The sequence below is a fragment of the Epinephelus lanceolatus genome, chromosome 22, assembly GCF_041903045.1.
Source record: "Epinephelus lanceolatus isolate andai-2023 chromosome 22, ASM4190304v1, whole genome shotgun sequence".
NCBI classification, from domain to species: domain Eukaryota; kingdom Metazoa; phylum Chordata; class Actinopteri; order Perciformes; family Serranidae; genus Epinephelus; species Epinephelus lanceolatus.
In genome coordinates this window covers 34,568,299-34,640,387 of record NC_135755.1, presented here as the reverse complement: position 1 = coordinate 34,640,387, position 72,089 = coordinate 34,568,299, and the positions used below count along the sequence as shown (strand labels likewise).

Sequence of the window (72,089 nt, the reverse complement as noted above, 5' to 3'; positions counted from 1 at the left end):
AGGAGTCAAGGTGGACTGAGTTTATTGGCCCAGACGTTTCCCTGAAAGGCAGCTGGCGGTCCCTGTACAAGCTGCCCATTGAAAAGCAGACAGCAGACCTCCAGTGGAGGATTGTGCATGGGGCTATTGCTATAAACAGATGCAGAGTGCACCTTGATCCTGAGCTGGGGGAAGAATGTGTTTTTTGTACACAGACTGAGACCTTGGTGCACCTATTTTTTCAGTGTCCTTGTCTGTTAGCATTGTTTGAGTTGTCGAAAAACTGGTTTCAGGGTCTTGGGGAGGTTTTCTCTTTTGATTTGTTTATCTTTGGCCTAAAATACTGTGCCAAGAAAAAGCCTGTCCATACACTGTTGAACTTTTTATCTGGTTCTGCAAAGTTAGCCATCTGGCTGACACGCAGGAACTGAGCTCAGAGTGTGGGCAGTGTGGAGCCAGTACCGGTTCTGAAGGGACTACTGAAGGCCCGACTGAGGGTGGAGTATGTTTATTATCGAATGATGGACGATGTGCAGACCTTCACCCGCACATGGGCTGTTGGGGGGTCTTATGCTCTGTGGGGGAGGGTGGGGAGTTAAATATTAACTTCTGAATCACCCTTGGTGTTGTTGTTGTTGTTGTTTGTTGTTGTTGTCAACAGGCTCTTTAAGAGGCAGAACCCCCGCAAAGTAGCCGGACCAGACTCTGTCTCTCCATCCACCTTGAAGCACTGCCCCGACCCGCTGTCTCCGATGTTCATCCACATCTTCAGCACCTCACTGGAAACATGCCATGTGCCCGCCTGCTTAAAGACTTCCACCATCATTCCCTTCCCCAAAAAGCCAAGGACCACAGGACTTAATGACTACAGACCCATCACCCTGACCTCTGTGGTAATGAAGTCCTTTGAGCATTTTGTGTTGTTACACCTCAAGGCCATCACCGACCCTCTCCTGGACCCCCTGCAGTTCGCCTACAGAGCCAACAGGTCTGTAGACGACGTTGTCAACGTGGCCCTCCACTTCACCCTCCAGCATCTGGACTCCCCAGGAACCTTCACCAGGATCCTGTTTGTGGACTTCAGCTCTGCCTTCAATACAATCATCCCGGTGTAACGGAGTTAAAAAAGCACTTAATTCTCAATACATATTTCCAATCTATATTTGAGTATTTGAATATTTTATTGGGTATTTGTGAATTTTATCTCAATTAGTTGTTTTTATTTGTGGTTATTTTAATTTTCCTGTGGAAACTGCTTTTTTTGCCCTTCATGGCTCCTGTACCTCTTGGGTTTCCGTAGCTCCCCCTTCTCTGCCCCTCACAGTGCTGTTTCGCATTGCTGAGGGCACTGGCGCCTACCCCTATAGGCAACTAAGGCAAATGCCCCTCCACTTTTCAAGGTGGGGGGGCAAAACTCATATTTTGCCCCCCCCACACACTTTTTTCAACTCTTTTTAAGTCAAAACATTGTTGCATAATATTTAATTGAACATTTTCAATATAAAATGTAATTAAAATTTAAATAAATTAATCTTATTTACATTTAATTAATCGTATTTGAATTATTCTGCACCCCATTTTCAGTCCAAGTGGCATATTCCAGGCAGTACGGAGCAAGTGCACCATGGTTGCCATGTCCGCTTATTAGAAGGAGTTTGGATTGTTTGTATTTCTGTAAATTTGCTCTCAAATACTGGTTGTTAGCTTGCCTGTTTTAGTTGTGGATGCATTTCACGTTTTCGCCATTGTAGTTTAAGACACATTAATGATAAAAACGGGAAAGATGTGGAGAAGCAGCTTGTCTGATTGCGTGTTTCACTCCGGACGTCTGGCGCTGCTCTCTGCACGGCATACTGCAGCAGAAGCTGTACAGTCTGGTACAGTGTGCCACAGACTAGGCCTACATGAAAAACCAACCATGAAACGTCAGCTAACTATCCATAATTTATGGAACAATAAGATAAGGAAAAAAACATGTGAGGTGACCAGACGTCCCACATTGCGTGGGACTGCACAGCATTTCTGTCTCTTTTCACGCGTCACGCAAATTGAGACCATGTCCTGCATGATTGGTTGTCATCCGCGCTTGCATTCACCCTCAATGAGAAGAAGCTGCATGCAGCGGCCGGCCCACGTAGGCTCTCTGTTTATTGTCATAGTAACACCGCATGTGCTTTTAAGCCCTATAGGGCTCGCCCCTCCCCCCCCCCCCCCCCATATAGCAACTATTTCAACCTCCTTGATCGCAACAGGTGACACTCGTTAGCGAGTGTCCATAGGCTTGTTGGAGATGAACTGCGCCTCGCCTGGAAAGTAGACGAGATCAGGCGGCCGCAGCGGGGCCGGTGACAAAAAGCTACGGTGAAGTCGGACAGTTTCCCGACAGTTTCCAGCAGCCTTCAGTCCGTACAGGAAGTCACAGACACACTTACATCCTGTCTGGAATGATGTCAATTCATTAAAAAAGTGATCAGACCCATATATCAGTTTGTTTTCAGTCTCCAGTTGTTTTTGTTTTGATAGATTAATTAAAGTAAAATGCTTTACAGGCGATCTGTAATTTATGTTCATGGTTTATCCTCCATTTGATATGAATTCTCCTGTAAATCAGCATCATATCAGTTTGACCTGTCCCTTCAACTACACATGCTAAATAAACTGTGTTTGACTAAGGTTAATATTTTCAGGGAAAAAAATACAAGACAACAGCTTTCATTAAGGCTCACTCAGATACAGTCAGAGCTTCACATCTGTAGGCTACAGATGTTATTATAAGAATCCTCAAATCCCACTGACGACAAGTCTCTGTGTTGCTAAATACTTAAATAAACAAAACAGTCCAGTGTTAATATACAGAAGACTACGTATAGTTTATGATGAATGTATTTAGTCTCTGATGACTAAACTTCACGCTGGGGGCGGGTGTCCCACATTGTCCCTCACAAACCTACTCCTTGTCCCACATTTGGTTTATTGGGACCTAGTCACCCTACCTACAGTTGTGACCAATGCAGCGTTAATGCAGAGCCCTCCAGCGTTATGTTGCTCTGGACAGTTGAAAAAAAATGTGTAACTTCTGCCTTTGTAATCAAATTTGTAAATTGTTAAAATGGTATTTGAATGTCTCATTTCTTTAAATTAATTGGTCCTGCGACATAGCATTGAGACTCATAATGTCCGACATTATTTTGTTATTTACATTATAAAACGAGCTACATAAGCCGTAACCCTCGGTGTGCGGTGTTAACTGTTGTTAATATGATGTTATCCAGCCGTTTTGAGCTGATTTGAACAGTGTTATTAGGAGTTTGGACGGTGTTTTTATGTAACTTTTTGAGCGCAATTTGCAATACAGTGTACCGCCAAAAGTCGTGTCTTCATGTAGAGCAAGAGATTTTCCACCTTATTCATTGTTAAAAACCTGTTGTTTAGGAGCTGAGGTGCAGACAGTGGAACAGAGGGCAAATTATGTGCGTTGTGTCTTCTGCAGTCCAAAATAAATGCTGAAAACCAGTCCCATTGTCGGTCCCCATACGTGCCCTAGCTACATCTGTTAAACTGGCTCTGCTACAGGACAAGCTCTCGCAGCTGATTGTGCCTGACTCCACCTGCAGGTGGATCACTGACTTCCTGTCTGACAGGAAGCAGCATGTGAAGCTGGGGAGACATGTCTCTGACACCGGGACTATCAACACTGGATCCCCCCAAGGCTGTGTTCTTTCTCCTCTGCTCTTCTCCCTGTACACCAACAGCTGCACCTCCGTCAAGCTCCTGAAGTTCGCGGACTACACCACCTTCACTGGACTCATCTCTGATGTGGATGAGTCCGCCTACAGGTGGGAGATTGACCAGCTGGTGTCCTGGTGCAGGCTGAACAACCTGGAGCTCAACGCTCTTAAGATAGTGGAGATGATTGTAGACTTCAGGAAGAACCCAGCCCCGCTCACCCCCATCACCCTGTATGACTCCCCAGTCGACACTGTGGAGTCATTCTGCTTCCTGGGGACCACCATCACTCAGGACCTCAAGTGAGAGCTGAACATCAGCCCCCTTACAAAGAAAGCACATCAGAGGATGTACTTCCTGCGGCAGGAGGTCCATCAGGACCAAAACCTCACGCCACAAAAACAGTTTCTTTCCATCTGCAGCTGGCCTCATCAACAAGACCGGAGACCCTCACCTACTCTGTCCCCCATAACACACAGTTGGACATCTCTTCATCATCTTGGTCATTCACCTGTTACACACTGCATCCTGTTGATTTTGCACATCTGTACTTTGCATTCTGTTATTTGCACACAACCCTATTCATGTTTACAGTGTACACATTTTTTTTATATTACTATTATTATTGTTATTTGCATTCAGATTTTATATTTAATTGTTTATAGTATTTCCTTTTTATACGCATGCTTCTAATTACTTTATATTTTTTTATATGTTTTATATTCTTTGTTATGCACCAGTACACCAAGCCAAATGTCATGTCATTTTTGTTTAAATAATTATCAGAGACGCAATGTGGGGGTTGTAAACCTCTATTTCAAATTGAGTTTTGGTTTAAAAAGACACATGGCAGGAAAGCAATTCAGCATTTGTCTCTGCTCACAACTGGCAGCTGGTGAACCCAGATCTGGCAGACAGTTGTTAAACTACTTGTTAAACTTAATTATGGGTTATTGCCTAAATTAGACTGGCTGTATTGAGATGTTTTAATAGTGGTTTAATTTCACAACAGTGACCAGCAATGCTGAGGCTTAGGACAAACATTATCACCTTACCTGTCTGTCCATGAAGGCAGGTCAGGGAGACAAGTTGCTGCTCAGCAGGGCGCTCGGAAGCTGCCACAAGGAAGTTGTAGAGAGAGGAGCAGGGCCACGACTCAAATGCAGTTGTCAGGCAAACAACACACTTTTAATAGAGAAATGATGCCATGGGCCAAATTTAAAAACTAAAATTTAAAATTATTAAAAAGAAATAGAAAAAAACACAGCTTGCAAAAAGGGCACTTATCTAGACAGAGGGCAAAAGGGCAGGTGCTTGAGCACCACCTGGGGTCTATCTGTGCATGGGCCTGCTCGATATTGATCACTCCTGTTATGCAGCAACATTTTGGCATCATAATTTTGAAGAAGAAAAAAGAAATAGATTTCTTTATGTTTTGTTTTTTGAAAGTATATACATATAGGCCTAAGTAACTGTCAGAGAAACATAATGGCCAATCTCAGGCATTGAAATAATAATAATACTCATGGGTGGACTGGTTTAGCCTTTATTGGTCTACAGACCAGGTGGAAAATGTTGAACTAAGTTAAGCTTAGCTCTCTTCAGAGCTAACCTTCTACACATAAACACTTGTGTATTCATTCATTATCTGTAACTGCTTATCCTATTTAGGGTTGCAGGGGGTTGGAGCCTATCCCAGCTTACAATGGCTGAGATCTGATTGGTCAGTATTGTTGTTGGCAGGTTTTTAGCTTGACCTCTTAAGTTACTGCTCTGGAGCAGGTTAGCCGTGCAGCATCGGTTACCATGGTGATCTACTAACAGGACTATCTGCAGGGCTTCTGTGCAGTCTGAGTGTCCTGGAGGACAGTGCAGCAAGTGGATGCAGCAGACCAGTCAGCCATGTTGTCAGTTTGTCCCAACTAGAGAACAAATGCAACAAAAACTGTCATTATTAAAACTCACAAACTTTTGTCAAGACATTATTGCATACATCTTCAATTACTGCTTTGGATTGGCACTATGGAGACAGATTATATTAGCCATCTTACTATATAATGATGAAAACTCTGTCTGTGGGTGTGTCTGTGTGACTGTTCCACGTTTTTCCTCCTCACTGACTTGGTCAATCCATGTGAAATTTGGCACAGTGGTAGAGGGTCATGGGAGGATGCGAAACAACAAACAAGTTTTGTTATGACTGGCTCAGCGGTTAAGGAGTGAGGTCCGATTATGTAATGAGCCACATCCCGCTTGAAGCTCATTGGTCAATTTCATCAAAACACAATGGGATGTCAAAAAGTTTTTGATAGCTTTTGATGAGGTTGGTCCAACGATGATTCACAGAAAATCTGGTACAAATCAGACCAACAGCTTAGGAGGAGATGTCAATTTTTTTTTTTTTTTTTTTTTTTTTTCAAAAAATTCAATATGGCTGGAAATTTTACTAGCAGTCCCATCATGTCTCTTAAGGGCTTTTGTAGAGCACACTGAGCTGGACATGTGTGTTGAGTGGTGCAAGGATCATGGCCTTTCAAAAAAAAAAAATAATAATAATTTTTCAACCTTAATGACAGCGCCCCCATCTGGCTGATTGGCATTATATTTCTAAAGCACTATTTGCACACAACTTACAATCACTTGTAAAAATGTAATGTCTCTATGATGTATCATCTCACAGGAATTTGTGAAAATATTACTGAAAAAATAAATAAAATAATAATAATAATAATAATAATAATAATAAATATAATAATAATAAAACAGCACAATACCAATAGGATTTCAGCCCATTGGGCTTGAACCCCTAAATATAAGAGAAATTTAAGAGAACGTTACTGCATGAGGCCCATAGGCTACTGTATGTTTTCATCACTTATACAGTAGATCCTCAGACCCTTGTAGTTTAGCTGGTACTAGAGCTAGAAAATATAATGCTCTTGCAACATGAAATATCTGATGTTGAATGAGTAAGCATACAGATAGTGTGCAGATGTTTTTATGTCTGACATGATTCCAGGCAAGACATGGCAAGCTGAGTTTGCCATGCTACAATCTGTGTGACTGCCAAGAGGTACTTTTCTGTTATTCTATCTCTTCTAGTACAATGGTGTGTGTTTGTGTTTGGAAATGCTTGCTAACACCCTCCTTAATGTTCCATGCACAGTTTCCTACCCAAAACAGGCAACATGCCAAGACTCCAAAATGACAGTTATTTTATCATGCTCCCTATCAGGATGCAGGATGCAGCATTTGCATTCCTTGACAGATACAGAGAAATAATGAAATAGTTATGAAAGTGAAAGTATACTGTACCGCTGTTATGAAAGTGGGTGCTGGCACATTGTGGTAAACAGTTGAGATGGCGTTCAGACAAGGTTAATGCTGCAGAAGACCTTACCGTATCTTTTTTGCTCCTGTGGTTGACACATTTTCAATCATCTGGTGGGGGACAGATCATTCCCACGCAAATATTTTATCTCTTTGTATAGAGGACAAACATATCGACCAAAAGGATTTTAAGGGAAGCAAAAGAAGGAATAATAAATTCATTACTGAGGAGACTCAGGATTTACCAGCATGGTACACCTCGGTGATGTTCCTCCAAATTTTATCAAAGTAATATCAAATGCTGTGAGCATTTTCCTGCTCGTAGCCCTCTTCTTCATTCTGCAGTACTTATTTGACATGGATTTCTTCTGCTCATGCAGACCAGGTGTACATCTAAGTGATGTTGTGTTCTTGACTGGCCCACCTTTGATCCTTACCTTGATTGTCACCTTAATCGAGTCTTTCTATCAAAAGTGGATATTTTTGTGCTGCAGTAATTATTGTTGTAACAATTTCTGCAGCTGTTTTGTTAAGTTTTTGATGAAATATGTTTTTCTGAGCGCTGTTTGGGTGTCCACGGTTCTGTTTGATGGAGATTGGTACTTCTGCCTGCTAACAAACCTCAACACCTCTCAGACTGGAATTCCTTGCAAGGAAAATCTGACCTACAAGGAGACACTCATCAAGACTGATTACAAGAATGTATCACGTGTAAGTAACAACACACAGCAATCAAATTAACTAAATGTAAAGAATCTCACTTTTGCCTCAAGGCACTGCTCAAAAAGAAATATCTGAGAAAATCCTGGTATTACCAGAAAACAGTTGCTATGCTTCAGGCTCAGATTGGCTCATTTTTGTTTGGACTGCAATATTTTTGAATATTACATACTTGGTCATTTAATGCCCTTGAAAATGTAATCATTTCAATTAAAGCAAGATGTCTGCAGGAAAAACAACAACAAAAAACATTGCCTATTTACCTGATATTTAAAAAAGATCCTAAAAAATGTGCAAAAGCTTGCTGGCATCCAACCAAGCTTCCAATATACATTTCTGTCATGGATGCCATTTGGATCTGTAAATGCATTATTGCCACTAAATACTCTTTAAGTCTTAAAATTTACCCTTGTCTTTTTCTAGGTATGCGGTTTTTTAGTAATCGCTGGAATTATTTTGCTGTGGACTTTAGTGGAATGTTGTGAAGCCTTTCGTATCAGAAGGATGATGTGGCAAAGGAGCTCTGTGTCTGAACAGGACCTGTTCTGCCCCCCGTATTACAGATGGCTTTATGAAGACCTTCTGAGAAAGGAGGTGAGTGACCACTTGAAAAAGGAGTTGAGAAAAATAGCAAAACAGAGAGCAAGAAAACTCTGTGAAGAACATCTTGTGACTATTCGAAATCACGAACTGAAAGAACAAACCAAAAATCTGGCTGTCAGTAATGTCACCAATCCCAATAATTCCAGAGTAAATGCACAAGAAAATCCCAGTGGCAATGACAATGAAAATCATGCTGTCAGTGTCCCTGAACCTACTGATGGTAATGTCCTTGAACCTACTGATGGTAATGTCCCTGAACCTGCTGATGGTAATGTCCCTGAACCTACTGATGGTAATGTCCCTGAACCTACTGGTGGTAATGTCCCTGAACCTGCTGATGGTAATGTCCTTGAACCTACTGATGGTAATGTCCCTGAACCTGCTGATGGTAATGTCCCTGAACCTACTGATGGCATTGTCCCTGAACCGACTGATGGTAATGTCCCTGAACCTACTGGTGGTAATGTCCCTGAACCTGCTGATGGTAATGTCCTTGAACCTACTGATGGTAATGTCCCTGAACTTGCTGATGGTAATGTCCCTGAACCTACTGATGGTAATGCCAATGGCAGTCATGAGAAGGATAAAATCTTTGATGCCTGGAGGAACATTTCATTGTCACATTTCTACTTGATGGATGAGGTTTCTGCAGGAAAACTCATGAAGGGAGATTGATTCTAATGAGCGCGACTGTAACACAGGACTTTCCTCCAGGACTCTCCCCAGGAGACAGGTGTTTGGAAACGTGAACTTTGAGTCATTTTGAGGTGCATCCTCACTGTGTTTCTTTTCCTAAACCAAACCACAGTAACCTTACTTGCCTAAGATCTAACCTGTGAAGGACATAACGTAATTCGTGGGGTACTAATTTGTAGGATATAATACAAACTGTTGTGTATACATTTTCGTAGGATATCACACGCACTGTTCTATGTGGATATGCAGATTTCGTCATTTAAGTAAAAAACTGAATGCAGTATTTTAACTTGTTACAGACTTTTTCTATACTGTGGTATTATTTTTCAATGAATTCAAAGTTTTGAGTATTTTTGTATGCATTGACTGTGGCAAAATTAAATAAGAGACATATGCTAAATAGCAATATTTAAGTTTTTGTCTTGAATACATGATGCATAAATTCTCAAAGAATAGATTGTGGCCATTGATAGCACCATGAATTGCACATCACTTGCAACCACTCTTTACCTTGCTTTAAGGTCCAATTCACAAGAGATATTGTGGTAATGATATAACAGAGCAAACATAAAGTTTTGCAGCTTAGGGCCATTTGCCCTTTTTTGCATCTGATTGCAATGATCCCTGTCAAAGTATAAATGCTACCTTTGGACCAAGAAAGTGGGGGCTGGCACATTGTGGTCAACAGCTGAAACAGCTGTTCAGACAAGGTAAATGCTGCAGATCTTACCATATCCTGTTTGCTTTTGTGGCTGACACATTTTCACTTGTCTGGTGGAGGAGAGATCACTTTCCCACGCAAATATATGATCCTTTAGCACAGAGGACAATCATATCGGCCAAAAGGATTTTGGTGAAGAAAAGAAGAAATTTGAACTGCATTGTATCATCATCCTTTAGCACACAAGATTTAGTATTTGGTATACTGAGTACTTTCGGCCATCATGCTACACCTTGGTGATGTTCCTCCAAAATTTATTAAAGCAAAATCAAATGTTGTGAACATATTCCTGCTCATAGCCCTATTTGCCATTCTGTAATCCCATCTCACAGTCCAGTTCATAAAATATATTGCATTAATGGTATTACAGCGCAAACACACTGATTAAGTTTTGCATTTGGGTGAATTTTGCCTTTTTTGAGTCTGACTGCAACTATCCCTGTCAAAGTACAAATGTTTCCTTAGTGCAAGGAATGCAGTAGGTAGAACAATGGCAAAGAGAAATGAAGCAGACCAACGAGGTGCACAGGCATTCCTCCAAACTCACAACTTTTTGAGAATGGGACTGTTTTTGCAATAAGACTAATTTACATATTTTTGCGCCAAATGTATTCACGTTACATGATTTAAATACATGTAAATAGTACAGCAGCACCAGACACTATTTGCTTGGCAGTGCAGTAAGGGGCATTTCACTCTCTCTGGGTGGCTTTGAGAGTCAAACAGTTTCTTTGTGTCTTATTAGTGCAGGTTCAGCTGCTGCAAAACTTTTGTGGATTTGCCCATGAGAATGCTATTCAGACAAGCCAAATGCTAAAGAAGATCCTAACAGTTCCTGGTTTGTTTTTGTTTTTTTCTTTCTTGTGACACATTTTTTCCACATATCTACCAAGAGGAATTTGGTAAAGCAAAAAGGGGGAAACTGAACAGCATTGTAATCTCCTCTATTAGAAAAAAAGATTGGAAACTCAGTATTTTTTGGCCAGCATGGTACACCTCAGTAAGGTTCCTCAAAAATTTATCAAAGTCATATCAAATGCTGTGAGTACAGTCCTGCTCATAGCCCTCTTCTTCATTCTGCAGTACTTATTTGATATGGATTTCCTCTGCTCATGCAGACCAGGTGTACATCTAAATGATGTAGTGTTCTTGGCTGGCCCACCTTTGATTCTCACATCGATTGTCACCTTAATCGAGTCTTTCTACCAAAAGTGGATATTTTTTTGCTGTAGTAATTATTGTTGCAATAATTTCTGCAGCTTTATCATGAACTTTTTGATGAAATATCTTTTTCTGAGTGCCGTTTGGGTTTCCATGGTTCTATCTGATGGAGATTGGTACTTCTGCTTGCTGACAAACCTCAACACCTCTCACACTGGAATTCCTTGCAAGGAAAATCTGACCTACGAGGAGACGCTCATCAAAACTGATTATAATAATACATCACGGGTAAGTGAAAACACACAGCAATCAAACAGGCTAAATGTGAAGAATCTTACTTTTCCCCTGAGACACTGCTTAGAAAAAACATTAGATTTCAAGAGTAAAGTTGCAATATCTAAAGAGAAAAAAATCCTAACTTTTTTTTTAGTCATCATTTCAAGATAAAATCAACTACAAGAATAATATTACAAGGAAGTAATTTAAATAAAAAGTCAAATTCATGATATAGCAATATCAACAAAGAAAACTTTTAATCTTACAAGGTGAAGTCATAATTTTTTTACCCTATCAAAGATCATAAAACAGCAAGACAAAGTCAGAATTCCAGAAAAGTAGAAATGATATCACACTAATATCACAAAGAAACATAAGACTTCCCCCAGGAGGCCTGTGTTCGTGTACCATGTGAAACTAAGAGAACTTTGAGTTATTAAAGCCTAACCTATACAACTTATACATTTACACGTAATGTAACAATGTCCAACCATCACTGTTTCCCTAAACCTAACCTACGTAACTTTACATTACGTACGTAATTTTATGTTACCTATGTAACATGACGACACCCAACAATTATTCTTTTCCTAAACCTAACCTAACCAGAAGGGGCACATATTTATTGGGCGCTAACTAATTAGATAACATATCAGTGTATGTGCATTTTTGTAAGATATCATACCAACTATTGTTACAGATACATTACTGGATTGCAATATTTTGTATGTTACATAGCCTACTTGTTCACTTATACCAAAAACATATCTGATTTAAAAAGGGGCAAAAAAAAAAAACACAAGTGTTTTTTTTTAAACTATGTTATTATGATTTTTAAAATATCAATTTAAAATTCATGGGATTAAAACATAAAAAAACTTTTTGTGCTTTGTATAGCCCAAAAGAGTTAGTCTAAAGCCTTGGCATTCAAGTAATATTCAATCTATTTGGGTTTCATACAAAATAAGAGCAGTTGTATTATTTACATAAAAACTAATTAAATTAATAACTCAGAGGGACCAATTCTTCTGTCTTATTGTGGCTTTAAAAGTGTAAGTGGGAAAAAGACAAGGAAAATGTATTCTGTAAATGGGGTTTGTTTCAACCATTACATGCCTGGTACTGTACTTGTTGTAAAACCCCACATGTTAAAGATGTCCTTGGAAGTTTACATTTCACCTTTGTTTCTTTTCTAGGCCTGGGGTTTTGCTGTAATCTCTGGATTTTTTTTCCTTTCGAATTTCTTTGAATATTTTAAAGTCTTTATTATGAGATGGAAGATGTGGCAAAGGAGCTCTGTGTCTGCACAGGACCTGTTTTGCCCTCCGTACTATAGATGGGTTTATGAAGACCTTCTGGCAGAGGAGGTGAGCTACCACTTGAAAAAGGAGTTGAGAAAAATAGCAAAGCAGAGAGCAAGAAAACTCTGTGAAGAACATCTTGTGACTATTCAAAATCACGAACTCACAGAACAAACCACAAATCTGGCTGTCAGTAATGTCACCAATCCCAATAATTCCAAAGTAAATGCACAAGAAAACCCCAATGGCAATGACAATGAAAATCCTGATGGCAATGTCAACTGCAATAATGAGAAAGATAGAATATTTGCTACCTGGCAGAAAATTTCATACTCATATTTCTACTTGATGGATGAGGGGTTTGTACAGGAAAAGTCATATGAGGAGACTGATCCAAATGAGCACCTACTGTAATAAATATATTACTGTGACCTTTGTTATAACATCATTGTTGCAATGTCTTCAAGAGACATGCCAACTTCACATGTACACTGTGGTGTTTTTAAGGGTCATTCTTTCAAGGGTGGGTTCCTGTTTTGTCAGTACCTCATGCATGCTCATGGGAATAATACCATTGCACTCTTGCATGTACACAGGAGACACAATATATAGTCCTGCCAGTGGATTTATGCTGTCCACTTACAGTTGGTGGCTGTAATGTGGCAAGAAATGCAGCAATTCACAAAAAAAAAACAGCAAAGGCAAAAAAAATTTCATCCCAGTACGAAACACCGAGGCATTGTAGCGTTGGTCTTTCTATTTACATATTTTCATGGTCTTCAAGAGTTTTGACTTACGAAATTATCTTTTAAATTGACATCCATCATATGTGCAATTCATAGCACAACTCGAATGAGATCAAAAAACTATTACTCTCTCCATTGCTTTATTATTTTTTTTTTTCCAAAAACGGTCCCATTGCAGTTCACCGAGAGGGAAGGGACCTCACCACCATAACGAGGCTGTAAAGGGTGCTGTAGTCTCATGTTTTAAGACACCTAAAAGCTTCAGAGTTCACAAGTGGGGTATTTACTGATGAATTTTATGTTGTGGAACAAAACATGAAAGTTACTTGCTTGTGTTAACCACAGACCATATTTCAGGCATCTAACCAAAAACCCACTCAAAAAACCCACTGACTTTGACATTAGGGAACCAGGAGTGCTGAAGAGAGCACTCATTTCTGGGTTTTAGGACTCATTTTTGTACCACTCTATGGGGAGGAAAGTAATGCAGTTAACATGTTTATTAGACTTCAGTGATGCACACAGTGGGTCTCATTCATGAAATAAGAGCAGAACAAATTTCTGTGTAAACTGTTCTTAGAAGGAAATTTACATTTATTTCGGCATTCATCAATATGTTAGTAGCTTCATTCTTTTTGTAGGTACTAACAAAATCTACACCTGCTTCTGACTGCTCATAGTGCTTGTGTAAATAAGGAATGTGCATAAATATTACTTGTCATTATTAGAAATTACAATTTAAATTCATATTGTGCTCTGTTATGTTTACAATACACAGATGCCTTTGTAGCATGTAAGCTGGCAAAGAATAATGATAAAATAATAGAAATATTATTGTAATTAGTTGGCATTACCTATGAAACACATCTACAGCCTCTTAATGTCATTTACAATAGCCTCTGTAGATTTATTTTAAAGTGTCCCTTCCGAACTCATCACTGCTCAATGTATGGAACTTTGAACTGGTTACCACTCAGCGCTCGAAGACATTACCATTGGCTCCAGTGCATTTTCAAATGCGTCCATTTTAATTACCCTTCTTATTCAAAACAATACTTAACACTATATATATATATATATATCACTTAGACACACTAAGCAACCTTACTTTTTAGTTCCCAAAACTAATAAAGAAATTGGCAGACGCGCCTTCAAATTTAAAGCTCCCTCTGACTGGAATAATTTGCCCAGCAGCGTAAGAACAGTTAACTCACTGCCCCTCTTTAAAAACCTTTTATTATCCTTTCTTAAAACATCATGTTACTATTTCTGATGGTTGATGTTTTTCTGCACTCCAGTACTGTGAGGCATGTTACCGTTATTGTTATTTTTGTTGTTATTGTTGTTGCCGGTGGTAACAATAGTGGTGATGGAGGTAGTAGTAGTGTAGTAGTAGTATATTGATACTCTAGGTGTCTTGTGACATATACATTCCTTTTATTATGTGAGGGTATTGTGGGCTTATGGGAATGATGTGGGGGTGGGTTGGTAAATGAGAGCTATGTATATTTTATGTTTTGATTGTGTTCATTGTAATGAAGTGTGTTGTATGTTTCGTGTAGGACCCCCTTGGAAACGAGATGGTTCATCTCAAGGGGCTATCCACTAATAAACTTTAATATTTAGCAGAATTAAGCTTCTTAAAAATGTAAATGTGTTATCTAAATTGACTTAATGCATGTGTTTTCTTTTTGGCACCCAGTTACCACTTGATTCAATCAGAGAACTCCACAAACGCATCTTCTGTTTGAGGGGTGATGGCTGGCATCTTAAATTTTAATGACAATTTGTTTATATCTAATATATGTTACTTATCAGCAACTCAACATCACTTTTAGGTTCCTATGTTTACAGAGGTAATCGCTGATCCCTGATAGATGTATAAAGATTGTGATTCAGGGCTGGTACAGTGAAAACCAGCATGCTATTTTGACGTGTGTGTATTTCAGGAAAAATGACATTACTGCAACTAATTGTACTCTATTATTATTCTGAAATGGGTTATTCTGCATGAAGTACTTTTACTTTAGCACTTACGTATATTTTAATGGTAATATCTCTGTGGGTCTTCAAAAAGTTCAATGCAGGACTTGTAACAAAGCATTTCTACACTGTGGTATTACCTCTACTAATGTAAAAGTACTTCTTCCACCAAAGCATGCAGGTTAGGTGAACTGGAGACCCTGAATAGCCTGTAGGCATGAATGTGTATGTTTTTAAATATTACATATTTAACATTTGAGCAATAACTATCATCCATAGAAGATTTAAAATGTCAACATGGGAGCAAATCAAATGTATAAAGTGAATACAAATTCATTGTTAGTATTTGCTTTTCATGTATGCATGTACTGTGTCATAATTAAATAAAAAACATGTAAATGACAATTAATTTTTGTCTTTAATAATGGAATTAACTGTTTTTCTTTATGACATTAATTTTCCATACCACATTTAAGTCAAATTACTACACAGAAAACACACCATAGCGGTGTATTATAGTTTGGTGTTGTCCAGCAGAGGGCAGCATAGACCTGGCAATAATAAATACAAAGCTGAATTTATTTTCATGAAGAGGTGAAAGGAACCTTTTTGTGATTTGACATGGAGATGCTCTGTTCATTCCAACAACAATCTGCTGACCAAGATTGAGTATGGCCTATATTTGTACTTTGTTTTACTTCCATATTAGAAGTGTCTTGTAAGCCCATTGGGCATCTTTTGGTTTGTTACACTTGATTAAAATCATTTATTCATTCAACTATTTCATGTCTGTTGGATAATGGCATGGCAGCTGGACATCTTCATCAGCATGAGCAGGAGAAACTTCAAGGAGTGGACTCTAAGTTTGTCCACATGTTTTTCTCATTTTGTTTCACTCATGTATGTGCAGTAATGCGATAGAAATTTCTGCCAACACTTTCACACTTATCCATGTTTCCTGCTGGCTAGTATAATACAGTAGAATACTCAAAAAATCTGCTTTGCTAACATTTTATGAAGAACAAAATGCATTCAAAACATCAAGAATACACCCAACGTGTTTTGATTAGTAGCACTGAATGTGAACATTACTTTTGTGTGATTACAAGAATACTACACAGCAGAGTCCTGTACGGATCCATTTTTAAAAACTCAGTACCAGAACCAACTGGTTACCCATCATTATGTCAAAACCCGTTAATAAAAGTCCTGTGACCTGACCTGCACCTACGATTAAACCCACACAGGCTACAGTCATTCACACTAAGCTGGGTTCTCCATTCTTGAATTACAAATCTAGAGGTGGAAAAGTCTCACTGACTGGCTGTGTTCTATACCAGGATGACGAAAACATTTTGCGTAGTTACTGCCAGGTTAGGAAACATTTTGGCATGCTCCTTGCACCCACCACCATCAAATCTCAAAAGGAGGGTACCCTACCTGCTGCAGGACTCTGCTACACAGGGCACTTTCAATTGGTATTTACCACTGTGGGGTCCCAGAGTTCCCTCAGTTGCCTGAGGCTATAGCTTTAATTTTCAAGACATCAACCCTAACTACAAGCAAGAATGCCACATAGAGAGTATTTTAAATAGCTTGATAGACATCTGTTGCCATTGAAGCAAAAAGTCGTTCTTTCCTGGAATGCCAACCCTAAGCAGATTCCGGGCCAACACACTGGAGTCTCTCCTCCCTAAACTAATATGCCTATCTAACTGACAAGATACACTCAACCCTTTGTGCAGTTACAGGTGAGGGGTATTTATTCACTGTAAACCAGCAGGAGTAAAAAGCACCTGCTAGACAGCCACACTCCCAGTAACCCACAAAGCTGCAAGAAAGTCTCTGGTAGAACTTAATGCTAAGCCTGTTTATGAGCTAGTAAGCTAATTGCTAACAGCCACTGCTGCTACTAACAAACTCCACAAATACATTCAGCAGCTCCACCATCCACAGTCAGACACACATGGCTTATAATTATTTACTGCTGAATTACAGCTCACAACTCACACCAATGGCTGTAGCTGTTCTGATGTGAGTGTGTTAGCTGGCTAGCGAAACATCCTGGCACTGACTGTTTGCTGGAGTTTACCAGCCTGTTGCTCATGTCGCATTTCAAGATAATTGCAAGCAGTGTCCGATAGTCCTCTATGAACACTTGCGTCACGTCTTGTTTCGTTAACAAAAGTGAAACATAGGCTTTGTCTTAGGGTGCTTTATAACCTAGAGTTGACTTTGACTTTATTTTTTTTTAAACAGGGACAGTACATATTGATGAACACACAAGTGTAAATATACAAGATTGTAGCCAGGTTTGCTTGCTTTGGCCAGAATCAGGGACCAAAGTTACAAAGTTGCATAATTACCTAGAGTTGGTTTGTGTATTTCCAAGCAGACCAGACAAAATGCAAGAAAGCTGCTCTTGATTGGTCAGAATTTCCACGTGGAAAAAATCCAGGAAGTAAATAAAACGTTAAGGGAGAGTACACTTACAAGATTAATGGTCTCAGTCCTTAGTTTTTATTATTAAGATCTATTTTAGCTCGTTATCGTCTTATTTTTGTCATGGACAGAAGGTTGTCGACGAAAAATTTTCGTCAAAGTTTTCCTAATCAAAATTAACACTGCAAAGCAGCAGCATGATGGTGCCCTTCTCCAAAAAAATTACACAGCCTGATGTCAACTTCATATTCCTTCAGTTCTAATATAGACCTTCCTGGAACTGAGTAACTGCTTTTGTAATCGGGTGGTGGTTCTAATTTTGGCCAGGGATAGATTAAACAGAAAAACACAATACCCCTTACTCTGACTGTCTCTTGCAAAAAAGTATTCCTCATATTTGCTCCACTTTAGAAACACATGCTGCACTGTCTCAGGACTTCTACACTCATATACTTCAATACCTATTAACATTCATGCAACTCATGATGCCTGGTTTTTAGCATTGCACTGATATTAAAATTTGTATTATGACAGTGGTGCAAGATAGTTACAATAGGCCCCAATGCACGTTATAGTGACGGGCCCTAGTACACGCTATAGTGTCACACATTATCTCGTCACATGACTGTACACTGGACAATATCAACATACATATTACCTGGCAATCATAACTCCATATCTGTATATGACAAAAAATTATACATTTAATTTAATAATTTTAATTGATATTTATAGTATATGCAGGATAAGCACATAATTTTACTATAGATGCAACTGACTATTTTAAAAAAAGAAAAAAACAAAAACAACAACAACAACAAAAAACATACCAGAGTTGAGTTTGCCTTTGGAGGGTATATATTGCGGCAATGTTCTCAATTGTTCTTAATTAAGAGTTCCTCTTTGAACACAGGCATATTTTCAAGGTGGCAATCAACGTTAAGGTACTATTCTGTGCCCAACACATTGTTGGAGGGCCCACTGCCGCCCACTGCTGATGCTCTAGATGACAGTGAGAACACCCAGGAGTATGTTCTAAGTATATGGGTACATTTTCTGTTTCACAACTGAGAACACTAAAATAGAATAAAGCTCATTTGGATATAAAAAAGAAAACATACATTCTGTGCGCCCACAAAATCAGTTTCCGATTCACTGTCTATGTCAGTGGTTCTGAATGCTCTTCAGTCATTAGTTCAAGCAGAGATACTGGATGAAGCGAGATACCAAACTCAGTTCACTTCCTGATTCAGTGACGTCAGCGCCACGCCCCCGTAGGAGACTTGCGGCAGCTCTGAATGCATTGTTGTCAATGAGGAAAATGAACGTGATCACAATTTATGGTCAATTCTTTCGCCCAGTAGTCACTAAAGTAAATATTGGGTTCATTTTCCACAAGGCACACATCTTACCAACATTCTGACACTAAAGCTGCATTTTTTATTCCGCACAGATCAAGAGAAAGTTAACTTTGTTTGAGCCCTGTCCGTCTCAGAAAACAAGTTCTCGCGAGATCTCGTGATCTTGATTAACAGGCGGTAAAATCACAGTTAGTTTACAAACAGTTATTTACCGCTAGTAATAAATAAAAAATGCCCAAGCTTTGTGCAGCAATAGGCTGCAATAATAGGAAGAATGTATTTTCATTCCACCTGCTTCTCGATCCGCATACACAGACATCCACAGGGGGGGGTTGAGGGAGAACAGGCTCTGATTGGAGGGAGAGCTAACCACGCCCACTTAGGAGACAGGAAGAGTAACCGTTTTCTTTTCTTAACATTGGATAAGCCTACAGTTGGGTATCTCCCTTCATCCAATATCTCTGGTTCAAGGTCCACACAGTTTAATATATCTATCGTCATACTTATATTTGACCACGTGGTGGAGATAGTTTGTTGTCTCTGTCAAACAGCTATCCGTTATACACTCAAGAAACAGCTTTTCGAAATAAAAACTGTGGTGGAAATTCATTGTAGATAAAAATTAAGTGGGTTTTTTGGACAAACTTACATTTGTGAGTCACTTGTGGTCCATTCAGAATGGACCCGCGACCTACTTTTGGACCCACCAGTTGGGAACCACTGGTCTATGAAGCAGTTCCAGACTTTACACCCTATGACATCACAACTTTGCGACTTCAGTGGACTCTGGCTTTGACAGAGAGTGGCTTATGTTCACAAATAATGATTGAACTTTATTTGGCCATGGAAATGATGGAAATAACATTGCAGTTATTAATTTACGTGGTGTTCCCCTTCAATACTGCTGACAGGGAAGCGCTATCAGCTCATACCTTCAGAATAAAAGCAGATACATTTTTTTTAACGTACGGCACGGTAGTTTTGTATTCATTTTCATGCCTGTTACATTATAGCACGTATTATTAGTTGATATAATGAAAATCATATAGCAGTCATAATTTGTTACTCTAGAGTTTAGCCCTTAGGCTTTGCAATCAATTAACTTGTAAATATGGTGCTCTTACTTTGAAGGGTCCAGACAGGAAACTATATTGTTGACAGTCGCGGAAGAAAAGAACCGACCTGCTGGAGTTTGTAATCCAGTGTTATCTCTGGCAGATGACTGTACAGAAACTCAGCTGTACAGGTCAGTCTGACATTTGTCGAAGAGGAGAGACAGCGACATTAACGAGGACAGTTGTCATAGAGATATAAGGTAAAACATGGCACAGTTACTGCATTTTAACTGTTACAAATAGTGCTGCTGTTAAATAGAAACCGTAGTGCTTTGAGTACAGTCAAATCAACAAAGTAACGTTAATAGTGAAAGAAAAGACTCTTCCGAGGGAAGGTTAACACTGAACATTTAGCCCCTCGGTGTGTGACTGACAGTCGGTGACAGTGGGACAAAGCAAAGTTTAATACAGCCACTTGGATCTGGCCATCTTCCTGTGTAACATACTGCTGTCTGTAGGCTGACCAAACGTCCTCTTTTGCCCGGACATGTCCACTTTTCACGTCCCGTCCGGGGCGTCCAGGGCATCCGGGGGGGGGGGTTTATAAACTGATGGTAATGTCCGGTTTTCCGTGTGTTTGTGTGTGTGTGTGTTAGAGTGCGGCACGGGCAGCATATTTCTGTCCGAACCCGATCCGAGCCCGACATTATTTAATGACCAAAGCACTGAGTTTGTGTCACACAGCGGTTACAGGCTATTTAACAGGCCGGTGTTATGTCCCTACTGGTTTCCAATTTAACTGGTTTCCTTACCGAACAGCTGCAGATGTGCTGCGCCTCCGTCAGCAGATTTGTCACAAATTCACAAACATACACAACATATTACTGGCGATCTTAAAGTCGCAGCCCACATCTACCACAGCGAATATGCTTCTGTAAGTGAGCACTACGTACCAGCGACATTAAAAAAAGAAAGGAAAGAAAATATGATATACACAAATTTGCATCAAGCTGGACTCGATTTCACGTCAGCAAAAGACAATATAACACAAATCGCACGTCTACCTGTGTGAGCCACTGAGACTCACAGAGTGCACAGCTTTCCTCAGGTATTAGTAAATTACGTCAGCATCCAGGTAACATTTTGATTTGGGCTGACCTGAGACAACTGGTTACCCTCGGCTTGCCTTGAAAATACCCACACATATTTATCAATGTTTCTTGTTCTTTTTCCACGAGTCTACAAACATATTCAGTGCCACATTACAGTCTGTACAACACTGCACACTATGACAAAGCCTGTCATGTTTAAAAAGTGACGATCTAACTCGGAAAATGCTCTCAATATACGCTTAATAATATGTAAATAAAAACCAAGCACTTATAGCCACTGGATCATTACAGAGGTGAAGCAAGGACTTACATTTACTCACGTCACTGTAATTGAGTAGTTTTTTGTGTACTTGCACTTTTTAAAATCTAATTTGAGTGTTACATCGGTAGCTTATGTTTTAATTTAAGTATTATGCTTCGCTGCATTTTAAATGACTTCCGTGACCGAGTTAAAAAAAAAAGTCGGCCGAAATTTTAAAAAAGCAAACGGAATTGTACAAGCGTTAACTACCATGACACAATAATAATAGTATTACACTCTATGACAACCTGGCAGCTAGCTCTGATGGAGACATATGAGCTCTAAGAACAAACTCACAATTATGGACGCACACTAAAAGAAATGTCGCCATGGTCCGAGGGAGGTGACGTCATGCTGTTATCTCTGTCTCTGCAGGTACGCAGTGAGCGAGTTAGATCGTCACTTTTTAAACATGACAGGCTTTGTCATAGTGTGCAGTGTTGTGCAGACTGTAATGTGGCACTGAATATGTTTGTAGAAAAAGAACAAGAAACATTGATAAATATGTGTGGGTATTTTCAAGGCAAGCCGAGGGTAACCAGTTGTCTCAGGTCAGCCCAAATCAAAATGTTACCTGGATGCTGACGTAATTTACTAATACCTGAGGAAAGCTGTGCACTCTGTGAGTTTCAGTGGCGCACATAGGTAGACATGCGGTTTGTGTTATATTGTCTTTTGTTGACGTGAAATCGAGTCCAGCTTGATGCAAATTTGTGCATATCATATTTTCTTTCCTTTCTTTTTTTTAATGTCGCTGGTACGTAGTGCTCACTTACAGAAGCATATTCGCTGTGGTAGATGTGGGCTGCGACTTTAAGATCGCCAGTAATATGTTGTGTATGTTTGTGAATTTGTGACAAATCTGCTGACGGAGGCGCAGCACATCTGCAACTGTTCGGTAAGGAAACCAGTTAAATTGGAAACCAGTAGGGACATAACACCGGGCGTGCGCCGTGGGTGCTCAGCTGCGGAGAGGGAGACCTCCGTGTTTGAGACGGGAGCGGGAGGCGGGAGGTCCGACGCTTCTAGCCAGAGGAGAGGGAGAAATAAAACAAAATAAGATAAATAGGAGACACCTGTCTCCCTCTTTTATTTTATTTTCAGCGTCTGATCAAGGCGGAGGCGGGCGGCTGGAGGTCCGAGACTTCCAGCGAGGAGAGAGGTAGAAACAAACAGCCAATGTGTGTCTGTGTGTGTTGTGTTCAGGTGTTGTCACATAAATAACAGTGCCCAAGCAATAAACAGGACAGACAATAGGATTTTATTTATTTTTACACTGTGTGTATGTGTCCCCTATTGGGGCCTATCTGAATTTCTGTCTTTGAGAGATATTATTTTGTAATATAACTGAATTTTCTATCCATACATATAAATTTTAAATATATTAAAATTATAAGGCATCTTTGAGTAAACTGCGAGTATCATTTAAGTAGGCTATGTCGTGGCTGGCCGAGTGTCCTCTTTTTTGGAAATCAAAATATGGTCACCCTAGCTGTTTGTGCATGTACTGAAGTCTGTAGCATACCTACCTTGATGTTCCAGAGAGGGCTTTAACCTTGAACTCTGCTCAGTAAAGATAACAGTTGTATAAGTTTAGATAGATAACCAGGACTTAAGGTAACTTTGCTGAAGAGTTTGATAATGTCAGGCAGTTAAATGTCAACTATTATAAAATGTGCGCACATAAAACTAAAGCTATCTATAGTACATTACAACTCAGTGTTAGATACAGTCTCTACCTGGAACATTCCATGCCCCAGGATTCCTGTGAAATAATTTGACTTAACACAGATTCATGTAGGTATATTCACCATATATGCACATATCAGTTAACATAATAAAGGCCTTAACCATTTGATGCATGAATGGGTTGGAATTGGGGGGTTAGATCACCACATGATTGCCGAGCGCGGCACCGCTGCTGCTCACCGCTCCCTCAGGGGATGGGTCAAATGCGGAGAACAAATTTCACACATTCAGGTGTGTGACAATCAGTGGAACTTTACCTTTACCTTTACCTCAGCTAAGTGTTCATATTCCTCTTTAAGCATGTTTAAAAATTTCATTTTTTTTAATCATGCAACTTTTAAGGAGTTTTTCATATGTCCACTTGGGTGGATGCCATGCTTTCAAGTTTTCAGTGGAAGAAATATAAACCAGTGAAAGAACTCATATACACTTATCCACTACTTTATTACACCTTGCTACAACCGGGTTGGACCCATTTTGCCAACAGAGCTGCCTTAATTCTTGGTGGCATAGAATCAACAAGGTGCTGGAAACATTCCTCAGAGATTTTCGTCCATATTGACATGATAGCATCATGCAGTTGCTGCAGATTTGTTGGCTGCACATCCATGATGCAAATCTCCCGTTCCACTACATCCCAAAGGTGCTCTATTGGATTAAGATGTGGTGACTGTGGAGGCCATTGGAGCACAGTGAACTCATTGTCATGTTCAAGAAATCAGTCTGAGATGATTTGAGCTTTGTGACATGGTGCGTTATACTGGTGGAAGTAGCTATCAGAAGAAGGTTACACCGTGGTCATAAAGGACACGGTCAGCAACAATACTCAGGTAGGCTGTGGTGTTTAAACAGAGCTCAGTTGGTACTGAGGGATCCCAAGTGTGCCAAGAAAAATATCCCCCACACCATTGCACCACCACCAGCACCCTGAACTGTTGATACAAGGCAGGATGGATCCATGCTTTCATGTTGTTTACGCAAAATTCTGACCCCACCATCTGAATGTTGCAGCAGAAATCCAGACTCATCAGACCAGGCAACGTTTTCCAAAATTCTATCATCCAATTTTCGTGAGCCTGTGTGAATTGTAGCCTCAGCTTCCTGTTGTTAGCTGACAGGAGTGGCACGTGGTGTGGTCTTCTGCTGCTGGAGCCATCTGCTTAAAGGTTCGACACTTTGTTTGTTCAGAGATGGTCTTCTGCAGACATTGGTTGTAACAAGTGGTTATTTGAGTTACTGTTGTCTTTTGTCTTTTTCATCTTGAACCAGTCTGGCCATTCTCCTCTGACCTCTGGCATCAACAAGGCATTTTCACCCAGAGAACTGCCGCTCACTGGATATTTTCTCTTTTTCGGACCATCCCCTGTAAACCCTAGAGATGGTTGTGTGTGAAAATCCCAGTAGATCAGCAGTTTCTCAAATACTCAGACCAGTCCGTCTGGCACCAACAACAATGCCATGTTTAAAGTCACTTAAATCACCTTTCCTTCCCATTCTGATGCTTGGTTTGAACTTCAGTAGGTCGTCTCAACCATGTCTACGTGCCCAAATGCATTGAGTTGCTGCTGCATGAGTGGCTGATAAGCTATTTGCTTTAACGAGCTGTTGAACAGGTGTACCTAATAAAGTGGTGGGTGGGTGTATTATGTCAAACTATAACAATAATTGTTAATGCTGTCGAATTAGTGTGTTCACATATTTTCACATATTCCAATTAGGGCTGGGCGATATGAATAAAAAATCATATCTAGGTATTTTCAGGCTGGATGGTGATACACATACATATTACAGTATTTTCTATGAAATGGGCCACATGTTCAGTAGACTATAATCAAAATGCAAAGATAGGGATTTTTTCTGTTTCAAAATATACAGCTGTTCAACATGTAAATGAAAAATTATATAAAATAAATAGCAGGGATATTTAACGAACTTTGTTAACTTTTTACACATAGCACTGGAGCTTCAGAGGTTTAAAGTTTTGCAGCACAGGCCACAAAACTATAATATGAGTAGAAAAGTATCAAATAGGCCTCAATCCGTTGTAGTTTGAAACAATTATCTTTTCCACCCTGGGGTCAGAACCAGGATCCCTCTTGCCACCTATTTTAAGTCATGTATTTATAATCTTCAGGACTTGACTTGAAACACTGTTGAACACTCACTAAAAAATGCTGTAGGTACAGGGTCGATGCATGAATTGGAAGAGTTACACTGAGTGACAGTCTTGCAAAGCTCAGGTAATATGGATTATCTTGCAAAAGGAGAAGTGCTCACTAACACGGATTTTAAGAAATCTGTGAAGTTTTTTGTGTGCATAAAAAAAACAGCCCCAGATTTTTAACTTAGACCTGTGAAAAATGGAAGCAAAAACAAAAGTGTTGCATATAAATTAGGGATGTCCCGATCACATTTTTTTTGCATCTGATACCGAGTCCTATATTTTGAAACCGAGTCTGATATCGAGTCCGATCCGATACTTTGCAAAGCATTAAGAAAGAAAAAAAAAAGAATGCATCGAAGTTGTCCCATAAGGTTTGTAAAACCTGGCCATTTTTGTTGTTTTGATTCTTCTGATCTTTTATTACTGATTCTGATTTTGTAAAAATAACGTGATCGGTGCCGACACTCAGATCGGGACATCCCTAATATAAATTTGTGATATTTCCTTTTATTCCTTCTTATTATGTTTGTTTCCACAGAGAGCAAAGTGCCTTATATCTCTGCACGTTGAACCCCTTCAGTCTGAACAAGAGAAGATGGATCATGGATTGGCTGACTTTCCCAGTGGCCCGCTGGATATCTACAGGAAAAAAGCCTCTTTCAACTGGAAGGACATGCTCTACTTCTTAGAAGGAGAGGAAATTCTGGAATTCAAGGTAGCTATCACCAACAAATGTTCTCTGAAGTCAGGACTAAATTTGGAAATGTTTAATAAGTAGAATAGTTAAACGTAGTAAATGCCACTCTTTTAAGCATTTCTGCAAGATGACAGTGTAGAGTCAGACTAGATATGGGGACGAAAGAGTACTGTATGAGAGGGGTATGACATGTAACAAGCAAAACTGGCATCAAACCCGGGAGGTTGCTGCTACTTTGCATGCGCTGTAACCAATGCACTCCTGCCACTGGTTTTACATATAACCCCAATTCCAAAAAAAGTTGGGACGCTGTGTAAAATGTAACTAAACCCAGAATGCAATGATGTGCAAATCCTTTTTTAACTTCTGTTCAATTGAATACAGTCCAAAGACAAGATATTTAATGCTCAAACATTATTTATTTTTATAAATATGCATTGATTCTGACTTTGATGTCTGCAAGATGTTCCAAAAAAGTTGTGACAGAGGCATGTTTACCACTGTGTTACATCATCTTTTGTTCTAACTACACTCAGTTATAGGACCGCTAGGATATTAATTGTTGAAGTTTTGAAAGTGAAATTCTTTCCCATTAGTAACAATCTGGATAGTCCTGGATGATCCTCTCATGTCACAATGTCGTGAACGTCCATGATTTCCGAAAACAATTTGAAATGTGGACTCATCAGACCACAGCACACTTTTTCACTTTGTGTCAGATGAGGTCGGGCCCAAAGGAGTCTGCAGCACTTTCCAAAGTGTTCCTGAGTCCATGTCGTACTGTCCTTTATACAATCAAGTCAGTTTTTAATATAGTGCCCTCTGAGGGGTCAAAGGTCACAGCCATTCAGGGTTGGTATTCAATCTTGTTCTTTAAATGCAGAGAATTCTCTGGATTCTCAGAATCATTTGATGATATTATAGATTATTGATGGTGAAATCCCTAAATTCTTTGCAATTGGTCATTGAGAAAGGTTGTTCTCAAACTGTTGGACAGTTTGCCCCCACTGTTTTTCATAAAGTGACCATCCTTGCTCGTACCTGCGCCTTTTTAAGATGCGTCTTTCATACCTATTAATGATACTATAATTTGTTACCAATTAACCTGTTAACCTGTGAATGGTCCAACGTTTTTTTTTTTTTTTTTTGAGCATTCAACAACTTCCCCAGTCTTTTGTTGCCCCTGTCTCAACTATTTTGGAACATGTTGCAGGCATTGAATTCAGAATAAGTGTATATTTTACAAAAAACAATAAAGATTATCAGTTTGAACATTGAATATCTTGTCTTTGGACTGTATTCATTTGAATATAAGTCAAAAAGGATATATGAATCATTGCATTCTGTTTTTATTTTCATTTTACACAATGTCCCAACTTTTTTGGAATCTGGGTTGTAGTATATCAAAGCCCCATTGTTGTATTGACAGTGCAGCAGGGCAGCGACAAGCACATGGCCTTGAATATTCAATTAGTTCAAAGTTGTAGACTGTTACAACCACAATCCCTCATTCTTGTGCTGCATTTTGCACGGAGTCACATACTTGGGTTCCAGTGTTTTTAGCATGTAACAAAATCCTTTGTTTTCAGCAATACCTAATGGACGCAGATCTTTTCACATGAAGTAGGTGATGGACTGTGTTATTTTCTTAGCTCTGTCAGAATTTGATGGTAGTTTTGTGAAGCTAAGTGTGTCCAGTGTTGGTTAATTTTTCAGCGGAGTGGGTTTAGCATTAGCTTGGCTGTCAACAGCTAACACTATCTCTGCATGGTGAAGTGTGAGGTGAGCCCTCATATGTGCAATATTCCTAGAGTATTTTATTCTCATGACACTGCTTGGAAATCACGTGTCATACCCAAGTCCTCCTTTCCTTCCATGTTAAAAAATCCCAAATAAGTCCAGACGTTTGATTTAAATGCCGACAGTGCATTTCTGATTTTTTCTGTGGTGCCTTCATTTTTGTTTAGATGAACTTCCTGCAAAATGTTGCTGACTGAGACCTCTGTTGACCTCACCAAGAAACAAACCGAAAAAGGCATTGATTCCATTATTCTAGTACCAAAAGTTGTATCGAAATGTATGATTGAAAAAATGAATCATGTTTATAATAAAAGATCGATACTTGGAGTCAGTGTATCGATAAACTATCACCACGCAAAATATGACGGTACTATGCTGTATTGATTTTTTTCCCTTACCTCTTCTTTGGAGTCAAACTACATAAGGATGCAAAGGTAACAAAAATACATGATGTAATACAGATCATTTATTATTTATATCAATTATTAGCACTTGAACTTTTGGTGAAAAGGGAAAATTAGTCTAATCATCTAAATGTTGCTCTACATGTCCTGTTCATTTTGTCTTCTTCTGTGCTGCAGCAACATGTGTTGAAGACACTTGAGAATGACCCTCTATTTGCACGGCAGCCCGGTGAAGATGTCCCAATCGAAAAAATGAGAGAGCTGACGTTCCTCAGGTATCAACACAACAGGAAGTTATTAGGTTTTTACCACCAGTAACATTGTCTGTTATATCTAATCCATATTTTTATAATGTACATAGAGGAAAATAAATCTTCAGATGAAAATCCACAGGGTGAAGCAACTCTTCCGCTACAACTTCCTGACAGAAGAGGAGGTGATGGCCGACCCCTGGAAGTCTGTGACTCTCAGTGATTGTCTGGGCATGTATGACTGGAGTTTGGCTAGCAAGTTCTTTCTCAACAAAGGGGTGAGTGTCCATTGGTGGCAAAATGTGAAAAAAAAATATTGAACATAATGAGAATATCAAAAAGTTAAAAGTTAAAAGTTAAGTTCATTGATAATCTTACATTGAAAATGACCCAAATCACCATTACAGCTACTTAACCAAGTCACTTTTAGCCATGCTAGCAGTATACTGTAGCTTTACAGATGGCCCAGTGTATTAAGTTATTTTTTTCTAACTCTACAGCTGCTGCAGGAAAACATTACTTCATTTTATATTCATAGTTTACTGATATATGTAAGACTTGCCATGGTATAAGCAGTGGTTACAAAAGCCTCAAAACGAGCCACAGCTCAGCGCAGAGCAACAGTAACCGTCCTCTATTGACCAGTCAACGGACTGCAGTGTGTCTAGCTCCACCTTTTAGTACTGGATCTGTGTGCTAGGTACCCCAACAGAGGGGTGACCAAAAATGGGGACAGTTAGGAACCATCCACAGTGAAAAAAAAATGCATACCAAACTGAACTGAGATGTGCTGGTCTACTTGGTGAAATCGGGGCTTAAGTGGCTCAAATTTGAGCCGTAAAAAAACCCCTTTAGCATTGTTAACTATGTTACCACTGTTGACAGTGACAACACGGCTAGTGGTGCTAACATTTTAAACAATGCTTAAAGGGTTCTGTGGTTAAGCACAGAATATATCAATGTGTTTAATCACTGGGACAGCATTAACAGCTATAATCACTGAGTTAGCAGAGCTGCTAGCTAGCTAAGGTTAGCTCCCTCCTGATCTGAGTGGCATGCAGTGTAAAGCGGTCAAGAAACCAATGGAGGCAGTGGGCATGTGTCCACATGGTAACATGGCTAGCTGTTTGTCAGCAAAGCCAATAGAAAATAAAATAAAAGGCAAAACATTTACATCACAAACTTAAAATGTCTCCACCTCTCAATGGATAGCATTTGAATTGTAATTTCAATTGCATTTCAATTGTACTTTGTACTTAGCGCTAATCGGCAAAGCCTAGCAACATGCTAAACTAAGAAAAATTGCCAGCAATTCGCTCAAAATACCACTTTTGTCTCATTTATGCTCAGTGTTAAACACAAACATGGATGTAGCCTTCTGTCCATACTCTACATTAATTTTGTGCCTATTTGTGCACGTTTTATGAAAGCTTATGGATACGGACGAAATGGAGCAGTACCACCGGAGATCATAGAGGCAGTGTAGTGTAGTTCAAGTGAGACACAAGAAAGACATTAAAAAAAATGGCGGAATGGAACAAATTGGTAATATAGTTAAAAGAATTCTCCATCCTCATGTTGAGTTGTATTTAATGGTCTCACACTCCACTGCCATTTACAATGCTGCCTCTGTTTAAAGGTACAGTATTAAGACCTCCTATACCGTCAGCCTGTTTGTTGGTGGGTGTAACTTTTGAGTCTGCCCTCAGGTGCCATCTATTGGCTGTATCTATGTCAAGATTAAGGACACATGGCAGTATGAGGGCGGTGACGTTTGAAACAGTGTTTGAAACGGATGTGTCTATTTTCGAATGTAAAGGGAGTATAAAGGAGCCCTTAAAGTACAGTGTCACCAAGCTGATAGTATGGCTGCACACTCTTAAATCTATGAATAGTTAAGTTGTCCCTCCATTTTTAATCTGACTTTTCTTCCATTTTAGTCATTGTTTCATTACAGTAATAGATGCTAAAACATCTTTTGTTTCAGATGTTTGGAGTGACTGTTGCCAGGACAGGTTCACAGAGACACAGTAAATTTGTTGAAAACACTGAAAACATGACGGTAAGAGTTTCTCACACTGCCAACAACTCTACCTTAAAGTTGTATCAGTGCTTTATTAATGGCCATGGGGAGGGTCTACAATGATGTCACAACCTCCTGCCCTATGTGATGCAGGTACTGAGTGACGTTCACAGTGAGCAACAGAGTCTTCTTTGGATTCTCACATTCACTATATTTAGTTATTTTCTTTAAAACTTCAAAATTAAATAGATATATAATTAGGTATATAGTATTTGTAAATTAGAGTTTTTGCTTCCACATCTAAACTCACGAAGGTGTGATGACACATACAGTACAGGCCAAAAGTTTGGACACACCTTCTCATTCAATGCGTTTTCTTTATTTTCATGACTATTTACATTGTAGATTCTCACTGAAGGCATCAAAACTATGAATGAACACATGTGGAGTTATGTACTTAACAAAAAAAGGTGAAATAACTGAAAACAGGTTTTATATTCTAGTTTCTTCAAAATAGCCACCCTTTGCTCTGATTACTGCTTTGCACACTCTTGGCATTCTCTCAATGAGCTTCAAGAGGTAGTCACCTGAAATGGTTTTCCAACAGTCTTGAAGGAGTTCCCAGAGGTGTTTAGCACTTGTTGGCCCCTTTGCCTTCACTCTGCGGTCCAGCTCACCCCAAACCATCTCGATTGGGTTCAGGTCCGGTGACTGTGGGTGGGTGGCTATTTTGAAGAAACTAGAATATAAAACATGTTTTCAGTTATTTCACCTTTTTTTGTTAAGTACATAACTCCACATGTGTTCATTCATAGTTTTGATGCCTTCAGTGAGAATCTACAATGTAAATAGTCATGAAAATAAAGAAAACGCATTGAATGAGAAGGTGTGTCCAAACTTTTGGCCTGTACTGTACATCCCCATCACCATGAACCGTGAAATAGCAGCTGCATGTATCTGTTTGTAGACATATGGATGCTTTGCGCTGACTGAGCTGAGCCATGGCAGCAACACCAGAGCCATGAGGACTACAGCAACATATGACCCCTCCACTCAGGTCAGCACACACTGTATGAATGTCAAATGGCAATATGACAGCACTGAAGTACCCACAGCAGAATCCTGCATCAGGTCTAAGTGACTCCATGACGATGAGGAAAAGTCCACCTTTAATTTTATGCTCTGCAGGAGTTTGTGATCAACTCTCCAGACTTTGAGGCTGCTAAGTTCTGGGTGGGCAACCTGGGTAAGACGGCGACGCACGCCATAGTTTTCGCTCAGCTCTACACGCCTGACCAGGCATGTCACGGCCTGCATTCCTTCGTTGTGCCGGTAAGACACTGACCTTTGACCATTGACCATGTTGCTGCTGCTTACATTATCAGGGCCTGTTAACTGATGTGACGTCACACAGCAGCTAATGAAAATGCTTAGACATAGAAATACATAGATACTGGAGTAAAACTGGAGTAAAATACTTATACTCCAATAGATAAAAAATGTACTGGAGTACAGTGCATTTTATTTAGGAAATGTAGTAAGTTTAAGTAAAAATTTATTTAAGTAGCGCTTTTAGCAGGCAAAGGTACTCAGTCACAAGGCACAAAGTGCTTCACAAGGCCATTATACAACAAAGAAAACATTAGCACAAAGTGACTACCCCAGCCTTGTGCACAACTAGCAAACTACATGCACAAAAAAAACAGTGGCATAAAAGTGAAAATTGACAGAAATGTGAAAAACTCAAGTAAAGTACAGACACTCCCAAAAATACCTAGGTGCTGTAACCAAGTATTATTACTTTGTTACATTACACCACTGCACCTATGCCGTTACCACAGCAACCCATGCAGATTAGTTGGAGCTGATGGAACACACAATCTAACCTGATCACTTACAGATAACAGCGGGGACAGTCTGTTCAAATGAACTGATTTGAGAAACAAATCTGATATGCCTGCAATCTCAGAACGTCACTTAGTCACACAGTATGTTTACATGCACAATTAAGTGGAGCAACAGTTATAGCTCTTCGAGGCCATTCAACTGGACTACTGTCCTTGACCCAGTATACAAGAATGGGAGGGCAATCAATTTATTGACTTAAGTATGTCTTAAGGCCAAAACACACTGGCGGCATCATATGACGGCAGCGTCATTGACGTGAGTCAATGGACCTTTTCAGGTTGACCTATTACGCCATAGACCAAACAATGGAGCACTGGTCTGCTGTTCCACCACTATTTTGAACAGGTTGCCAATGTGTTTTCCTCCCATCCATGTATTATTATTATTATTATTATTATTATTATTTTGAAATATTTCATTCTTTTGCCCGACACAGCATGAACTGTGTCTTCTCGTCTGTCCAAAAATGTACAGCTCTGGATGTAGATTTCACCAGTTTTGTTACTGGCTTCTTCTTCTGTTACACATTTAATGCTATTCAACTTCCTGGTCAAAGCCTGGTGCGGAAACTGTGGAGAGTAGATTGCCTCGGCCAGTTTTGGTCCCATTGACTGTATACATGCAGGAGTAACTTGACACCCAATTGCATCATCTGCGTGTTAGTCAAACTGTGAGAAATTCGATTTAGTACGATTTCAGTCGGACTAACATATTACATGTATATTAAAAGTCTGGTTTTATTCAGAAATCAATTTTCTCTAATGCCATGTAAATGTACCAACTGAAAACATGTGAAGTCTCATTTAAAAAGTACAGGCAACCTTTGGCTCCAGAGCCGTATGCAGCTCTTTAGACCCTCTCCAGTGGCTCTGTGGCTCTGACATAAAATTATATTAAAATGAATAACGTTATTATTGCATTCTTCAGTTGAAAAATCTGCAGCCTATACATCAAATTAAAAAATGTTTTAATGTTTCGTCATCTAAAATGTGTGTCATACGTCTATGGTTTTGTGCCTTTTCCTCTAAATTTTGCTTTACTTCAGTAGCAGTGGCTAGCCTGGAGTCTCCCCAACTAGGCTAGATATGGATTCCAAATCCAAAAAAGGACAAGTCCTGGAGTAAAATAGAGGATAATCTGTGGACAGATTCATTTGCTTACTACAAAGTTAAGATACTGAATAATTATAATTAGCCCACTGCAGAGTAGCCACCTTGTAGTGGATTATATTAATCAATGCTTATTAAGACATATTTGTAATGTTGATGGGCTAATTTACAGGTAATATGCTACTGCCTTCATTCAAATATGTTTTGCGGCTCCAGACAGATTTTTTTTTAAATATTTTTGGCTAATAATGGTTTTATTAATAGTAAAGGCTGCCGACCCTTGGTCTAAGATCTGAAAGTAGATAAACTGTCCATGGCTTTGCGGCATGTAATGGTGAAAGCAGTTGGAGTGTCAGTGATAGTATTTGCGTTTTTACACACAGTGTAGGTTTATGACACAATTCATTGCTCTCCTGAAGGCAAAAATAAAAGGCAGTTATTCCTGTTATCTAAAATGAGACAGTGTAAGAGAGAGGATGAGTTAGCCAACATCTTGATGCATACGTTATCTACGGAGTGTAAAAATAGTGGGAGTGAGAAGACTTTAAATAGTTTTCTTCAAGTGAAGTCAAAGAGCTTGGCCCTAAAGAAAGCTCTGTAAGTTAACAAGGCTGCTTTTAAAGCCGTCAAAATGAAATCTAGACCCATTGCGCCGCAGGTGAGAGATCCCAAGACCCTGCTAGCTCTGCCTGGAGTGCTGGTTGGAGACATGGGCAAGAAGTTGGGCCAGAATGGACTCGATAATGGGTAGGTGACAGCAGAGGAAGACGTATAACACTTAATGGATGTAGCGACAGTTTAGCAATTATGACAAAAAGTTATTTAGTTGTTTAAAGTTAAAAATTACTAACTGTAGCTTACAGCTCTAGGTTCAAACACACTTCTGTAGCTGATTTCTTTAGCTCCAGCTAATTTTACTGTTAACTTGCTTTTCCACTGCATTTTGCATGTTTTATTTTTGCATGAAGCACCTTCAGTTCATTCATGAATACAGAATGCCTCCGCTCTCAGTCATTTGGCTGACATTGTCTCATGTTATCAGATATGGTCTTGCTCAAATGGAAACAGTTCAAGCCTCTAAATGAACACTCATGTTTTACAAACCAATTTGATAAGTGCTGTCTTATATTAATGTTATAATTCAAAAACACACCATACATTATCCACTGATCATGTAAAGCAGTTATGTTTGTACTTCAGTGCCTCAGTAAAACAACTAGATGGGGCTATAATCATAGTTTATAGCAGAGGGATGTCAGACACGGAGGAAACATTTCAGACTGTTACTAAAACAAGCAGAAAAACTGATTATCATAAAGGAGTTATCTCCAATATATGATGATCATACAGGCATTCCATACTCGGTGGGCACAAAATCCATGTACAGAGCAAGTCAGACCAGTTTGAGCTTCTACTTTGCTGTGCCTGAAATGGATTTAGCAATTGAAAGATGACAGAAAATCAGTGACGGTTTTTAGAGTTTTGTCTGTTGATGCTTGTGTTGGCTTTTACAATAATACATAACAGGCGATACATTTTGTTATGCTTGAGGTACTTTGAAAATAAAAAGGTTAGTTTCCAGCCCTGTCCTATCAAATTCTGTCCTCTTTTAAGGTCACCAAAAATGTACAAGGTCATGGCCCCTAAGATAAAATGATTATAAGAAGAGAAGAACATTTTCTTATTGTCATTCTCCCTTGCTAATCTTCAAAAGTTCAGTTAGATATTAGGCGTTGTGTTTCATGTCAGTGTTTTGTTTTGTGAGGATTTGGTATTAGAAGTATCAGCGTACTTTTATGAAACGGGCACACCACATCAGTATAGTTTCAAAGTATGCCCTGCCTTTGTGTTGCACACATGTTGCCTGTGTCTGTTTAACCAAAGATGGCAATTGTGTCTTTCTCCCTTCAGGTTTGCTTTGTTTCATAACGTGAGGATCCCTCGGGAGAATCTGCTGAATAAGACTGGAGATGTTACTCCTGATGGCCACTACGTTACACCATTCAAGGTAAGTATGATTTCCAATGGTGGCCAAAGAAAGCACTACGGAGGCATTTCAAGCACCAATTAGAGTCAAATTAAAGATGCACTACTCAACAAATAAAATAAGTAATGTGTAAGGTGTCACTCATAGTCATGAACCCACAGCCAATTATCACCAACTCTGTGTTATGTTTAATGTTTAACACCTTTACGAAATACGAAATTCGCAAGAGTTGGAGGGAATAACAGTAAAAGACAATTCACAAGACATCTTTATATGCAGATGATTTGATAATATATCTTGACCAGGTACCAACTTCTCTTCCAATTGTTTTAAATATATTGAACGAATTTGGTTCTATTTCTGGTTATAAGATCAATTTGGGAAAGTCTTCTTTGCTGCCCTTAAATGCGGCGATGAAGAGTATTAACACAAATTCTCTTTCAAGAATACCTGTAGTGTCTAAGTTTATATATTTGGGACTTGACATTTATTCTTTCTTGGACAAAACAGTGATGAAAAATTACAAAAAACTTTCAAATTCTATTATAGAGGATTTAAGTAAGTGGTCAAAACTAACAATATCATTAGCAGCTAGAATTTCTATCGTAAAAATGAATTTACTTCCTCGGATTATCTTTTTCTGTAGTATGTTACAAATGCCCCCATTAGCAGGTTATTGGAATAAATTACAGAACCTTGTATCAAAGTTTTTATGGAAAGGACAAAAACCAAGGATTAAATTTAAAGTTCTTCAGCCTGATAATAGATCAGGCGGCTTAAATGTCCCAAATTTTGAATTGTATTATTTATCTTTTATGCTTCGTTCACTGGCAAAGTGGTTCGAAGAGGAGTTAGAGACGCCCTGGGTGCAATTAGAAAAACATATCATATCACCATATACTTTTAAAGATGTTCTTTTTTCAGGTCTATCATATAAGCAATGTAGTACTAAATTTGGACCAATAATAGGACATTCGATTCATACTTGGCAGCATTGTGTAAAGATAGGCCATTGGGAAACAAAGTGGCATGCAGACATGCCAATATTTAATAATAATATTTTACAAATAGGTGGAAAACCCATACAGTTCCCAAAGTGGAAAAATAGTGGTATTCATGTTCTCTCAGATATCTATAATAATGATGGCCTACGGTCATTTCAAGATCTGAAAGACATTTTTAATTTACCGGGGTCTTCCTTCTTTTTTTATTTACAATTGCGCACGGCCATGCGTACATATGGGGTACCATGGACCCAGCCAGTACCTACTCACCCATTGGTTGAAATAATTAAAGGTTATAAACATGGTAGGGGCTTTGTGTCCTACTTGTATAAAAAATTTCAACAACAGCTGAACTTTCCATTGGGTATCGTTGCTGTGTGGAACATAGATCTTAAAAGCTATGAACAGAATATAAATTGGAAGAGAGTCTGGAATAACATTCCACTCACTTCATGTAATTATAAACATCAGTTGCTTAATTATGAAGTAATTCATAGGTATTATTTATCCCCAAGAAAGCGTTCCCTACTTAAACTGACCTCAAGCCCAATATGTCCATTATGCTCTCAAAGGAAAATTGGAACATATATACATATGCTATGGGAATGTCCGGTGGTTAACACCTTCTGGATGCAAGTAACAAGAACTTTATCAAATATATTGGAATTAACTATACCCTTCCTTCCAAATATAATTTTATTGAATGATGATTCTTCGCTTGCTCTATCAAACCATCAAAGAAAGACTCTTTTTTGTGGATTAAATGCAGCAAAAGAAATAGTAGTAATGAGATGGAAACGTCCACAAGATTTAAATATACGTTACTGGCAGTCATCATTTTATTGTAATCTTTCCATAGAAGTGGCAATAGGTAGAATAAGGGACATTAAAACTGAAGTAACAGAAGCTCTTCTTCTAATAATGGAAAAATTGAAATCACAATAACTAGTATGTGTAGAGATTACTGATGTCTATCTATGGTCTTATATGGTGTACGCCTAAATGATATGAATATGTCATCCCTTATACATGTATGTGTATGCACATGTGAATAATGTTGTATGTTGTATATGTTTTTTTTTTTTTTAAATTGGGGGTACACTTGGATTATACATTGAATCTTTATGAACAATTTATTCAGTTTAAGACCAGAAGAAAGAGTAGGGGTTAAACTATTGTTTGGATTATAGGAGGATAAGTAAAGGTATATTTACATTTTGAGTATTGCTCCAATTTATTTTTGTATTGCTATTCATCTAATTTACATAAATACACTATATGCTTAATGTATTTGTGGATACCCTTAAGTACAGATGTAGATATGGCATGTATTGTCAATACTGTATTTTTCAGTTGTAGTGTTTCCTCCATGATGAAAACAAAAAGAAAAAACCAATAAAAAATTTGGTCACAAAAAATGTTTAACACCTTTAGCACAACATTACTAAAAGGTGTGAATGAGCATTCATTCACCGAGGTGGGAATCCCCAGGCATCTCACAATTTGATTCAAATTCAGAGGGCAATGATTCGATTATAAAAGGATGAGCGATGCATCACGATGCTTAAGAATTATTGATTTCCATACATCATTTATTTTTTCACCATGTGACTACTTGTTACTTTTTAAAACATAGCATACTGTATTTATAGTAATCCATAATTAGATAAACAGATGAATTTACTTGCGTACTATCTGGTCCTTGTAGAGGTCCCTTTTCCATTCAACCTTATAGCCAAAATACTTCCATACCTTTACTTTTAAACCAGTCAGACTGTATCCATCTGCGGTTGCACACACTAATCTTTGACGAAAAATATATAATTATTAAATTATTTAGACATTAAATTAAAACAAGCTTGAAACTGCTGACTTCTGTAAAGATGAATAACTCTAGCGTACCTGCTATAGACTGTCTGGGTGCTGCACTGCTTTCGCGAATGAGTTTTGCCTCTTTCGTCCAGTCAACATCACATTATTAATAGACATTGAGATAATCAATGACATTTGTGAATCGATGTCAAATCACCCACATTGGGATGCATCTAAGAATCAATTATTTCCCCCACCCCTATTCATAATATGTTTTACCATATGCTGGCTACTCTGCAGTACATTCTTTATCATTATTTGGTACTTAAGGTTTGCAGTCAAAGCAAATAAATATTTCCATGCTCTATTAAATGCTCTGTTTTCCTCTGAGGATTTTTCCATTTTTAAATTTGGATTCCATGGGTGGCCTAGCAAGAGGGACTCAAGACTAGCTGCCGTTTTTGAGATTTTGCAAAATTTAGAGGAAAGGTGCCCAGCTGAAGAAGCATGACACACATTTTATTTGACGAAATCCTTTAACATTTTATTTACCTGTCCATAGACTACACATTTTTACAACTGGAAAATGTAAGAATCACTTCAGGCCAACAACATTGATTGAAATGAATGATTAAATGATTAAAATTAAAATTATTAAAATGAAAAAGAAGTTACCCATTAGAGTAGAGAAGACTTTAAACTATTTTAGCAGTAGCTACAGAGATGTTGGAACTACAGAAATGCTTTGCTATCGTGATTGTACACCAGTGTTACAGAGTGGTTTTATTCCCTTATAAATGACCACATAAGACACTGGCTTGCCTTGCAGAGAGGAGAAGCCAAGTTTATTGTGTATGTTACTCACAGAATTAATGGTATTTAGCGATATGACCTGCCACTACTCGTCGTTTTAACCAGGGGAAACGCTGATTGAGTGGATGCACACTGCTTAAGCACTTGGCGACTGAGGTGAACAAAACATAGAACAGTAAAGAAAGGATCGGCCATATATTTAGCCGACAGAGTTCCCTTAAAATATGCCAAGATTGGACAGTTAAAGCTCACAGACAACTGTCTCTCCCAGCTGAGCTGCAGCTGCCTGCCTCAGCCAAGGCAGAAACTCTCAGAGATGGACACCTACATGTGCAAAACCAAACCATCACTTAAAACTACTGTCATTTGTGTGAACTGACCCTATATTTTTATAACAAATCCTATAAAAAATGCTCCTTCAATTACAAGCCTTCAAAAATATATATAATGCATGCATTATAATGCATTCATGCACAGACAGGAATAAACAAATGCAGTAGGCAACCTCTAACTCTTTAGCAGTCAAACACTATCCTCACATTATGGCTTTTTTTCACTGCTGCAGTGATTTAATGAGCTTTCAGGAGCTAAATCCATATGGACATGGTGAAGATGGCTGGTAATGACAAGCAGGCCTGGAAAATTCCTCTGGTACCCCATGAGAGGTGTAAATAGCAAGGACAGTCTAGGAAGCTAGAAGCCATGAAGCTAGATAAGTGGGTCAGGCAGCTATCTCTGGGCTTAACTTTGTTTGTATCACCAAGCTGGCTCACTTTTAATTAGGGTAGATCACTACGGTTACCTATGCTGCACATTTGGAATATTTCTTCACTTCTTTGTAGCCTTACTTTTAATAATTTTGGAAATTATTTGTACTGTTTCTGCAGCTTATTCTGTCCTAATATGTGGTCATATTGTATACAGTTCAACTTGCTGAATAGCACTTTTTGCTGTTGCTAAAAACACATTTTCCTGTGGGTGTATTCATACTAAGTATTCCACTTATTGTTCAGGTCCAGTAATTTCTGAACAAGTATCTGACACATAGGGCCTATTATTATTAATAATATTAAGTATCAGTATAATATTATAAAGTATCAGTGATGTAGAAAATATGAGGAATATTGTTTTTGTTTGCAAGTTTGTTCTTGCTCTCACTGAACCATTGAATATGTTTGTACTGTTATCTGGTCAGTTTGACCACACTGGCTTAATCAGGATGTTTACATGCATAAGGAAAGTGGCAGAACTTCTTTAAACCATACCATTATGTTTTTATGCTTGATTGTGATTTGCTAAAGTCTGTTTTACACTGTTGGTATATCAGACGATTGGAAGAAGCTGTTGAAGCATTGTTGAAGCTGTTCTGGACAGGATTTGCATTTTGTAAGAAAATATTGGCACTGTTAGACTTTCTGGACAGATTTTTTTCCCAGGTTTTTTGCAGCTTCCTTTTTATTTTCTAACACTAAAGTCTGACAAGATTACAATGAAATCAGGAGAACGTTTGCATGTCAAGGCTCTACTCCACTGTGAATCATCTGTGTGCTGTGTAAATATTTCTACTGTCTTTCATTCTGTTGTTTCTCATGTCACTCCATCGTGTCTTTCTTTCAGGACCCCAACAAGCGTTTCGGAGAGTCTCTGGGTGCCCTCTCAGGTGGCAGGTTGAACATCACCAGGATGTCTCAGATCAATCTGAAGCTGGCTCTGGTTATCACCATCCGCTTCTCAGCCACCAGGAGACAGTTTGGACCCAAAGACACAGAGGAGATTCCTGTTTTAGAGTACCAGTTACAGGTCAGGACGGAGGGAAGGGATTTGAAATGTACCTAATACAGACCTTCTGTACCTGGTACAGAATGTTTCTAAAACCACAACAGTTAATTTATGTGCTTCTCTCGTTTTTGAGAGTGGCTGTAAATGTTTACACACATTCTTTAGATATTTTTGTTTCTGTTGTTTCAGCAATGGCGTCTGATCCCGTACTTGGCAGCAGCATACGTTCTTGAACATTTCTCCAAAACCATCTTCATGAACTTTGTTGAGCTACAGATTGGACAGATGATGAGGGATAAGAGTGACAGACAAGTGAGTTAAGATGAGGTTCATATGTGTGTCTATATCCAGTTATCATTTCGTATGAACTATAATCTTATATGTGTGTTTTGTGTGTATTGCAGGCAGAGATGGGCAGAGAGTTGCATGCCATAAGCTGCGCCAGTAAACCACTGGGCTCATGGACTGCTCAGAGGGGGATCCAGGAGTGCAGGGAGGCCTGTGGTGGACATGGATACCTGGCCAGTCAGTCTCAAACACACACACACACACACACACACACACACACATACTCAGAGACCTAACTACCCTCTTTGTCTTTCAGTGAACCGGCTGGGTGATCTGCGTAATGACAATGACCCAAACTGCACATATGAAGGAGACAACAACGTCTTGTTGCAGCAGACCAGCAACTACCTTTTGAGCTTGCTCTGTGCTAAACACCTCGGTCAGTCACCTACACACTGAGGGATTATTGCAAGCTTGAACTGTCACTTCTGGGTGGTGGTGGTGGTGAGAGGTAGAGCTGTAGTTAACACCAAAATTCTTTCAAAAGGCGGATTACTTACTTGTAATTGATAAGGATGGGCAGCACAAGCAAAAACACTATTCGAAAATCATGGCAACTATTCAACAATTTTTCGGATAATCGCACGGACATTTTTACAGGAAACTACAACACGGAAGTGCGCTTGACTATCGACTGTAGCAACCCTATACTGCCCTCGTGCGGTTAGGAGCTGAATTGCATGTCAAATAAAGGGGGGAATAAGACGGCGAATAGTAATAGTCGCATTAAAAAATCGATTTTTCAAAAATAAAACGACTATTTGAAATTCGAAAATCGTGACCCATCCCTAGTAATTGACATGATGTTCTGCAGTTGCTAGTGCTGATGTGCCCGCCGATGCCTAAGGCAATTTTTTGGTGGTAACAGTAAGGCCCGGTCACAAGTATTTTACACTGCAGAATTTCAGAGCATAATCAATTGATTACACTGGAATTACCAATAAGCCAATCTGTAATAATCTTTCACATCAAATGTGGTGAATCGTGACCCAGGAATTCTCGCTGTTGACCAAAGCAAACCATCTTTATATTGTTTCCCTTTGAGTGACAGAAAAGAACAGAAGAGTACAAAATGAAGGAAGCTATCATATTAGCTGTGTCGCACCATCTGACTGTATTTAGCCTCCTTTGTTGGAGTGTAATTGCTCCACAGCAGAGTACAAATATGCCTCTCAAAGTAACAGTTTTGAGTAATGTTCCTGTTAGCAATGGCAAACCAGAAATTTTGGAGACATCCATCCCATCCTTGTGAACATGATATCTTAAGAACACCTTAGGGAATTTCTTCAAATTTGGCACAAATGTCCACTTGGATTCAACAATGAACCAATTAGTTTTTGGTTGTCAAAGGTCAAGGTCAGTGTGACCTCACAAAATATGTTTTTGGCCATATTTCAAGACTTTATATGCTAATTATGACAAAAAAAGCAAATAATGAATAATGAAGTGATGACATTTTATATTAAAAAGGTTCTAGTTTGTCATAAATTTTCCACGTTATTCAAAGTATATATCCAAGCATTTTTTCTTAAAAAATTACGAAGGTAATCTAGGAAATTCTGATTTTTTCTCTGAATATTACATCACTCCCCAGGCTCTGTTGTTTTGTTGTTTTTCTTTACCCACAATGGCCCTAATACACTGTTATCCCTCCTTCTGTGCACCATGAGGGAAGTTAATGTTTCAGCTGTTACTCTGTCTGGTTTCAGATGGTGTGCGGATTGAGTCTCCACTTCACACTGTAGATTTCCTGGATGATTCCCACAAGATCCTTAAAAGCAAGTTTGCAGCAACAACAGTGGAGGCGTGTATGGACTCAGCAGGTACTGTCAGAATTAGGACTGCACGATTATGGCCAATGTGATAATCACGATCATTTTGATCAATATTGAGATCATGATAGGTTTTACAATTATTAATTGATTTTAGGGACAAAATGTTGTTATTGCACGTTCACATTTAAATAAATAATAAAAAACATTGTGCTGCATTCCTGCTAATGTGCAGATCTTTGCATCAGAGTGAAACTGTTTTTTACTCACAGTTTGTCTCCTAAAATATAATTAAAATTGTACCAAAACCTGCCTACATTCCTGCTGTTTAACACATCTTTGCATCAAAAAAAGAATTAAAATAAGGCTCTGACATAAAAGTACTTGTAATTGTCTTTGGCCAAATGGAATTCGACTGCATCGGGTATGACAGTCTGGCATTGGGAGCTGGCTGGATTCGGTGATGTGCTGCACAGCGTCACTGACTCTGGGATAGGACAGTGATTCATCAAAGTAATGTCTTCTTCTTGGCCTTCATGCATTTCTTGCTCTGCAGTTTGTAGTGTTTTCCTCAAGTTAGATGTATAACTTTGCGGCACGGACACAAATCTCTACACTCTATAAGTCAAAATACTTACGTGGAATACACATTTTAAACATCAGTATTGCATTTAATTGTGAGAAGCCAAAATCATGATCAAAATTTACATTCAATTAATTGTGCAGCCCTAAACCAGAGTTCAAAAGAGATTATTACCCAAAGTCATTATTATTATATTATATAAACATTTAAGAAGTTACTTAAATGTCACTTATATAAGAATGTCACTGATTATAGAGTGATTCCTCAGTTTAACCCAGTGAGAATACTCTTTTTTCTTCATGTCAGTGCCACTGGCTGCCTATAAGTGGCTGGTGTGTTTCCTGCTGAAAGAGAGCCATAAGAAGCTGGAACAGCAGAGAGCTGCGGGAAAGGATGAGTTTGAGGCCCGTAACAATAGCCAGGTGACACACACACACACACACACACACACACACACACACACACACACAGAACTACGGGGCACACATCAGGGGGCACAAAGTGTAAGAATGAACAACCACACAAAAGCACAACTGTAAAAACACACAAAATGACTACAGAAAGACAAAAATAAACCACAAAAAGACACATCACATCTGTAGACAGTCACAAATTAACCAAAAAGGACATAAAATGACCAAAAAAAATGATTACAGTGAGACACAAAGGACCAAAAAAGACACAAAATAACTCTAAAGAGACACAAAACAACAAAAAGGACACAAACAACTACAAAGAGACACAAAACAACTACATAGACAAAAAGGACTACAAAAAGACACAAAATGACAACAAAAGACATGAAACAACTACAGAGAGACATAGAACACCTACAAAGAGACACATAATCACAAAAACCCCACAGTAAATGACTATTAAGAGACACAAATGACCAAAAAAGACATAAAATGACAAAGACACACAAAACAGTTACAAAAAGACAAAATAGACACACGACTGCAAAAAGACACAAAACACCTACCACGTGAAACAGAATGACCACAAAAAACCCACAGTAAATAACTACAAAGAGACAAGAGGACTATTAAAAGAAACAAATTGACAACAAAGAGACATAAACAACCACACAAAAACACGACTGCAAAAATACACAAAATGACAACAAAAGACACAAATAAACCACACAAAGACACACCACGTCTGCAAACAGTCTCAAAACCACCAGAAGGACACAAAATAACTAGACACAAAACAACCTAAAAAAAAGACATATAACTGCAAAAAGACACACGACGACAAAGAGACATAATTACTACAAAGAAACACATTATGACCAAAGAATACACAAAATAACTATAAAGAGATACAAAACAACAAAAAAGTCACAATTTACTACAGAGAGACACAAAATGACTACAAAAAGATAAAACAGACACACAAAGACACACACCTGCAAAAGACACAAAGCAAAGAGACACAAAACAACCATGCAAAGACTCATTTTTTATTTTTGTTTTACTTTTATTACAAGGACAACTAACAAACAAGAAGAAAAAACAACTCACAAAAAGAAAAAAAAGAAAAAACTTAGACAAAAAGAAGAAAAAGAACAAAACAAAATATAAGCTATATACAGTACAGGCCAAAAGTTTGGACACACCTTCTCATTCAATGCGTTTTCTTTATTTTCATGACTATTTACATTGTAGATTCTCACTGAAGGCATCAAAACTATGAATGAACACATGTGGAGTTATGTACTTAACAAAAAAAGGTGAAATAACTGAAAACATGTTTTATATTCTAGTTTCTTCAAAATAGCCACCCTTTGCTCTGATTACTGCTTTGCACACTCTTGGCATTCTCTCCATGAGCTTCAAGAGGTAGTCACCTGAAATGGTTTCCACTTCACAGGTGTGCCTTATCAGGGTTAATTAGTGGAATTTCTTGCTTTATCAATGGGGTTGGGACCATCAGTTGTGTTGTGCAGAAGTCAGGTTAATACACAGCCGACAGCCCTATTGAACAACTGTTAAAATTCATATTATGGCAAGAACCAATCAGCTAACTAAAGAAAAACGAGTGGCCATCATTACTTTAAGAAATGAAGGTCAGTCAGTCCGGAAAATTGCAAAAACTTTAAATGTGTCCCCAAGTGGAGTCGCAAAAACCATCAAGCGCTACAACGAAACTGGCACACATGAGGACCGACCCAGGAAAGGAAGACCAAGAGTCACCTCTGCTTCTGAGGATAAGTTCATCCGAGTCACCAGCCTCAGAAATCGCAAGTTAACAGCAGCTCAGATCAGAGACCAGATGAATGCCACACAGAGTTCTAGCAGCAGACCCATCTCTAGAACAACTGTTAAGAGGAGACTGCGCGAATCAGGCCTTCATGGTCAAATAGCTGCTAGGAAACCACTGCTAAGGAGAGGCAACAAGCAGAAGAGATTTGTTTGGGCCAAGAAACACAAGGAATGGACATTAGACCAGTGGAAATCTGTGCTTTGGGCTGATGAGTCCAAATTTGAGATCTTTGGTTCCAACCGCCGTGTCTTTGTGAGACGCAGAAAAGGTGAACGGATGGATTCCACATGCCTGGTTCCCACTGTGAAGCATGGAGGAGGAGGTGTGATGGTGTGGGGGTGTTTTGCTGGTGACACTGTTGGGGATTTATTCAAAATTGAAGGCACACTGAACCAGCATGGCTACCACAGCATCCTGCAGCAACATGCCATCCCATCCGGTTTGCGTTTAGTTGGACGATCATTTATTTTTCAACAGGACAATGACCCCAAACACACCTCCAGGCTGTGTAAGGGCTATTTGACCAAGAAGGAGAGTGATGGAGTGCTGCGGCAGATGACCTGGCCTCCACAGTCACCGGACCTGAACCCAATCGAGATGGTTTGGGGTGAGCTGGACCGCAGAGTGAAGGCAAAGGGGCCAACAAGTGCTAAACACCTCTGGGAACTCCTTCAAGACTGTTGGAAAACCATTTCAGGTGACTACCTCTTGAAGCTCATGGAGAGAATGCCAAGAGTGTGCAAAGCAGTAATCAGAGCAAAGGGTGGCTATTTTGAAGAAACTAGAATATAAAACATGTTTTCAGTTATTTCACCTTTTTTTGTTAAGTACATAACTCCACATGTGTTCATTCATAGTTTTGATGCCTTCAGTGAGAATCTACAATGTAAATAGTCATGAAAATAAAGAAAACGCATTGAATGAGAAGGTGTGTCCAAACTTTTGGCCTGTACTGTATACATATATATATATATATATATATATATATATATATATATATATATATATATATATATATATATATACACAGATAAGTAACATTACGTACATTTAGCACATGCAGATGTAGTAATGTAATACTTATACCATTAGAGAAGATAACATCTTTGCTATGTGCAGTTGGGAAAAGCAAATCAAAACTAACGCAATGACAAGTTAACAATAAAAACAAAATAATGCTATAAGAATAAAGATAAAAATAATAACAAATAGCACACAACACCTGCACATTTCATAACCCTTAACCCAACCCTACCCTACCCCCTCCCACAGATCTTTCTCCAATCTTCGAGGTTCTGTTTCCAGAAAGTATATACTAATGTTAAATAATATTAAAGGGTTAAATTAGATTTCGTGCAACCTCAAGTGCCTCCTTTCTAGCTTCAAGGACTCGCTAGCCTGCTCCATTCATCCTGGCAACGGAGAACTCTATGGACAACATCTCCACCAAAGAGCAGGTCCATTGTTGTATGGAGAGTGAGTGTGGTGGTTGCCACCTGACAGCCAACATCTTTTTAGCTACTGTACATGCAGACAACCATAACATCCTTTGCATGTGGTTGAAGTTTTTCCCAGAATCATCATTTAAGAGCATAGATCTCGGAGTAAGATCAATCTCTAATCCAAATGCGTTCGAAAGATGTTTTACTATTTGTTGCCAAAAGCTTTGAACTAATGGGCACTCCCACATGACATGCAGGAAAGTCCCTACTTGATTCAAGTTACATAGATTACAATTTGGGGAAGAGGATATCTTAATCATGAAGCGCCGTTTTGGTGTCAGATACGTGCGATATAGAAAGTTGATATTAGTTACCTTATTGTTTAAATTTTGTGAGGAAAAAGCAATATTTCTCCAAACTCTAGACCAGTCTATAGATGATTCAGGGCAATCCTTATTTCATACCTTTGTTATCGCTAAAGGGGTCTGAATATTTTCCAACAACGTATTATAAATTACAGAAACATGCCCTTTAGGTAGGACAGATATTTTCTTAAACATTTGAATTATTGGATGATTAATAGGTTTCCTGTCAGTCATTGTACCTGCTGCTCTTAGGGCAGAACGTAATTGCAAATATAAAAAGAATGAATTTGATGACAATTTAAATGTTTCCCTCAAGTCCTGGAAGCTTCTTAACCCATCGTCATTCATAATGTCTCCTAAACTGTGGATTCCTGCTTCAACCCATTGAGGTGAGATAAAGTGGTCCCCACCAGTCTTAAGAAGACTATTATGGAATAATGGAGTACTTGCATGCCATTTGGATGTCCAATTATATATTCTTTCAATTTTCCTGAAATTTTGAATTGCATTGGCTATCACTGAACCGTACTCCAGTTTACATTTATTAATAGAGAGACCTGTAAACAAACAATCCTTTATAGAGGCAGGAGCCACCAAATTCTTCTCAATGTTCAGCCATGGAGGTGAAGCTCTCTCACTGAACCAATTTAACAGAGGATGAAGAGTAAGGGCGTGGAAATAAAGCTTAAAGTTAGGAACCGATAATCCTCCCAGCTCTTTCTTTCTTTGTAAATTGATTAACTTTATTTTAGGTCGTCTGCCCCTCTATAAAAACCTGGTAATAATGCTGTGTATTTTCTCCCAATATCTTGGAGGAGGTGCCAAAGGTAACATGTAGCTACAGAAATTAACTCTAGGAAGCACATTCATTTAAATTATTGAAATTCTACCAGACAGGAATATAGGTAACTTTTGCCATCTTTCCAGGTCTTTTTTGACCATACTAAGAGTGTTATTGTAATTCTTAGTAATTGTTTTTTCTAATGATGCAAATACATTTACTCCTAAATATTTAAAGTGGGATACTACTGGAATGTTAAATTCTGTACATTCCTCCTTGCTCACAGAGTTCAATGGTAAAAGGGAAGACTTAGACCAGTTTATCTTATAGCTGGAGACATAACTAAATTGTTCAAATTTGCTAAGAATGTTTGGAAGAGAGTACTTAATATCAGAAAAAAATAAAAGGACGTTGTCAGCGAATAAGGAAATATGATGCAAAGTGGATTTAATTTTTATTGGGGTAATGTTTGTAGATAACCTAAGAGACTGTGCCAGAGGCTCCAATGATAATATAAACAACATAGATGAAATTGGATCTCCTTGCCGACTGCTCCTGCTTAATTTAAAAGGAGGGGAGTGTATATTACCTGTAACTACACTAGCTGATGGATTTGCATAAATAGTTTTGATCATATTAACAAAGTTGGACCCCAAACCCATGTGTCTCAATACAGACCATAGAAAAGACCACTCAAGGCGATCAAAAGCCTTTTCTGCATCAACAGACAAAATAGCTTTTGATGATAGACTATCAGAGGAATCAAGAATATGCAATAAGCAACGCAGATTATCTGCTGAAAGACGCTTTTTTACAAATCCACTTTGATCTGGATGAATCAACTTCGGCAGATACACCTCCAGCCGACCAGCAAGTGTCTTTGAAAATAATTTGATATCCGCATTCAATAACGATAAAGGTCGATAGTTACCGCAATTAGTTTGGTCCTTATCTTTTTTTAAAATAAGAGTTATTAAAGCCGTGTTTACATCTCTTCCAAAACATCCTCTTTGAATGGCTGTATTAAACATCTCCAGTAATGGTGGTCCTAAGATACTCCAAAATTTGAAATAAACTTCAGGGTTTATGCCATCAATTCCAGGGGACCTACCTTTATTCATTTTTGCTAAAGACTGTTTAAGTTCATCAAGTGATAAAGGGGCCCCTAATATTGAAGCGTCTTCTTTTGATAATGAAGTTAGATTTAATTTCTGAAGATATCTGTCCTTCTCTGATACTGATGAAAAATCATCTGAGGTATACAGCTTTTTGTAGAAATAAGTGAATCTTTGATTGATCAAATCAGGATCAGATATCATAGAACCAGATTCTGATGCGATGACTGAAATATTTGTAAGCTGATCATTTGTTTTTAATTTATTAGCTAGAAGCCGACTGGGACAGTTTCCATGATAAAAATGATTCACTCTGTTTTTATGCATAATAAACTCCGCTCTCTGCGTTAGTAGTAAGTTAAGTTCTACTTTTATTTTGGTTAAAGACCTGGCTGTTTGCTCAGAGAAATGCGTTTGTTGAGATCGTTCCAAATCAGACATTGAAGCCTCTAATTCCCTGATTCTCTTAAGCTGGGCTTTATTAAATCTAGAAGAATATGAACTAGCATAGTTCCTTATGAAGCCTTTTATTGAGTCCCAGACACATCTAGCATCATCCACAGAGTGCCGATTTATCTCTAGAAATTCTGTGAATTCCAGTTCAAATTGTTCACAGAAATCTTGATTTTGTAACAAAGTTAGGTCAAACCGCCACCTAGTGGCTCTTTTAGCCAACCTGGAGATCGTCAATTGGCATACATATGCATGGTGATCTGTAAGTGTCATATGCTTTATTTCTATGTTTTGAATGAAGGAGATAAGGGGAGTAGACATAAATATAAAATCTATCCTTGTAAAAGTTTTATGCCGATTTGAAAAGAAAGTATACTCCTTAGTAGTGGGGTGACGTAGACGCCAGACATCCATAAGATTGAAGTCAGAGAGTAAATGCTGTAGAGCTTTAGTTGCTTGTACATTAGAATGAGCTTTGCTTGATTTATCCAATTTGTGATCTAATATGGCATTAATGTCAGAGCCGATTATCAATTCATAATCAGAAAGTTCAGCAAATATACCATTCTGAGTGAAAAAAAACATTATCATATGTATTAGGCGCATATATGATAAATGCCAGTTTCCTTTCATTATAAATGCATTTAACATAAGCAACTCTACCATCTTGATCACCTCCTTTATCTATGACAGTAATTGGTAGTGCTTTACGTATTAATATTATAACCCCTTTTGTTTTATTTAAAGCAGAGGATGAAGCACATACTTTATAATGGCGATTTTCCAGTCTGTTAACATCACCTCTTTGCAAATGTGTCTCCTGAAACATAGCTAAATCAATGTTATTTCTTGCTAGTAAATCTAAACAGGCTGCTCTTTTATTAGGAGAATTAAAACCCTTTACCATGCAAAGACTCATGACTGAAAAGGACACAAATAAACCACATTTAGACACAAAACAACCACAATTAGACACAAAACAACCAAAAAAAGACACACAACAACTGCAAAAAGACACAGAATGACTACAAAGAGATACATAACGACTACAAAAAACATAATACAACCACAAAAAGGAAAAAAAATGACTACCAAGAGACACAAAGGACCAAAAAAACACAAAATAACTATAAAAAAACAAAAAAGTCACAAAAGCACTGCAAAGAGACACAATACGACCAAAAAAGGCACAAAACGACTACAAAGACACATAAAACAACCCCAAAAGACACACCAGGACTGTAAAAAGACACAAAACGACCAAAAAGACACACAACAACTACAAAAAGACACAAAAGACTACAAGGAGACACACAATAACTATAAAGAAACATAAAACAACAAAAAAGACACAAAACTGACTTCAGCGACATAAAACGACTACATAGACAAAAAAGACTACAAAGTGACAGAAAATGACCAAAAAAGACACAAAATGACTACAAAGAGACACAAAAGAAAAAGAAGACACACAACTGCAAAAAGACACAAAACACCTTCAAAGAGACACAAAACGACCATTAAGAGACAAAAAATGACAAAAAAGACATAAAATGACTACAAACAGACAAAACAGCTACAATGAGACATAAAACAACCACCCAAAGACACACATCTACAAAAAGACACAAAACACCTACAAAGAGACATAAAACAACCACAAGACATGAAAAAACACAAAAAGACACTACTGCAAAGAGGCACAGAAATCAAAAAAGACACAAAATGACTACAGGCACAAAACAACCAAAAGAGACACACACCAACTGCTAAAAGACACAACAAAACAACTGCAAAGAAACACAGAATGACTGCAAAAAGACACAAAACACCTTTAAAGAGAGACAAAATGACCAAAAAAGGATACAAAAGGACCACAAACAGACACAAAATCACCAAAAAAGACACAAACAAGTACAAAGAGACACTAAACAACCTCAAAGAGATGCAAAATGACTAAGAGATTTAGAACTACAAAAAGATGCATTCTGACGACAGAGATGCAAAACAACGATGCAAAAAGAGGCTAAACTGCTCAGCAGCTTCAGCCACATATTACAACTTATCTTCTCACACAGTTTACTGTCTGTTCAGTGACAGATGCGACCTGAAATGTAGTAAGTATGATACATGTGATAAAAAGTACTTAAGTAAAATTAGTTTTCAAAAGTACTCAAAAAAGTAGAAATAAACAAAAAACTTTACTTTCAGTAACAATAGTAAATGTAATTTGTTAACCTCCACCCCTGGTCAGGAGATATGATACAATGATAACTGAGATAGGGGTGTAACAGTACACAAAAATCTCGGTTTGGTACGTACCTCGGTACACAAGTCACGGTTCGTTTTTTTTCGGTACAGTAATGAAAAAAATAGACAACTATTAAATATCTTTTACTTATTGGTAACCTTATTAAAACATACCACCACAGCAGTTAACTCTTTTTACACAATTTTTGAATGAAAATAGAAATATAAAAGTGAAAAATAAAATCCTGCTGTTTTTTTAACACATTTTTTGAATGAAAAATATAAATAGACATTTCTGCTTTAACAGTTTTACTCAATTAAAATAAAAAGTATAGTGCAGCTGGTCAGCTTTAAAGCCTGCTCAGATTCAGTTTTACTAGGAACTTACTTAGCTTTCCCACTTTGTTAAAGTGCAGTAAACAAAACATGCTTATATCTAAAGTGCAGCTTAAACAATTTTACTCAACTCCAATGGCATTGGTTATTTCTTTAGCGCAATGGTCAGGGAAACGCTCTTTCTTTTTAAACGACGACAATATCGTAGTTTGCACCAGATTGCTTTTTCTAGTCGTGCCAGTTAACGTTCAAACTCGGGTGGTGTCGCTTTAGCTGTGTTAGCATGTTAGACGTGTTTCCAATTACATACCCGACCGCTGTTCTGCAGTGTCGGCACACTGCTTTTGTCTTGTCAACTTGTTTATTTCCATCTTCGTATTTTACCCTGAAACCAAAGTGTTCCCAAACGGAGGACTTAAGGTTTGCGGGTGGGTCTTCAGGTTCATCAGGCTCACTTGCCATGTTGTCAAAATGCGAGAATGCGCTGCACAAAGTGAAAGCGGAGATTTACGGGACTCGGTCCGTCAGTCAATTATATCCGTCGGGGAACTAGATATTTTAAATGGTTCGGCTCGCAAAAACGGAATTAAAATAAAACAAAATAAAATAAAATAATATCCTGCGCCCAATAATGTGGTACAGGGTCGTGCCGAACCGAAATTTGCGTACCGAACGGTTCGACACAAATACATGTACCGTTACGGCCCTAAACTGAGACTGACCATTCAAGGGTTATGTGGCCAAATCAGAGGCAGCCTTAAGCTTAATTGGAAATTGTCTCATCCCCCCTGTATCAGTATTGCCATCAAGCTGTGTTATGGTTGTGTAGAGGATTCATAAGAATTTCACTGAGCATATTATGGCATTCTTTCCTCCTTTTGTGGAGTAGAAGCCAATAATCTCTATTTAGGATGTAAATTAAAGCAGTATTCGTGATGTCTTATCAGAACTGATGTTCACATAAGATTTAGCTTCATGTTTTGTCTCCATGCTTACTTATTAAAAACAGCAATAAATGGTGTTCAGCTAAATGGAGGTGAGTTTTTGACTGTCTTTGTGGAGTCTCTGCTGCTGTCATCTGGTTTGTGTTATTATGTCACAGATGCAGGCTGGAGGTCACAGTGTCAGACGGGTGTGTGTTGTGGTTCTGGGAAATGTGTGTGTCACTGGTTTCAGTGATTTAATTCACTTGTTTTTGTGAGCAATAATGTGACGTGCAATAATGTTCGTTGTAAAAATTTAACAGTCCCCAGAGGGTTAGGCATTCATTATGTTGGTTTATGGGTGTGTGTACATGAGCAGTTTTTACAAAGATGTTTGATTAGTTGTGTGTGATAAATCTGTACTTAATAAGTTATCTCTCCATTGCTATGCAACTTTAAAAAACACTTTCATGTCATTTCATTCACAGTGCCGTTGTTGCAGAGTTTTTAACCAAATGGAGGAAAAATTACAATCCACAAGCTAATTACAATCCAATATTATCCTCTTGAGGGTCACAAGTGGGCTGGAGCCTATCCCAGCTGACACTGGGCGAAAGGCAGGGTACACCCTGGACAGGTCGCCAGACTATCGCAGTGCTAACACATCAACAATCATTCACACTCACATTCACACCTACGGACAATTTAGAATCACCAATTAACCTATCCCCAACCTGCATGGCTTTGGACTGTGGGAGGAAGCCGGAGTACCCAGAGAAAACCCACGCTGACATGGGGAGAACATGCAAACTCCGCACAGAAGGGAAGGTGACAGTGCTAACCACGACACCACCGTACTGCCCTTTAGACCAAAATACGATACCTGATTTAGACTCTCAGTTGATGTAGAGAAAGTACCACTTACCTATGTACACATGGTTGTGTACATTGAACTGCGTTAATAGTGACTTAATGTTGTACTGCCTTCCTTTGTTCACCTGAGTTTATAGCAAAAAATCAAAAGTGTGCTACAAATGTTCACCCTTTGTGTGTTTGTGGCCGTGTGTTTAGGTTTACTACTGCCGCTCCCTGGCCATCACCTACTTGGAACACTGCTGCCTCCAGAGGTTTCATGAGCTGATTACTGATGAGCACACACCAGCTGGTCTCAGACCTGTACTCAGCAAGCTGTGTGCCCTGTACGGGCTGTGGAGCCTCAGCAGCCACACAGCCACACTTTACCAGGGTGTGTACTGTATTCCACATACTGCATGCATCAACAGATAATACTTTCCATGGTCTTAATACATATTTTCGTTCCCATACAGGTAATTACTTGAGTGGAAGTAAGCCCGCAGAGTTGATGCAGACGGCCATTCTCACTCTCTGCTCTCAGGTACACAAACATCCCATCCTTTGCATTTCTTAGTTACACAGTTTTATTTTATTTTACAGAGTTTATTGTTATTAGGTTCCTTTCTTGTCCTTCTGTACTTCCCGCCTGTGTTTATAAAGCTGAATGATGACATCATGGCTACAATAGATGCTGCTCTGGTATTGATTCAAAGCTCAGTCTAATCTGCTCTGTGTGTGTCTTCTCCAGCTGAAAGATGATGCAGTAGCATTGGTGGATGTTCTTGCACCTTCTGACTTCATTCTTAACTCACCTATTGGCAACGCTGATGGACAGGTAAAGACATACAAACACACAAAGCCTAGTCACAAGAATAAATGCTACAATAATTGTCATGTTGTACCAACACAGTTAGAGAGCTTTTGACAGGTGTGGGGATACTTTTTAAAATTATTTATTAGTTAAGAGGCACTATCATATACTGCATACTGCCTTAATTATTCTTAAAAATGTATCTGTTGAGAATACACATTGTTTGGTGTAAACCTGACGTCAGCCTCATGAGGGTCATGTTTTAATGTCAAATATACCTGATTTGTTGTAACCATTAGGACTTAATTTTAATTCATCGTCTTAGCAAACCAATTAAATACTCAAAGGAAACTGTTAAACTATTCAACACAATATCAGTGCTAATTGTATTTAGATCCAACTTATCTATGGAGTCTCAACTATACTGTAATGATGAAATGCGTTTTAAATTAATTAATAATCGGAGATCAAAATGACAGGCTTTTAAAGTGCAGGAACGTTATAGTGGTAAATGGAGTTACAGAGTAAAAATAGACAGCCTTTTTAAAATGTCAGACTGTATTGATATTCAATTATTGATTGAACATGTAAAGACAAAGTAAAGAAAAATAATCAGAAATCAATGGATAATTTAGAAATTATTATTGGATGATATGAAACTCAGCTGATAATTAATTTTCAAAAATTGTGCTTGTTAAAAAAAACCCCCGCTAAAGGCAAGTTTACAATAAATCACTATCTTTTCTTCTAGTGATGGTAAAGGCTCTTTAAATGTTGTTGTATTAGAAAATTAAACTTGTCAATCCAAAGATATGGATTTATATTCTTCTTCACATTTTTGCATGAATAGTATAGGTATTGCTAATCATCACAGTAAACAGGTGTTTATCTTTACTTATTGGAAAAAATACATTAAATATTGTAAAATTTTGTTTAATTTAAAAAAAAATGTTTTAGTTGTTCAAAATTGATCATTTATCATCAAATCAATAATTATTTTAGTTCACACCCTCGGTTCCACTGAACCTAGTGTGGACACATCCCCACTAAATAAAACTTAAATAAATATTATTGTTTCCGATAATTGAATCTCCGCAAAAAAAAAATTGGTAACTGCATATGAAAAAACTATTTCACAATAAATTACTGCCTCTTTTGAACTCTAGGGATGGTGAGGCTTTTTAAATGTTGTATTAGAAAATTAATCTCCAACAGGGTAAACAAACATGTACTTATCGTTACAGGCTCTATAATGCCATATGTGTGCCTCTCTATGTATAAACAAATTAAATGTGATAAAATTTGTTTAATCAAAAAAGCAATAGTTGTTTAAAATTGACCATTGATCATTACATTTATCATTATCTTAGTGGCACACTCTGGACTCCATACTGTACATACCCTCAGTTCTACTGAACCCAGTGCACATCTATACACAAACAAACTAAAAACAAACAGAATTTTACTTGAGGATGCTTTTTGTTAAATAAATAATTGTTTTGTTTTTTTTTTCATAAATTGTGCAAGTATAACTGTGTACTCTGTACACAAACCAACAGTCATCACAGTGAGTCAGTAACAAGCCATACAGTTGTTTTTCCCTCTCAGTCACTCCCCATTCCCCTATAGGCCCACTGTGGGACATTTAGTCAGTCAGGTTAAGTCTCATTACGGGAAGAAGACCGGAGAGCTTTGGCTGCTGTCTCTCCCTCTTCCAGGAAAACACATCCAGCGTTGTGTTTGGTCATAAATTGTGTTTGACAATTGTTGACAGTGACCCTCTCTGCACTGTCTGAGAACTTCCCTTTTTCATAAGAAGGCTCAACTAGTGTTTGTTTAGCCTAAGAAATGAAGACGTCATGCAGACCCACAGAGGATTCTGTTCCTCTGTGTCAGCATCAGGCTTTGTCAGATTTATTTATGTGGCAGATTTGGTCTTAGATACTTAATCTGTAATATCAGGCAAGTTTGAGAAAGTTTATAGATTAATAATGATTTAACCACAGACTTCCATTCTGTCTCTACTGTATTACATTCTCCTTCATCCTTCTTACTTGAAAAACATTTAAAATTGTACAAGGACTCTCAGGGGGTCTTAATTATGGATAGGTCGGTTAGGAGGATTAGAGGAAGGCCTTAGACTAATGGGCAGAACTGTGTAGAAAATACATTCCCAGGAAATAGAAGGTTCAAGTTTGTTTCACATTCTGGAGAGTTTTTTATACATTAACAACTTATTAACTTTTCCATGAGAGCAGGGATTCTGTATCATCAGCAGGGTTCCCACAGATCCTTAAAAAGTCTTGAAGGGCATTGAATTCATAAATCTAAAAATAAATCTTAAATCAGAATTTTTCAAGTCTTAAAATGCTCAGACATAGGAGTTGGTTAAATCTTTTTTTTTTTCTGATGGTACAATATAAAATCTCAAAATAACTGTTGACATCTTTTTATACCTCAGCACCAGCAATAGCCATGGCCGGAAGCATTATGTGTTCAGGTTGTCTGTCCATCCCCCATCCGTACATACATCCCTCCGTATGTACCTACTTCCGATCCTTGTTAACATGATATCTCAAGAATGCCTTAAGGGAATTTCTTTAGATTTGGCACAAATGTCCACTTGGACTCAATGATGAAGTGATTAGTCTTTGGTTGTCATAGGTCAAAGGACAAGGTCACTGTGATCTTGTCTGTCTCATTCTTGTGAATGTAATAGCTCGAAAATACCATGAGGGAATTTCTTAAAATTTGGCACAAATGTCCACTTGGACTCAACGATGAACTGATAAGATTTTGGTGGCCAAGACTCAAAGGTCAAGGTCACCGTGACCTTGCATCCATCTAATTTTTGTGAATGCACTTTCTCAGGAACAGCTTGAGGGAATATCTTTCAAATTTGGCACAAATGTCTACTTGGACTCAACAATGTACTGATTAGATTTTGGTGGTCATATATCAAAGGTCAAGGTCACTGTCACCTTATCTGTCTCATTCTTGTGAATGTGATATCTCAAGAATACCTTGAGGGAATTTCTTCAAATCTGGCACAAATATCCACTTGAACTTGAATGATGAACTGATTAGATTTTGGTGGCCAAAGGTCAAGGTCACTATGACTATGACATCTGTCTCATTGTTGTGAACATGATATCTCAAGAACACACTAACGTTTACTTGGACTGAAGAATAAACTGATTAAAAGTTTGTGGTCAAAGGTCAAGGTCAGATTGACCTCACAAAACATGTCTTTGGCCATAACTCAAGAATGATTAATAAGCTAGTTATGACAAAATGTCACAGAAATGCCCAATAGGATAAAATAATTAGGTGATGGCATTTTACATCCGAAAAGTCAAAGGTCAACTTGACTGTGACATCATAATGTTGTAATGCATGAGACCCTTCTCATCAAATCTCAATGTCGTAACTCAGGAACAGAGGGGGAGACATTTGGCCAGAAACTGAATTGGCGACACTAATTTTGGGTATCCACCATCACACTGTGCCGATTGTATAGATCTTCTGTTCTACAAGAGACAAGATGTGTGTGAAGCATCCATGTTTTCACAGACATGGATGCAAACTGTAAGAGAAATCTGACTGGTGCATACAACCGCGGGGTGATAATTCTAGTTTGTTTTCAACTGTCTTTTAGCTAGCTATCACTTTACCCTGGATGACATGAGGAATTCCAAATTTGATTAAAATTTGCTAGTTAAGATTTCACGGCATGGCTGGAACATTTTTTAAACTTGGCACGATGGGAATCAAGGTGGTGGAATCCCACATGCAGAGTCAGAAACAAAAAATTGCCAACTCACTAGCAAACGTCAGGTACATTCTCATCTGTCTGGTTTGGCTTTCTTTTTCTTTTTGTATTATCTTTGGCGTCCACTTTAGAGAGGCTTGCTAACACTGACAGCACTGCTGTCAACTTAATGTTAAATAATGATGATGATGTGAGGGAAGGGTAACCATGGTAACCAAAGGGTACATGTGCTGTATTATGACAGTAACTACCAGGAGAGGCAAAAACTTTAGGTAGTGTGTGTACAACCAGGCACTGATCATTTTAGTTGATATTGTGATGTAGTGTTGCATATTCCGAAACAAAGCTGTGTATCACATTACCAGAAACCAATTCAGATTGCCTCGGATACAAGTCATGATGATTTATAATTAATCTTGATTATATTTGAGGTAGTAAACGTGCAAATAGTCACTTCCACACAGCACAGGAGGGAATTACACATGGTTCAGTCTAGCTCTTGACCATGGTCATGTGTCATGTCCTCCTCACCCTCTTTCCTGTAAACTTAAAATGACAACAACAACAACAACAACAACATAATAACAGTATAATGAAGCATATATGAAGCAGAAATATCAAAACAATCCAAAAAGATAAACAGCATCAGTCTGTCAAGTTAGTCAGCAGGCCGTCCTGCTGTGAATCACTCTCCAGAATCTTCATTAACATGTTTAGCTGCGGTCACACCCAAATTCATAGTGAGGTTGAGAGCCATAATTCGTCAGATCTGTTTGGGTTCCTCATCTTATATCAGGAAGACGTGACATTTGGAAGGCCAGTAGCATGTTTATAGTATCCTCAAGATGACAGCTTTGCCTCCTCTTGTGGTTGGTGTCGATCTAAAAGGCACTTTGATTACAGGTTTGATGTCTGGTTAGACAGGAAGTGAAGATGACAACTCAGATTATACAGGGAGGGAACTGTATCATATCAAAACATGGTATGAAGATGTCCACCCACACCACAACCAAATATTCAAAGATTCAATCCCCTTGTCTTCGATGTGTATGTGTTCAACATATGCATCAGTCCTGTTTGAAAGCTGTATGAGGAAATGGTTCCCGTGCTCAAGCAGAATGAATTTTTTTTTTGCCTCCACACCAGCAATAGCTGTGGCCAGAGGCATTATGTTTTCAGATTGTCTGTCCGTCTGTACGTCTGTATGTCTGTGCATCCCATTCTTGCCAATGCGATATCCCAAGAAAGCCTGGAGGGAATATCTTTAAATTGGCTTAAATGTCCACTGACTAGATTTAGGTGGTCAAAGGTTAAAGTCACTGTGACCTTGCATTCATCTCATTCTCAGCAACAAAATTACTCTTTGGGAATTTCTTCACATTTGGCACAAACGTCGACTTAGACTAAGAGATGAAGTGATTAGATTTCGGTGGTGAAAGGTCAATGTCACTGTGACCTTGGCTGTCTCATTCTTGTGAACATGATATCTCTAGAACACCTTGAGGGCATTTCTTCAGATTAAACACAGATGTTCACTTGGACTCTGCAATGAGCTGACTAAATGTTGGCGGTCAAAGGTCAAGGTCACTGTGAACTTGCATCTATCTTGTTCCTGTGAACACAATATCTCAAGAAGGCCTTGAGGGAGTCTCCTCAAATTTGGCACAAACATCTACTTGGACTTAAGAATGAATTGATCAGAATTTAGTGGTCAAAGGTCAAGGTCACTGTAACCTTACAAAACATGTTTTGGCCATAACTCAAGAATTCACACACTAATTATGAAAAAACTTCACACAATTGCCTAACAGGATAAAATGATGAAGTGATGACATTTTGTATCCAAAAAGTTAATGGTTAGCTTCACTGTGACATCATAACGTTCTTCATAAAACACTTTTCTGCTCAACATTACACGTCAGAAACAGAGGAAGAGACATTTGGTCAGATACTGCATTGCACACTAATCTTGGGTGTCCACCTTGAAACTGTGCTGATTGTATAGATCTTCTGTGCTGCGGGGAGAGATGTGTGTTAAGCATCTATGTTTAGATAGGAAGTGGAATAGGTTGCATGCAACAGAAGATTGGAAATAGATCATTACTTTTTTTCTCAACAGTGAGCAAATTAAAACCTCTTCTCGTTGTTTCTCTTTCACCTAGCTTTACAAGAACCTGTGGTCGACAGTGATGCATGGCAGCCAGGTGCTGGAGCGACCATCCTGGTGGAAAGAGTTCTGCTCAGACAAGCCTGTGGTCGGATCCCTCCGTCCGAAACTCTAAAACCCACTCTCAACTACAAGCCTGTAATTTTATGTGTAATTCTAAGTGCAATTTTAAAGGACATGTTCATATGTACACAACTTTTTGCCAAAACCCACTACAGTACAAAACTGCACGTGTCAGTTAAGGCACAGCTTGATAATTATTGTAAGAGTCCAAAATTTTTAATAGAGCATACATTTTGAAGTATTATTATAAATGCCAGGAATCCTGTACACTCTGAAGAACTCTAGATGAACTTAGGAACTCTTGAACTCCGGTCCAACGCTAAACAAATTAGAAAGACCTAATCTCAATAAAAAGATACAGGTATTTGCTTATGAATGTAAAATCTGTAGGCAGCAGGACAAGATATTGGTATTGGAAGCGTTCTGCTTTCTGTTTGTAGTCTAAGTAGTATTGACCAATCATGCTTTGGTTCCCTGCAGACAAACAGCTCGTGTGAGAGCAAAAGAGGTGGAACGCATTGGCCAGAATGCATCCCAGAATCCATCAACTATCGTCTGATGACTATTTAGCATTTTATAAAAATGTATCTGCATTTATATGCAGATAGCATTCTGGTTGTATTTTTGCATCTTAAGTTACTAATCAGACTGTGAACAATGACCAGTGCATGTAAGAGGAAGTCTTGGCCTGGATATCTACTGGCTAAACTGGAACCCTTGAAATATTAACCATTGCCCCCAGGTGTTAAATTGTCATCAAACCGATAGCTGATTGGTTCTGACAATGGAAAGACCTCAATACAGTCCACTGATGGACACGCTTAGGAACACACCTAGAAACTTTGGACCTGCTCACTAGCACATTGTCCAAACTCTGATACTTTAAAATATTATGACCACCCTCATCAGATAGGATTCTGAGCTGGATCTTCCAAAGCTGTCCAACTCAAATTAAATTGCAGGTTTTTCCTGCAGCAGCATACCATGAATCTTCTATTAAAAGCCTAGTCCCAATTAAACGCCCAGTCCCTTTTACTAGCCCTGTGTGGCTACGCATTTTGACAAATAAAGGCCTGTCTCCATTAGACGCCTGGTCTGGTTGCCAAGCAGGTCAGTTTTTAAATAGAAGTTCTTTGACTGTATAAAACCAGGTTGTTGGCTACCTCACATGTCCATTACCCTTTAAGTTATTCATATTCCTTTAGTCTGTAAGGGTCCTCAGCTCAAAAGTATCAAAAGGGGGTTTCATAAAACAATATTCACAACTTGGATTAATTTTTAACAGGTTAAAGTGGTGTCTGTATGCTGGGTGCCGTAATCCTCAAGTGCTGTAACTCTCTCTTTCTCTGATGCACCATCGCAGCTAGATCATTTTAATGATCTTTAAGTAAGATATTATCCGAAGCCTAAATTTTTACAAGTAATATTCATACTTGTTTAAATAAACAGTTTAATGGTATTTCCTGATCTTTGTTGAACAACAGTTTTTTGTGAAAGGAATTAAAGTCCTGTTCCATATAGTTGTGTGTCCCAAATACAGGCCTGTTGATTTCAGTGATTTAAGCAAATAATAGCACGGGCTATTAATTGAAGTTATACGGTAGTTATCTGTGTTGTGAATTATGTGTCAGTTCCTCAAAATTTTGTAGTTTTTTCTATCTCCAGAAAATGAGAGAAATTCTGTGCCACTCCAATATTCCATTTTAAACTGTATTATCAAAAAGAGGTAGTGCTCTGGCACTGTCTGTCATTGGCTTACATCGAGTCTAACAGCTGGGTAGCGACTGTGACACAGCACAAAAGAAGACAGATTTTTCAATTTCTCTTGAATGAGCCACTAAACAAACAATAGTTGCAGGTGACACCATCAGCCAGCTTGAGTCGAGCTCAGACAGCAGGTTCACACCGCTGCAACTTTTCTCTGCAACATTCCAAAATGATTCTTGGTGTGTTTCTTTGGTCTAAACTGGGCTTAAGTGATGTGCATCGTATTCTTCAACACCACTAACAAAACACTGTCTGGCCTCCAAGATGGCACTCTATTCAACCTGATGTACTTTGAGTTACTAACCTGGCACATGCAGCAGAAAATAATAATGTACAGCCACAGGCGTCCTGTGAGTATTTCTGTCTGTTATTTCTGAACATGTCAAAAACATACTGACCCTTACTGAAGACTGTGTACTGTGATTGCCTCAACAAATTAGAAACCTCATAACTGAGTACACATTGAAGTGTGATTTTTATATTTCTTGTATTTCAGAGTTGATGATTGATAATTGTTAATAATTTAATCTGTTGAGGATATACAGTTCCATATGACTCTGAAAAGAATGATCACAGTTTCTGTAGTCCAGTCTTTTAATATAAACACAATGCTAATTAAATCTGTTGACTAATACAACCCATTTTGTGATAGTCTCTCTTAAGACAAATGTAAGATCGGTTCCATGGACCATGCTGGTGTTTTCAGACCAGTCAGTCCTATGGGCTTACAATTTACATAGGCAACAGCTGTTTCCCAATCACTGCAAGTGTTGTTGTAATGTAATGTCATCATCAATATTTCACGAAACGTGTGGATTTTCGTAGGATATCATATGAACCGTTGTATGAGGATACGTTGTAATAATTTCAACTCACAACCCAGTCTAGCAAGCTTGCAAGCTGAGTACTGCTGTCAGCATGTACAGTCTTGTTGAGCCGTAATAAGTGAGTTAAATAAAAAACAAAAAACAAATTAGATGTTGAGTTTATTTACAGCAACAGTTACACCTGTGTTTTGTTCATCTGCAAGCTGAAGTGAAGTCAAGTCAATTTTACTTATGTAGTGCAAAATCATAACCAAAGTTCTTTCAATACATTTTTCATATAGAGTGGGTCCAGCACTATACTGTGTAATTTATGGAGACCCAATGATTCCCCAATGAGCAAACACTTGCGACAGTGGCAAGGAAAAACTCTCTTTATCAAGAGGCAGAACCCCTAAACAGATCCAGGCTCTAGGTGGACAGCTGTCTGCCTCGACCAGCTCCTGTAGCAGTTTAGCTGCCCTCCCTCTAAGTAACTGACTGAGGTGACAAATACTACTGTATAAATACATGAAAATGGGCTTGTAAACATACTGTAGTTGATTTCTTCTCCTCCACCTCTCAGAAGTGTATTTTTGTGGGACACAAAACTCAGTGTGCTCGACTTATTTGTAAAGACCGGATTTAGAGAACCTTTACCATTTATAGTATCAGCCGTCTGCCCAAAAACCAAAACCCTAAATTACAGGTTCGCATGTGACAGTCAGCAAAATTAAGATGTTGCTTGGAATAAGTGAAGAGGGAAGACAGATGAAGACACGAGGGGAAGAATGATGAAGGAAGGGGGGAAAGTAGAAGGCATTCTGCCAGATGTGAACGAACTCCGAGGCAATCATTCAGGATGATTAATAGTGACAGACATATTTTAGTGACTGTAAGACACATCACTGGACCTCAGATCTGAGCCCAGATTTTTTGCTGTTAAATCATAAAGATTTTTAAAAAGTAAACGTTTTCACCAACACTAAATCCAGCTCTGTCTTTCTGCCAGCTCTCCAACAAACACGCAACACCAGAATGATGAATAGATGTTAACTCACTTTGCATTATGAAGCAATAAATGATTTGCTGTAAGAGTTCCAGCCAACAATGTGATTCATATCATTATGAATTATTTATTATTTAGTGTCCTGTCTGAAAATGTCTAACCACAGCCCTTATTCTCACCCCCACACACACTTTCACTTATGACTGTCTTTCTACTTGTAGTTGTTGATTTTCTTGAGCCCCCAAAAATGTATATGCTGAGGGATCACAATACATTTTTGTCAATTTGAGATATGATGGAGACTGGGGTTTTTGTGGCTCTGATTGCAGCATAGCAGCAGGTAGAGCTCTACAGGGGAAGATCTCCACCAACACGCCACAGAAAGTCAGTCTAGCCTGGAGTGGGAGTTCCTTTTAACATATCAGATACATTTTAGCTGCCTGCACTTTGGATGGTTTGCACAGCTGTCCAAAACCTACTTGACAGTCATGGTCATAAAAAGCATTCCACAGATTTCTTTCACACTTGGGTCAATGAAACAAAACAAAACTGAGATTTATCACCAACTAGCAACACAATGGCATGTCTATATTAACACCCTGCACCGAATCAGTGTGGTTAGCTGGGTTCAAGATATGCACGGTTAAAAAACTCAGCAATCCACACTTCCAGCCCTCTAGTTCATGTTTTTGCTAGTCACTTGTGCAGGACCAACACCCCGTTTACACGTAGGAAAAACGCACATATTTTCATGCGGTTTGGCCTCTTGTTTACACGCAAACGGAGTTTTTTTTCATGGAAAACGATCATTTGTAAAAACTCCAGCCAAAATGGAGATTTCTGAAAACGCCGTTTATGTGTTGCCGTGTAAACTGGGTGAAACAGGGTTTTAGGTTCTGAAACGTCACAGCATGCGCCAGCAAATGCTTGACGTCATGTGTTTACACTTTGTTTGGCTACTGATCATGGATGCTGTTAAGGTTGTAATCTAAAGCAACATTTAGGAGTAGCTCTACTTCACTGTCAGTCCACACAAATGAACCTCTCGCCATGTTTACTGTTTTGAAAGGAACAGGAAGTCACACGTCTTATTCGTTGTTGTCGATTCTGATTGGCTTGCATGGCTTCATCCTTCTCCCTACACTGCCGCCCATAGGTTTGGCATAGTTATGACAGCGCTCGACGGCGTATTTATCCGGGTTCATATAAATGACAACATTTTTGAAAACGATGTTGTGTGCACGATGTTATTATTGAAAACGGAGAGGGGGAAATATTCGTTTCTCTAAATACCTGGCTATGTTTAAATGTGATGCAAGCGTCACAGTTCTGCTCCTCTGCTCAACTCATGCAGTACTTTTCCATTTACCCACCTCTGCTCCACTCTGACTGCCAGCCACACCCATCTCATCAAGGCAACTCTGCTCACCTGCTCAACTCAGCCTGCCACCTCATCAGCCCATCTCCACTCACCTGCTTTCAATCACTGACTGGCTTAGTATAAAGACTCCTGCTCTCCACACACTCACTGCCAGATTGTTCTTGACCTCTGCAGCACTACTTCTCCGACTGATTTCCTGTTACCAACCTTGTCTGAATCCCGGTAATTGCCTCAGCCTTCTGTCCCCGACCATGAGTTCTGTTTTTGCCCTCCTGGTTTCTGTCTGCCTGTTCCTGTGGCTGCTTGGAGATTTCCTGCCTTGTCGCAACAGTGTGAGTTTCTTCCGTACAACCTGTGACTCTCTGTTTAGCAGAGACTCTTGCTGTTTTGCCACACTGGTCTCGGTGTGTGCGCTGTGTGGATTTTTACCTGCTGGATTCCTCTGCATTTCCCTGTGTCTGCTGCAAGCTACATTAAAGTCCTTACCAACTGTCTGTCTGCCTCAGAGTGCTGCATTTGGGTTCAGTCACACCTGGTGATACCAAGGCCATTCAGTGTCCATAGACAAGTGTAACTCAATAAAAAAAAAAGTGATTCCTGCACAGGCCTCTTTACCTTTGCATTGATTTATTGAAAAAAAAAAGTGATATTTCAGTCTCAAAGACCTTTTCTTAAGGCAACATGATGTCTTGAGAAAAACAAACAGGCAACCTGGCTAACAAACAGTAAATAATAATGATAATACAGTCTATGTAGATTATGTACATTATGCCACATATAGCTTTTGCTTTTTCATTTTCTGTTACTCAAATCCCGTCTATATGCAGTGCGTTTCACTGTGTTCATAAATGCACTAGCATATTCTGACTGACCACTCTCTGATGAGCACTTCAAAGTGAACTGCATTCCCAGGACTTGAGGTAGCGCCCCTACTACAGACCAACTTCCCTTAAGTATGTTTTCCTATGTTTGAGTGACTTTTTTTCAGTTCAGACCAGAACAGACTGATTATCAGTTTACTTACTTATTAGTACCCAGCTGTTCTTAAAACAGGGGCCTGAAGCTGTGCTCTCATGAAACCAAGCCAACAGCAACTGGCAGCCAATGTGAAAGCCTGTTATCATGGTCTCATAGGCCAGTACTCATTCATTTTTCTGGCATGTTACATTTTTAGCCACTGTATCCCCACATAATGCCTGTTTGAACCTACCACAGCACGAGTCAGCACTACCATGTCTGCTTTCCCCATATTGAGGTTATCATCAGTGTTTGAAACCGTGTTTCTAGACCCAAACGAATAATGTGGGCTCTAATTAAAGGACGTTTGCTCATGGAAATGGGGATGCTTTTTACTGCGAGGGAGACAACCGAAATAGATTTTTAGCTGATGCTTCAGATTATGTACGTCTGAGTTTTCTGCCACGAGCCAAGCAAGGTAGCTCAAATGTCCCTCCTGCCGGCCAGTTCATCCAGCTCATTCTGGGGTATCCTGAAGTACTCCTTGACCAAACGGGATATAATCTCTTCAGCATGTGTTGGGTCTCCTCTTAGGTGTTATTACCCATTATTACACGGCTCTATTAATGCTGTATTCTGATTGGTCAGTCGCGGCATTCAGCGGTCTGATATTACACAGTTGCTATGTAGCCCAGCATTGCTAGGGATGCTGCCCTGCAACACTGCAGCTGTCAAACAACTTCCGAGGGAAAAAACAAACAGAAATGGCTGATTTTAACATTTCTTTTAACTTATTTGGAGAGTAGCTACAAGGATTTTGAGGAATGGGATGCCGCTGAAGAAAAAGAAATGGAGAAGGAAAGAAAAAAATCAAGCGAAAAACGGCACAAGGAACTGACACCTGAAGAGCTTCAAGTGATAGAGGAGGAGAAAGATGAGATAAATACAAAAAAGACAACAAAATGGGCTACTGTACTATACTGTACTGTACTAGGCTACTACTACTATACTGACAGATTTTCTCTGCCAAAAACAAAAGAAGACGGATTTGAATACACACTCGGCAGTCATGCTTAATGACATTTTACGCGAGTTTTATGCCTCAGTTCAGTCCACTAAGCCTGGGTGAATACAAAACTTTCACCAAAAGTTGTTGAATCCGGTAGGTTTTAATGCACTTCGCGGAGGCAGACAACATTATTTATTTAACTGATAATTAGCCGTGTAATAAGCGGGATAATGTATAATGAGCCGGTGAATACTGGGAAAATAACTCCCGACAGGGCGCGTCGGGGTTTTATTCCCCTGAAGGGAGTTATTTTCCCAGTATTCACCGGCCCATTATGCATTATCCCTTACGTATACCTCCATATGGAAGCTTCTAGGAGGCATTCTGATTAGAACAGCCTTTACTGGTTCCCAGCATGAAGGAGCTGCAGTTCTACCCTAAGCTCCATTTGAATGTCCTAACTCCTTACCCTGTCCCTAAGGTTGAGCTAAGACACCCTGCAAAGGACACTCATTCAGCTGCTTGTATTCTCAATTCATTCTTTTGGTCTTCCCTTCATCTCTACCACTTCCTACTGCTCTTTCTGGGAGATCCAAGGATGTCTCCTGGCTATGTGGAAGCTAGAAACCTTGAATATCTCCATAGGGAGGTGTCCAGGAGGCAACCTGATCATCCCGTGTGAATTCCTAACCCTGTCCCTGAAGGTAATCGGGCACATTGGAAACTCATTTTAGTCACTTGTTCCAATGGACTTATTCTTTTGGTCACTACCAGAGTTGGGTATAATGCGTTACAAAGTAATGCGTTACAAAGTAACTTTGATTAGTTTTTGCAGTAACAAGTAACCTAACGCGTTAGTTTGCTGTTTGAGTAATCAAATACTGAAGTACATTTTCAAACAAGACATCAGTTACTTCTGTTACTTTTAGAACGCTGGTCCTTCAGCTCTGAAATAGCAACGGCTGTCGTTTGGTTCTAATAATGGAGATAACGTTAAACCTATCAGTCTGAAAGAAGCCACGGTGGAGTCTAAACAGGTGGAGTAGGACTCACTGACAGACATATTTCAGACTCAGGACTTGCATTATGCCTGGTACACGCTACACGCTGGTACTCACCAATTATCCCCGGTCGTCTTTCACGGCGTGTGTGATATCATCGGGTTATTCTTGTCCTATTTTTATTACTTTCACTATTATTTGAGTCACTCCCAGAACTGTGTCTGTTCATGTGCCAGCCGACATGTTGTTGTAGTCACCTAAAAGCGTCAGCAGATGGCAGGAGCTACATTTGAAGCGCCATATGTAAACTATCAAGCTACTGTATTTTCCACAGGAAGTTCTGACAAATGTTTCAGAATAAAAGCCTATTTAGAAAATGGAGGGATTCTCTCAGCCGAGGTTATAAAGGGCTTTTAATTTGAAACAAGTTTGAAATGACGGTGTGATATGTTAACTTTATAAAGACAACGGAGTGGATAAAAAGTAAATAAACACACAGAGGGATTAATGAATAACGGACCATCTATAATGTAGTTTGTTTCAAATGAAGCTGGGAGCCTCTGCAGTTATGGTGAGTAAAAGCCCCGCCGCTATTTGTTAATGTTTATTACTTTATGTCCGACCGTGAGGATGTACCATTGTTTGCTAGCTTGATGCTAATGACAGTAACGTTAACTCAGCGGGTTGACAAAGTGCCTCTGCTGTTTCACACCATCATTTCCCCCTTTTACTCTGTGTGGTAACATCCCTAGAGGAAATATTAAAAACGCTGGGGTGTTGTTGTCATACAGTTGTCTACGGCAGCAGATCGTTCTGTGTTTCTACTGGTCAAAGTGACGGCTGTGATGGGAGAATTGGATCTCAGTGAAGGGCAAGTGGTCCATAACTTTAATTTTGGAGACAAAAAAATGTAGGCTAAGCGCCCTGTGGTCCATTGCCCAATAGGAAATATAGAATACTCAAAAGTACTTTAAAAGTGCTTGAGTTACTTTTCTTAAGGCGTAACGTTGGAAGTACTTTTAAAGTAATTGAGTTACTTTACTCAGGGAGTAGCGCAGTAAAGTAACTGGATACTTTTTTAAAAAAGTAACGCAGTAACGTACTTTGATTACTTTTAAAGTAACCCTTACCCAGCACTGGTCACTACCAAGAGCTCAGGACCAGAGGTAAGGGTTTGTCAACTTGACATGCCTTCAGACTTGATTTCTTCTCTACCACAACAGTCTGGTATAAGAACTGCACCACCAGACTGTTGTGGTAGAGAAGAAACAACAACAACAACAACAACAACAACAGCAGTCTGGTATAAGAACTGCACCACCATAATTGAACAACTTCTCCTGGGGCAGGAACTTACTCCTAACCTGTAAGAGGCAGTCAACGTTCTTCTGGCTTCTTGCTGGCCTCTAACTTTCGAGGTGCCAAGCCTCACACAAACCAGCAAGTGTCCATTTGGTGTCACCAATTTGGCCACTTGCCACTCCTCAGGTGCATCTGGGGATACTAGCCTTGAAATGCACACAGAGTTGGTGACAAGGAAAAACCTTAGTGAACTCCAACACCCACATAGACCATGCTTTTTGCTGTGGTTACACAAGCACTGGATGGCAGCAGCTGAGACAATCCATATAAGTGCAGGACCCTGTGATGCATGATCACAGAGCTATAGGACTGAATGAGCAATTCCCATGACCAGAGATCCCTTCACATCTCATTCACCCCTGGAGCTTTTCAACAACTTCAGTGACCTCTGCCATAGTTGAGATCACTGTGACTCTTGAAAGCCATTTTATTTATTTTGGCTTAGTTGTAAGTGTCTTAACTCCTTGCTAGGATATGAAATATCTTAACATGTTGACTGCCAACACACACAAACATTCACAACTGCCTTGTCTTGCTCTGGAAAACTCACTTAGTGTGTGGTTTGTGCCTCTGTGTTCATTTGGAAGGTTAGCTAAGGGATATATAAAAATTAAAAATATCCAGAATATGACACAAACTGTATTTAGTTAGTGAAAGCAGTGATCTTTACTTTAACATGGGGAAAAGACAGTCTGTGGTGGCTGTGGGTCCACTTTTACTGCCTTCACATGTTACTGCTTTGTTTGACATTAATGCTGTTCTGCATTCTGGCTTTGTGCCAGTTTTCTTCAACACAAGTCTGTCCAGGATATAGGTCAGTGTTACTCAACTCCTAACAAATCATACTTGGAAATTCTTCTGCAGGACACACTTCAGGAAATGACAGAAGAGTTCTGCACACATACTGCAGTGTGCTACTTGGTTTATTTAGATGTGATGTTTTGTATTTTATGCTTTTGTGCTTTCCCTTTGCCTTAGATCATGCCTTGCTTTGGATCATTTTCACTTTGCATATATAATTTAAAAGCCCATGTAACCATTAAAGATGTAGCCACAGTCTGATCACTCCTGTAATCTTAGCACTCATTAATTATGTTACTCAACAATATGAGCAGCAAAGTAAATATGCTGATATTTATTTCAAAATCAGGTTGTGTTTTTAATGTGCTAACTGGCTGACTAGTGTCTTGAATCCATCCTGTCAGTCTTCTGGTTTCATGGACTACCGCTGGCTGGTCGTATGGCTCAACCATTGTTGGGGGTTCCAAAGGTAATGCGTTACTGTAAGGCATTAGATAAGTAACACACTACAGTAATATATTACCTTTTAGCAGTATCAAAGTAATATAATGCGTTACTAACAGGATTTCGGATAATATTATTACATTTACAATGTCACATAACATGTTACTACCCCAAATAAACTGTTTGTTGTTTTCATTTTTTCATTCATCCACACTGCTCAGTGTCTGAATCTTTTTTG

At 38.8% G+C, this 72,089-nt stretch overlaps 1 protein-coding gene across 2 annotated transcripts; it reads left to right on the top strand.

The window, feature by feature from the left end:
- Positions 1-20,214: 20,214 nt before the first annotated feature.
- On the top strand, positions 20,215-63,718 carry acox3 (acyl-CoA oxidase 3, pristanoyl). 2 transcript variants are annotated; one of them, XM_033609140.2, is made up of 20 exons: positions 20,220-20,360; positions 22,618-22,675; positions 25,965-26,141; positions 28,505-28,602; positions 28,721-28,856; positions 30,566-30,640; positions 31,569-31,658; positions 31,790-31,933; positions 34,277-34,365; positions 35,530-35,626; positions 40,852-41,034; positions 41,203-41,325; positions 41,418-41,538; positions 41,618-41,740; positions 43,071-43,184; positions 44,023-44,138; positions 54,721-54,895; positions 54,978-55,045; positions 55,253-55,339; positions 61,250-63,718. In XM_033609140.2, exons 3-20 carry the CDS (start codon positions 26,022-26,024, stop codon positions 61,367-61,369), a joined length of 2,079 nt encoding a protein of 692 aa, XP_033465031.2. In that variant the 5' UTR covers positions 20,220-20,360; positions 22,618-22,675; positions 25,965-26,021; the 3' UTR covers positions 61,370-63,718. The 2 variants fall into 2 exon arrangements, with proteins under 2 accessions (XP_033465030.2, XP_033465031.2); XM_033609139.2 differs by lacking the exon at positions 22,618-22,675 and having other exon boundaries at positions 20,215-20,360.
- Positions 63,719-72,089: the final 8,371 nt, after the last annotated feature.

Excerpts from the sequence above, each read along its gene's own strand:
- acox3 (XM_033609139.2), top strand. The coding sequence starts at position 26,022 with ATGGATCATGGATTGGCTGACTTTCCCAGTGGCCCGCTGGATATCTAC. Across the intron at positions 30,641-31,568 it reads AAAACACTGAAAACATGACG|ACATATGGATGCTTTGCGCT; the intron begins GTAAGAGTTTCT and ends ATCTGTTTGTAG. Across the intron at positions 31,659-31,789 it reads CATATGACCCCTCCACTCAG|GAGTTTGTGATCAACTCTCC; the intron begins GTCAGCACACAC and ends TATGCTCTGCAG.